The sequence below is a fragment of the Vanellus vanellus genome (genome assembly GCF_965231255.1).
Source record: "Vanellus vanellus genome assembly, chromosome: 2".
Classification (NCBI taxonomy): domain Eukaryota; kingdom Metazoa; phylum Chordata; class Aves; order Charadriiformes; family Charadriidae; genus Vanellus; species Vanellus vanellus.
Genome location: NC_138906.1, coordinates 95,550,763 through 95,622,851, shown reverse-complemented (window position 1 = coordinate 95,622,851; position 72,089 = coordinate 95,550,763). Strand labels below are relative to the sequence as shown.

Below are 72,089 nucleotides of genomic sequence, written 5' to 3'. Positions count from 1 at the left end.
CATGGTACTTCCTTTTTCATAAAACAGCACAGAAGAGCTCTTCACAGTTTCAGAAGGAGAGAGAGGCAGGAATCTTTTGAGAATACACAGTGAACATTTTGTCTTAAGAGCCTGTTTTTGGGTAAAAATCCTGAAATGCTAGCTAATTATCAAAAGGCAGTAAGAGGAGCATACTGGCTAATTGCTGCAGTAGGACTTGTTGAACTTCAAGAACACTAGGGAAAAAAAGAATATCATTCTTGCTGTGCTTGATTGTAATCGTTCAGATTTAGCAGAAAAATACCAATTTAACTAATCAAGTTAAACTTAAAATATGCAAATCCAAGAAAGCAAAACAGTTTTATCTTTGAACATTATGCAAATGAGAGAAAAAAATCAGATGTGTGAAGGGATGATTGGAGAAGATGTGTTATAGATCTGGTGGTAGAACATGCAATATACAGAGCACTCCTAAGAGTTAGGATGTGTAGCGTTAGATGAATAATACAAATTTAGTAACATAAAAAAATCAAATAGCTGTTTTTGTACCATGACAGAGAAGATGCATATTACATAGTTAAAAAGAAGAATCTGGTATGAGATGTGGAACACTATAAACGTCTGCAATCCAGCAAAACTTCCCCATGGTCACCGCTTTGTAATGTGCACTAATACGTAGGCTCATAAACTGGCTGAGCTAATGCCAGCGTATGCAGTCAATATTAGAAAAATCTAGAGGGTCTGCAAAATCCAAATTATAGAATCAAATTTGGAGAGGCTTTGCTGTCAACTGAGCACTTAGGTGTTGCAATTTCACAACTGCACAAAAAGACACAGATAATGGAAACAAATCGGAGCTTGAAATCAGTCTGGATTTGAAGGTGACAGTCTCACTCTAAATGTTAAATGATTAAGACAGAATGAGACCCTGAGGTTGTACTTTGCTTTCAACTGAATTAAGAGTTACTCCTCCGTGTAGCTGATGTCTAAGCTTGGGACTCAGAGACCATAATATCAGTTTGGCAAACTGATCTTGATAAAACCATAGAAAAAAAAAAAAAAGTAAAATATTATACACCTATTATAGAGTAAGATGCAATATATTTTTACTGCTAAAAATAATTCTACCTATTGCTGTCACATGTAGAAGTTGCTGACAAGTTATAAGAAATCAAATTAGCTTTGAATGAGCACTATTTAACTCTATTTTGATTAAAAACGGAGACTTGGCAGAGCAAACTGCCTATTTGTGTAAACATGAGTTCTTTAAATACAATCATATATTTTGTATGTAACTTCCATAAATATCAGAACAACCATATTGGTTTATAAATGTTAGCCAAGGTGAAACAGCTTGGTCTTATCATTAATTAATCTTCTTATTTAATAAATAACGCTGATGATGAAGTTACAGAGATCATAACAAAGAAATCGCAACATGGAAACAGCAAGAGAGTGATGATCCTTCTCTCTCAACAGTATCTTGTCTATGAAAAGCTAATGTAATTTCAGTCTATAGTTTCTGGAATTGCAAGAGTGGTGGGAATATACATAAGACAGAAAAGAAAGATTTGAAGAGAATAACAATTCTCCCCTGAATTCAAAGCTATTTCTCTTGGGAACAGTCTTCTGAATATGACTTGGCTTCTCAAAGAGAATTCTTTGCATATTATTTTTACCTGTTTCATTTTCTGTAATGTGATGTCCAGAAGCAAGAATAGGGAAAGGTAGTGCTGGAAAATAAAACAGAAATATTCTGATAGCATTTGAAATGTTACTAGGATTATTCATAGTCAGTAAAGGTCAGTGATTAACTCATTTGGAGAGTAAGAAATAATGGCAAGCTTCTTAAAAATGTTTTTATTAAAGGGAATGTAAAAGCTCTGGAAAATTTTGCTGAGATATGCTGTCAGGGATTAACTTTATTGTACATCCTGGTAGATGGAAGAAAATTCTTAAGTCTGTCGAGCCAAATGACCTATGTACCTGCTCGATTCTCCTCTCTTACCAATCTCTTCTCTTGTTCCACTTTTCTCTAAAAGCACGTCCTAATGATTATAAAATGTTCAATGTAATGTTGGAATTTATGTCCCACGGTGTTCAAAGATGAGGTGCAACAGAGAGATACACAGTGTCACCCGACACTATGGGGACAGACAGGTTCATTTGGGGATTCTTGGCAGAATATTGCCAGGGTTCAGGAGCAGGGGGTACCAATTTCACACAGAGAACTGTTGCTGGGTTAAGAGTATGAGTTCATTTTACTTGGGGAAGGACAGGAGGGGAAAGCATACCTTTAATACATGTGGTTGTGTAAAGTAGACACCTGCAGAACCTCTCTTCCTTCATGTGCTGAGCAGCAGAGCAAATGCAGAATGTAAGAGTTCGGTTATTGGATTTTGATGGAAATCCCAAAGTCAGCCCTGCTATTTTACTTTGAGAGTCGAAAGTGAATGGCATGGTATTTCAAATGTCATTAAGCTTGTAAGCTAATGAAGATCAACTTCTTTAAATAAGAGAAAGAAGCACAGGGTTATAAAATGTTGAAACAATGAAAAACCCCTCCTTTATTTGCACATGGAAAAGTAGTGGTGTTTAATTGAGCAGCCCAGTAGAAGATGATGTAGTTGGCTCAACAGGCCTCATACTTCAAGACACAGTAATAATGCTATGAATTGGAATCGACTTGTGAAAGTCAAAGGGGTAAGTGACCGATTAGATGAAGTTGTATCAATTCTACAGGTAAAAATAGGAAAATACACTCTTTATACCACTGGTGATTATGAATTTGTTGGCTTCTTTTTTCATGGATAAGAGTTCAGGAGGCAGGCACACACACTGAAATGAGGAGATAATTTTCTGAGGTCTCTAAAAGAGTCAGAAAGGTCAAGACTTCTTTTAAGTTTTGTCCGGATATTATTGGAAGGTCCCACAGAAACTTAAGGATGTTTTCAAGAGTTTTGTGACCTTTCTTGAATCGATGCCAGATAAGTAGCAATAAAATACATCATTAGAGCCATGTCTCTTAAGATTTTATTTTTCTCAAAGCGCGTTTTGTTGCCAGCGGTGGTGAGAACAAGAGCTCTACAGCATTGAAATAATCATTGCATACAATCCTAGCAAAACAGATACCTCTAGAAATTCTGTTCCATCCTCTCATTATTATGGGAAGCAGTCCCTCAACTCTCTCCAAAATCCCTCCCAAAAATGTGGCTTCAGTTCATCTACTTATGTCTGTGAGCCACCTGCATGTACATCTGTGTAGAAAATGCTGGTCATAATGGTCATCATTACCATTTTTTCTGTTTTCCATTTCCAAGGACTTAATTATGAACTGTCTTCTCTTTCTGTTTACATTGCATGCAAATATTTTGCTTGGTAATACTAAAGTGAACAGTGAATACAGCTGCCATATGACTGGGGTTGTTCTACATGGTGGTTGGAATCTATTCAGTTTAGTGACCTTAAATGGTTATTTCAGTGGTGTGTTTTTTTTTTTTTTTTTGTTAGGCTACCTAATTAGAGTTCTGGATTGACATAAGAAAAGTCCTTCAGAGTGAGACCTGAGGGTCTTTTAGTCCTGTATTTTGTCTATGACCTTGGCCACTATCAATTTGTTTACATTTTAAACTACTGTGCCTGAAGCTGAGAGGGTTACAGAGGAGATTGCTAGATTCTGGGCAGTTTTAAGCAGTATTACACTGTAATGAGTTACATTACCTCATATTGTTCTGTACCATGGATAGATTTATCATTGTCTGTAGACATTTAGGCAGCTGGGGGTCTAAGTTTGATAGCTGTTTAGGTTCTCAGGATACAAATAGATTAAGTGGTCCTTGCTTTCTTTATATTAAAGAGAAGGAAGTGTTGAAATAGCTGTGAAAACCCTGTTGGAAACCTATAATCTCTGATGCCTCTGAAGCCTTTCTAGTTTTGAAGCAGTAAGTTTGGAATGTCTTTTATGGTGTCCTAACACTTTTTTAACAATATGTTTAAGCAATATGCACTTGGGAGGAAAAATTCGCATTGTTACCCCAAGTTACCTTTCACAGTAAATTCAAATCTCTGTATTTTTTCTCTCAGTCCTTTGTGTATTGGAGCAAGGGCGGGGGGAACCAAAATCAAACAATATTCTGAAACTGGAAACGTTCTTGTTGAAATTATAGAAAGGGTTGCACACTGCATCTGAAAAAATGTGATCACAGAAAAGCAGACAGGTCAACATGTTGCATGGCGCAGAAAATTGAGAGGCAAAGAAAAAATGTCTACGCGTGTAAGAGAAAGAAAGGGAGGTAGATTAAGAAGCTGGCAGAGTCAGCAGAGAAGGCAGCCAAGAAAAACAGATGCCAGATCTAAATACCAATTCTGTACGGACTGAATCACTTATTCAGCAGCCATACATTGACTGCCTACAATAATTGACATGGGTACAATGCTGTTGTCTGCTTGGGGAAGAGTTTTTGCATAGTCAGATTGAAACTATTCAGAGAGGTCAAAAATGGCTGTGAAATCAACTGTCTATTTTTTGTTCATACAGATACTATAATGATCCAGATGTCTGCCCTTCAACAAATCACTGAGTAGCTCTCTGGGATATAAACATAGCTTTCAAAACACATTTGACAACTTAGATTACACATTGCTGTCTGATACTCTGTAATGTATGTATGTGTCCAAATATATTTTTTAATGTATTTGCAATATCTATTATCATCATCTCTTTGACAACTTATTCGATAATGACAAAAGATATAAAAGTCTGTTTAAATGTGGATTAGAATAATCACTGTTGTGTCGCTTAATGTTACAGAGTTTGCAACTGATTGAAAAAGCTATGACTGATAAGACATGGCATAGGTTCATGCCCAAAGTTGTCAAAGTCATCTCTAACATTTGACTTTGTTGTTAACTTTTGTAAAAGCATAGCATATAGGTTGAAGGGACCTTGAAAGTCACCAAGTTCATTCCTCTGCTCCAATACAGGATGACTTGTACAACAAATTTTCTGATAACTGTTTGTCTAATCTGCTTCTAAAAGCCTCTAATGAAAGAGACTCTCTAGTTACATTCATTAAATCAGTGCTTAAAGAAAAAGAACATTCTGTAGAAAAAAAGTTTTGAGCTATCAAAGTTGTGCAGGTAAATATTGACTTAGAAAAGCCTTCGCCATATAGTGCACGCTCTGTTAACTGAACCATTTTTAGTCTGGCTGTATATGTAGATAGATAAGGAATTAAAAGATAAATTAAGAGCAGTCAATGGGTAGGTGTTATTAAGCCGTGTTATTACACAAAGTAGAGAGCAGAAATAAGTTGTGTTGATTGTAATTTTTCTGGATGATGGTTTTTGAAGTAGGATTTTTTATCTTCTTTTGAATTTGACATACTGAGTAATTTTAAGAAATACTCCAACATTTTGGGATTATTTTATGTAAAATCTTGTGTGCTTTTTAAGATAGAGAAGCAAATTGTTATAGCTGCTTTTTCAGGTGGTAAACTTGATTTTTATTAATAGAGTGTTGGTATTACAACTGATTTGGATTCGTCACCAGTTAGAATTAAGCAAGCTAGCAAGCAACTCTGAGTTTCCACAATATATAGAGTTGAGTGCTGTCAGTGAAGACGATGAACCTTTATACAGGTCCACAGGTAGGCACTGTATGACTCAGGGCTATAGGTATTAATTTAGTATTAAACAAATATCCATTCATTCTGATCTTAGAATTAGGGAGACGCTGATGGAAACAAGCCGTGCCTGCCACTCCAACACTGAATGCTGAAAGCTGGGTTTGTTTTGGAACTGGAGCTGTACAGTTGTTGCCAGAATGAGTCAGTATTTTCAAAGTTACCATAAGGCAGCATCTTAATGCCATAATAAATTTCTAACATTAAAGCAGGAAATAAGTATGATATCTTATAAATGAGTGGTAAATGTTTGCTCTTAAACAATGATCTGTTTAATAAATGGTAAGCCATAAAAGTAAAATGTCAAATAAAATGAAAGCTTCTGCCTATTATTGATTAATAAATTTTCCTTGGTGCTCTCTGTAAGAGTAGTGTACTGACCATTATTCTAATTTAGCTACTCAGATCATGTATATTTGAAAACTTATTCTTGCATTTTCACCTTAATGTGCTAATCTCTTCTCTTTTAAACCTCTCCAAAGGTGTTGCAGAATGTTACTAGAAAGTTATGTTTCAGCTGAGATGTGGATAAAATTCAGTGCAGGATAACGTAATTTTAATGTATAGTTTTTAAAGTGCATTAGGATTGCATAAGAGAAAGGATTATATTACATTCATCGTTATCATCATTATTATTAATAGGAAACAGTATTAATAAAGAAAGAAAAATAAAGAAGTAATATATGGCCAATGATAAACTGCAAGATAGCCGAATTGGGTACTAAAGTCAAATTTACCTCCCTGGAAAGCAACCAAAGACAGTTCATGATCTTATTCAATGGAAAGCTTTGTGTTACTTTATGTCATCAAGGTATAGGAAAAATACTGTGTAGAGGAAAACTTTCCATGTGAGAAATTAAGTTGAGAGCTTGGTAGTTTTGCACAGTTATACAGAGCAAGTTTTAAAATGAAAGAATTAGTATTGCTTCTCCATGCATAAAAATGGAAGATTATGACTGTGTCCTCATGAACAGTTTAACTGGATTTCCATTGCTCAACAAAGTATCAGTTCATCTTGTATGCACATGAAAAAATTTCTAGAATCCATTCCAGACCAAAATTTTGTCAGACTATCCAGCTTGATGTGTATGACTAGCTAGAGATTAAGTGTTGGCAAAGGATATATCCTCTAAACAATCGTGTGCAGCAGAATGGTCGCTGTTGGAAGGCAAAACTGCGGAAATAAATTTTTTATCTTAAATGGAGATAATTTTTTTTATTTTAGAACTTCACCTGTAGAATTTTCCAGGGGTCAGCAAATCTTTAAAATATTTCTCTACTTCTTGCTACCTTTGTGGAGTCTGGCAAGTTTCTCCTCTCAGTTACCTATCTAAACCTGACTCTAAATAATACAGGGGACAGGTTTAAAAAGAGAATTTGAATCCAAGAAAAATTGTTCACAAATGAAATATGATACCTGACTGGAAAAGTATTGCAAATTTTCAGTTTACAGGTAGAAGAAAAAAAGCAGAACAGAACGTGATTTCAGCACAACTATAAAACCAATGCATATAGGACAGAATCTCTGAGAAGCTGAGAGCTGTAGGAATAACAGCAGTCGAAAGCTTTGTCAGAAGAGTCAGGCAGAAGGAAATATGGTCTCTATAGAGGTTTTGGGTAATACATCAGAAATGTGATAGAAAAATAAATAAATCTCCCTTATGAAACTGGTAGGAATAGAAGGAAAGTTGCAGGTTATTAAAAAAGACTTAAGAATTCCTCGAGCAGTTATTTAGACTATATGAAGTTAAAGGAGTCAAATAGCTTTGAAAACTCATTTTCAGTTTCACTTTGAGACATCAGTGCGTGATGGCAATTAGAGAATTTAATAGTTTTAACACCTGTAGTGGATCAAGCCAAAGGCCGTGTTGTGTACTGTATCCAACAGCATCCACAAATGAATGACTTGGAAGAAGGAAGAGCAGGACGAGGTTATGATATGATATATCTGCCTAATGCTAATTTCAACCTCCAGCTGTTTTCACTTTAGAAATTTCCTGACTCTCCGTGGTTCTCTACATTTGTAACCCACAATGAATTTCTCTTCCATAAAATTTTCAGTCTCCCCATCAACCTATATGAACTTCTAGGATGCACATCAGTTTTGGCAAGGTCTTTTGTGCCTGTTCTTTTTTGTCTTGAAACGTGTTTGTACTGGCTTAATTGGACACTTCCTGTTTCCTGTAGAAAAGAGAGTTAACAATTTTGGTCCTTTGTACTTTATGCCTCTTATAATTTTATTTTCTTCTATCATACCTCCTCTTAGTTTTCTCTTTTCCACAAGGTATAGTGACAAATAACTTTGTAGTTCAATATACAGAAATCATACAGAGATATTTTTTAATGAGATAAAAATATATTTAAAAGTTTTAGAGTTTTCTAGTATGTGGGTGTCTTAAAGTATAATTAATTGCATGGTGTGATTACCAATTTAGCATGCACCAAAATAACTGGAGAGAGATGTGACATGTTCATAGAGATTTAGCCAGATCAATATACTTATGTTGACTTTATTGGTAGTATGCAGAGTTTTATGTGATAATTTCTATTCCTTTTACCATGCAGAACTGAGCAAGTGACAGAGTGCTTTCTCTTTACCACTGTCTTCCTTTGTGTGTTATATAGTTTAACTAGTGCCACAGAACTGCGTTAAGTACAGACAGTTGATCGTTGAGCTCATCCACTTTCTCATCAGATAAACCAAAATATTCGGGGTTTCATTTTTCTTCTGTTCCAAACCATCGGTAATAGGTTTGTTGCTATCAGAATTTTCCTTATCTTCTGCTTTTTTTTCCCTTCACTGCAGAACTACCAATCATTCTTTTTTTCCTATTTTATGTGGTCTGAATTCCTTCCTCTTACACGTTTTCACCCTTGTCCGTATGAAGTCTTTTTAGCGATTTCCCCCATGCTATTTAACACCATCATTATCATTGCACAGAATGACTCTGAAGAAAACTTGAACCTCATGTTATAGCAGTATGGGAGGCAATTCACAATGCCTGCCGTTTGACACTACAAAATCTGCTTAAGAACAGATTCTAAGAGGAGAAATTGATGCTGAAAAACATCCTACCAGCTAAAAAATTCTCTCTTATCATAGTCAAAGTCCTTTGCCTAACTAAGGAAAAATTGTGGCCCAAGTATATAGTCATTCAAAGACCTGAGAATTTGTGTTTTCAAGACTATATTCTAAATGTAAAAAGTTCCCTATTTCTTCTAAATGTCCTTTCTCGGCTAGTGACATTTTTTGGGTTAAGCAACCATTTAATTTGGCCACTTTATTATTTGATGGACTTGAAATATCGTTCTTCTTTCTCATTTTTCCTCTTCTCATAGCAACTAATGACGGGATTGGTTTATATTGACAAGATTCCCTCATTCATAAAAAGTTCCAGCCTCTAGCTGTCTTTGGAGCTCCCTGCTCTCCAAACCTTAGTCCTTGAGAGGTTTCTAGACAGCTTTACTATTGCTACTCTCTCATTTTTAAAAGGCAGCATTCTAAGGAAAAATAGTCTTAATTTCTCCCTCTGACCTGATGCTGTCTGTCTTCTCACTGCAGCTCCCCACGCTAAACAGCCTCACTCATTTTCATCTGGGGACAAATATTTCTAGTCAAGAGACACATCAAAGCTTCTTCCCTTTTCTTTTTCTTCCTTCCTACAAGAGACATAAAGAACTGCAATGAAAAATAAATGCATGAATAAATAAATGTTCAGAGGACCCAACAACAAATCACCCTGAAGGAAAGCAACACAGAAGGAAACTGAAAGGAACTATCACCCGTACTGATCAGGGAAACACTAGCTCCTTTGAGGTAGTCAGCCCAGTATATGACAAGGATTTCTGGATAAACATTGTTAGTTTGCTTCTGTGACTGTTGCTCATGAAGGCTGCGTTTCATAGATGACCAGCTTGTTGATCAAGCTCTATTATATACCATTTAACTTTCTACATTTTAACACCAGCAATTCTCTTGAGAAATTTTAAAGAGACATTGTAGTGGGATGAAGAGGACTGTTTTTTTTCCAAAGTTGTTGAAACTGAATGTAAGGAAACAAGAAGACAGAACCCGAGAGACCTTCTATTTGTGTGTCTTAGAGCTGAGTGGTCCAAAACTCCTACACTGACAAAGGAGACGGTTGCCTGTTTTGCTGCTGGGAGGATGGGGATTAAATCAACCTGAGACTGCACTTGAATGCAAATTCCTGGACTGCTTAAACAATTCCTACATTTTGGGTATCACTCTAACCTACAATGAACCAGGCAGGAAGACTTAGCTTAGGAAGTGTCTCACATATGACTTTTGAGTCATACAGCTCTGAGATCCAACTGTGCACTCAAGAGCATTTACCAAAAACCTTAGACACAACCAGAAAGGTTTTGCTGAAATTAAAGAAAAGTCACTAAGACATCATCCCATGCATTCTGCAACTGAGAACATGTGAGAAGACTGTCAATGATTTTTTCTTCTTTTTCACTCCTCTTTTCCAGAACAAGGAGAGCTGTGACGGGTTGGTCCCAGCTGGCACCCAAACTCCCACTCAGCCACTCTCTGACTCTCCCTCCTCAATGGAACAGGGAAAGAAGAGGAAGAACGGGAATGAGAAACCTTTTGGATCAAGGTGGGGACGGGAAGATCACTTGCCAAATACCGTTGTGGGCAAAACAGACTTGATTTATGGTAAATTAATTTATTGACAAACAGAATAAACATGATTTTACTGGTTTAGGTATTGGAAAGAAAAGAACAATAAACCAAAAATTTACACAGTTAGGGAAAACACCATCCTTCCCTTTTTTCCACTCCACTCCACTCCACTCCACTCCACTCCACTCCACTCCACTCCACTCCACTCCACTCCACTCCACTCCAAATTCCTCTCCTTCCTCCTTGTTATTGCCATAGGTTATATGCAGTCCCTTCAGCGAGGCAACACACCATGCAAGGTTGTTGGATTCATGTGTGTGTGTAAGTAATGGTCAGCACATAGTTGTTTCCCTCTGCCACTCCTTACTTCTTACTTTTTTCCTCTTCTCTGGTATGGGCTCCCCATGGGCTGCAGGGCCTTCAGGGAAGCACCTGTTCTTCCATGGAGCACCTCCTCCTCTTCCGACCCTGGTGTTTCCTATGTTGTTTCTTACTCTTTTGTTCCCTCCTTTTTCTCCCCAACATTGTCTGACCTTTCTTAAATATGTTTTCCCAGAGACATCATACACACGGCTGATGGGTTCAGCTTTGGACAGTGGGGGACCGGCTGTGTCCAGCACAGGGTGGTCCCTGACCCTTGTCCACTGCTGTAGCCCCCAAACTACCAAAACCTTGTCATTTACACCCAGCCTGAGAGCTAGGGAAGCAGTCTCCTTATGTAATATGATACTTTTTATGGAAGAGAGATTAGGAAAAAAGTATACCCTAGGAGTGTACTGTCGTACTTGCCCTTACTATTAGCAGCAGCAATTCCACTTCTACTTCAGCTTTCCTCCCTCTCTCAGAATTGACCTGTATTTTCAAAAGTAAATGGAGCTTGTTTGTTCTTAGTTTTAGTGGGTCCTATGCTGATGACGTTTTAAATAATCTGATCTTTTACAATGCAGAAAGAGTGTTTTAGTAAATTCTAATCAGGCCTCTTCAAGCTGGCCACCCAAAAGTAGATGATGATTTAAAGCTTTGCTTTGTTTTCTTCTTCATGTCAGTCCTCTGTAATCTGGGCAAACAAATCCTATTACTGCATGACTTTATATGCAGTTTCAAGAGACAGTAGGTTCTTTGTACCAATGCAACAGAGGAAAGCACCTGAGTTTGGATTGGTCTAGCTTTACTCATTCAATTTTATTATTTTTTTTTTTTTTTTAAGAGAGTATGTCTTTGAGTTTGTGAATACTTAGAATTCCAGCCTGGTACTTCAGTGATAAAAGTCAACAGGATGTGGCTGATACAGGAACCAGCTATTTTTAGGTAAAACTCCTGAAGTAGGATTTAATTCTAAGTCTTCTCTGCATTTTTATTTCTGAAGCTGCTTGCCAGGCTTGAATGGTACATGATTAATAATTGAGCACATCATATTTATACATTCCTTTGCAATAAATGCATGAGAAGAAAACAGAAAATGAAGGGGGCGGGGAAGGAAAAGGATTAACATCTTGGAATACTAAAAGGCAAAAATGTAGTTCCTGCAAGAACGACAGGAGCTGGGAGTGATGATAACTTATCTGCCAATCTACCTGTTTAATCTTTATGTACTAATTTCTACATTTCTCCATTTTCATACATGGCCTGTTCTCTCTTGCTCAAGGGGATCAGTGGCAAGATTGTTGTAACTGCATGAGGATTAAGGCTAGACTGCTTATTTCTGCTAAAATAGGTGCTGCATAGTGAGGATAGAAATCAGTTTAAAAGTCAATACAAAGTATGTTTCTCCCAGCTGTGTAGCTAGCAGTGTGGCCCAATGTCTTTGGCTGAGTTGACACTTCTGTCTTCTTGACGTGTGACAATTATTTGCTTGTACTTCCAACCAGAACAAAATAATACTATCAATCAACTTCATTACAACATCTTACGAATTTAAAAGTCAAAAGTCTCAGTTGCACTGCCTTAAAGTGCTAGTGCTAATGCTTTACTTGTGGTATATTGAAGTAACCACCACATCTACCCGTCTTCCCACTGAGAAATGCTGGCAGTAAATTGTATTTAAAGTTCCTAAACCACCAAGTCTTCCTTCTGGAGCTTGAAAAGTACGTAGAAACAATTCTTGGTTTTCACAATTGTCTTCAAAAGATACCTCTTGGGGGGTGTAGGGGCTATAGTGTAAAAACCTTGAAAATCTTGAAACAGGACTTTATTGTTGGGGAAGTTTAAAAGGGCATATTACAGCTTTATAGTCTTAGCCACAATCGTGGTCCTATCCATGTTACCAGTCAGAAAAATCTCTGAAATCTCTGCACTGTTCATTTCTGCAGCACAGAATGGGGTCCACCTAGTTCAGTATTTAGTGTTCAGTAGTAGCCATATCTATATGCTTCTCAGATATAGGCAAAAGAAATCTCATGGAATAATGTCTTCATGGAATAATATGCCTGGAGGTTATTTTATTCCTCACCACTGGTAGACATTTGTTACCGTGAGTCCTGAAACATCAAGATTTATATTCACCTTCTTAAAAAACTCTTCTACTGGTTTTATAGATTTTATTATTATCTTTACAAGTGTCCAGTTTCACTTGAAATTTTGCTATCTATCTTAAGTACTCATATAGCTTCTTCTTAGGATACAATGGCTTCAGCCATCACAGCTCCGTTTTGAGGTAGGGCTTTACCTCACTGCCACATTCTGGTATCGGTGCTGTGAGTGATAATGAGTCCAAACCTGCATGTAGTATTCCTCAGCAGCATACAGGAGAAACATGTCATGTCATTTTATTATTTTCAGAGTTTATTATGTATTTTGTTTCATATGTCATAATATATTTTCTGCTTCTTTACCCATTAACCATTACAATGTTTTTTTCATTGATCCTATCACACTGAGTACCAGTCTTTCTCTGGAATGACTACTGTTAGAAAAAATGGTACCAAAACCAAACCATTCCAGTGGTAGATTCAGATTTTTTAAAACCTTGTAATGAATCTTTGAAACCTATACCCATGCTAATATAACTGTTACTGGAAGAGACTTCTACAGTAGATGGAACCTGGACAAGAGCAAAGGGGTTGCGAGCATATTCATCCTGCCTCTCCAGTGTTGTGTACTTCCATTGGCGCAGCTTCACCTACCCTAGGTGCTTTGTGTGTTGGTTCATCAGCAGATCTTGTGCCAGCTTGCTGAACAACATTCCTTTGAAATTCCCCCAGATGGTTTGGTTGTTTTTTGGGGTTTTTGCTTTTTGATGACCAGAGATAGCTGTGACTGTTTTAAAACCTTTCTGCCACTCCACCTGTTAGTTACCACCCTACAGCTAGGAAGTGAGAGCCCTCAAAGCTGACCTGGTGAAACAGATTGTACAAGTGCTTCTCATCCACTTTGGCAATGTTGTATGGCTTAGGAGCTTAAATTGCTGAAACAGAATACAGAATACAACACAGAAATCCATGATAAAATGAGGACAAATAGGATATTTTAGAATTTTGTAATGGGAACGTTTCAAGTAGAGCCTCCATCGTGGCATATGTGATGGCAAATCTTTCTGAATTCAAATATGACTTGTATATGACAGATTCATCTTACAGAACAACATGTCTTTCTTTTTCTAAGGAAATGTTTAGCTAAATTTTATTTGTCCAGTGAAAATACTTGAAGGCCCACTTACTTCTATATAACTGTCTGTGGGTTTTTAGATGCTATATATTTCTGAGGAGTACCAAAAGCCTAGTCTGATGAAGGAGGAAAAGTGGCTAGTAAAAAAAAAAAAAAAAACTGTATGTATTTCCAGGGTAGACATTGATATTACTGCTGACAGCTGCTGATCAGCAGGAAAAGTGTGAAGAAAACACAAATCATCCATCTGCTTCATCCATCTGCTGAAAAAAAAAAAAAAAAGCGTTGCCATTAGCAGGTCTGTCTACAATTCTGTGTGTTCTGCGTACAACGTCATGACAAATGTCTTAGATAACCTATATTGTTTAACTTTATAGTTAACCATACTAAATAGCATTTAATTTACCAAATTAGAAGCAGCTTTAAGATGTTGTTTTTTGAAACAAATGAATAATAGAGCATAAATTCCTGGATGTGTCCGTAAAGTTCACGATGAGAAATCGGTGATTAATGTGTCCATTAAAAGAGTTTGGTTTAGTATTAGATATACTTGAGAATTCATGTTTCATATTTTTTTGAGTGAGGATTTTTGCACAATGTTCCACTTTTGCTTCTCTTTATTTCGTTAAATTCTATTTAAATGTTGACATACCTTTCAAAAGTGAAAGTAATAAAGTTGGGCTGTAAACTTCAGGTGAAAGTATTCTCCAAGTCCATCTGTGGAGGTTTTTGCTGAGGAGAGCAGTTTTCTTGAACTTCGATGTAAAAAGTGTCAATCACAAACACACAAAGTGAGGGAGATACCTGAGGAATTTTGTTCAACATTCTTTATTTTTCAGTATTCTAGATTTTATTTGTCCCACAGGTTAGGAACTTTAGAAAGGGAACAACTGTTCTAGTTAGACACATCCCATTCAGCGGTAGGAGCAGCCTATATCTAGCAGCTCCTTCTGTGATGTGTGATGAGATGTCCAGTACATACCAGGCATTCAGCATTTCTAGAATCCAGACAATGCCAGATATTCTGCCCATGTGCACAGTGCCGCTGTGTAAACTCAGTAGGTCCTGTGCTTTGCACAGGATTGTCAGCATTATCGCCTGCGTTATTTCTGCTGCTGCACATGAACGGTAAGTCCTTTCAGAGTTTATACCCTTGATGGTTCCAAGAAGTATACTGGAAAGGTTAAAGACAAAGATCAGATCACCATCACCAGAACCACTCCAGCGGCCTTCTCCTGGCATTTCCTCTCTTCCCCAGCATTTCTCATACCTGATTAGAATGAACTCCACGCCAGGAGGTTTCTGTTTGTTTTTTTTGCCATTAATGCAAGTAGCTCTTGACATGTACACAGCTTTAGAATGCTATTGGGTCACTTTTTAAGCCTTTTCTGTTATCTTGAGTGCTAAGAAATATTTATTTAAAAAAAACAAAAACAAAAACAAAAACAAAAACCACAATTATCTACAATACTAATGAAATGATGTAAACCTTGCCTTACTTTTTAAGAGTGGGTTACAGTAAAATTTTAAAATAAAATCCCACTAAAAGCCTTTTTTTTTTGATTAAAGTGTTTGTCATTTTTTGAAACTTTTGAGAGTTACTACTTTGTGATATTCTTCCAGAATTGTTTACCTGTCATTGGTAGTTACAGGAAAAATTTTTGTATTTGTGAAACTTACGGAAGAGTCCTATCCTTAGCTGTACGTCAACTATTAAGTGAGAACGCTCTTAGAGCTGGGAAGTCAAGCTGAAATACAAAACACTTTCTCTGTCACTCCTTCCTCATAAACTTATGAGCAGAGATATTTTGAGGTGATAGAACACTGTAAACATTTAGATTGTTGTTAAATCAAAAAATTCTTTTTTCCCTCACCTTCTTTCGTAACAAAGCTGACATTATTTTGTCCTCTGTCACCTTGTAAGAAGTGAGTAGTAAGAAATACAGTATTGTCTTTTTTAGATTGAAAAGTTGTCAAGAAAAGAATAGCACAAAAAGGAGAAAGTGACATAAGAATCCAATTACACTTGACTAAAGAAAGCACACTTCTCTTTCTTTGCAAGTAACTCTACCAATTGATTGTGATTCATCATTACAGACAAATGTAACTCTCTTCTTTGCTCTTGTCTTCTTGTATTGTTCAGATGAAGAGCACGAGGAAAACTATGTACAATCTTTCAACTATGTGCAAACTTTATGACTGTGAAATCAAATAAATCAATATTTAGGAAGCTCAGAACAAAAGACTGAAGCCATTTATGGTGACTTGCATTAAGCAATTTGCTTTGTGCTTAGCATTGTTTAGCTAAGCTAATCATGGAAGATTAACCTTTAAAAATTTATATTGCAAAGTATGATGATCCCATTCTTGGTTCTTAATGCTTTTAGCTCTGTAAACAACATTTGACATTTACCAGTAGTAATGTCATGGACAAATGTTCCCCAGCCTGCAAATAACAAAGGTTTGGATTGTTTTCTCTTCCTTCTTTTGAGGAAGGAGTTGAATATTGGCAGCAGTGCAGGTTTTGGGTTTTTTTTAATGGTGAATTAAATAATGACGTCACTGTAGAGATTATTAGAAGTTTAATGTTTAACATTGAAAAATATTAGGCAAGCATTCAGATTTCTGCAGTAGCCACTGTTTCCTCATATTATTTGAGTGAAACAAAAGTATTTTAAAGAATGAATGTGAGAAAACCTGGTTCTAGGGTGTGTTCTGATCCTAAATCACAGCGGCACTGAATTACATGCATAGGTATGAACCTCCAAGCAGTCCTATTGCTTTTGCTGTGATTCCTCATATGTTTATACCTACTTCTGGTCTTTGCCTTCAGGTAGTGCTGTAATATAAATGTTCAATATTAAGAACGAAAAAGAAATAACAATAATTCATCACAGATCCAGTGTTTACTATTCAAATTTTCTAGTACCTTTCTTAACAGGAGTTGTAAGGAATAAACAGTCAATCTTAAATTAGTCTGCCAAGCTTTTTTAAATCTATGGTCTGAGCACCCCTCCTGCTCCATAAATTTCTTTGAAGAATCTACAAAAGGCAATTAAGAAAGGAAAGTTCAAACATGTTATGCAGCAACTTGTATGAACAAAGTTCCAGATATTAAAAGAATACTGGTAACCATTGAAAAGGAGGAGAATTTATGGGACAGGCTCTGTAGCAGTACTAATCCTTGATACTAGTACAAAAGGGCTATAGATCTTTTTTTCATCTAATACAAAAGCTGTCATTGACATTTAATGGAGTTGAAATATGTTTCTTTTAGCTTCACAAGACACAACATCTCAAAGTGTGTGAGCTGTATTTAGATGGCGAATACCTTGAAATATGGAAGTGTTTCATACTCACCCATATTTACTCTTCTATTAAAAACAAAAACAGTTGGAGCAATCTGAAGAAAGTCACATATGCAATGAGGCCTTGTGGACACCAAAGGTGAAGCACAAGTCATGTAAATGACTACCTCAAAACTAGACTATTTTTGTACAAAGGTTAAGGACATTGAGTTGTGAGAGATTATGTCACTGCTAGGTGTAAGTTGCCCTTTTAGATACTTAACTCAGTGGAGCTTTTAAGGATATAATTAAGCCAGTTTTCCTCTGTTAGGATTAAATCCAAACTATAAGTGGGACAGGGCAGAAAATGGCAGTAGTTCCATTCCTATACCAAATATTATTGATAACTAAATTCTTAGGAAAGAGAGGGGCTACTGCAACCTAACTTCTGTTTCAAGAATTTCTTGGAGCTTCAGGGAGATTCCTGATTTGAAGAGTGGCTGTTAAGACACAGCATAGAATTTAGAAATGCAATACTTGCTCCTGTCAAGAGACGTTACTGCTACATCTGCACAGCTTGTCATAAACTGTAAAGCTAGGCCCTAGATCTGCAACCAGAAGGGCTGGACCAGTCTCACCTGAAGAACTTGAGTTTATTGTCTTGGGGAGGGGGGAAGGAGGACAACTACAGTATCCCCTTAGCATCTCATGCAAGATTTAAAGGCTTTTCAAAAGTTCTACAGATTTATTTTGTCCATTTTTTGCTGTCACTGTTGAAGAACAATAGCAGATCACAATACGGCACTTCGAAATGTTTTCTGAGTTGTGTCACACTAATCCAAGAGGTCTAGGATTCTGCTTTTAATGTCAGCTGGTTCTTTAATCTTACTTCCCAGTACATGGTGCTTTATATCTAAGCAGCTAACAGCATAAAGCAAAACACAGTATCATTTTAACATAGTAACCAGAGGCTAATTTAACAACGTGAGGCTAAACAGCTTCTGAAAGTGCTGTATGTCACTGCAGATTGTCTATAAGACTATGTGCATACACAGGATATTCATACAAGATATATGTTTACAGTAAACATATGAAACACGTGTGATGGTAAGCATTTAGTTCTGCTTAAGACCAATGGAAACTGAGGTTTCTGAACTCCACATGGGAGATTCTCACAGCATCCGCTCATAGATATCTACTTCATGGGGAAAATGTAGCCTTTCCTCCAGAGCTCTGAAAGTTTTATTCCACAGGTATTTTCAGAAAATGAGACTTTCAAAAGCTCTGGCTCTTTTTCATTTACCTCCTCTTCGATCCACAATATTGGTTTTGATTCAGAACGCTTTAATGGGGACTGTTTCTATTTCCTTTGTCAAGTAGGCTGATAAACTGTTATTGTTATGGAACAAAACCTTTTCAATACACAGTATTCTTAATGGGACATTAATTTTATGTTGAAATAAAAGAACTTTTCTGCTTTTTCTCCTGACAGTTATTCCTGATTTGTCTGTATTAGACCAAACTTCTACTCTCTTTATTACTGTGAAGACTTTTCTAAAACCAAGGAAAGACTGACTACTCCCATTCAAGCTTATAGTACAGGATGTATGGTTAAGGGAAATAAGATTTACACAAATATGTTAACCTCTTCCAAAGGGTTAGTGTGTTACCCTTTGATTCTATGCTACTATTTGTTCTTTCTCCTTTGAAATTGATGGGGGAAGACTTCAGACTTATGAGCATTTTAAAATAAAATGATAGGCCTGTAGGCTATGGATGGGTGAGGTATTAAAGCTACTTTTTTACTTCCTTCTACATTAGTTGCAAAATAAGGAGAAATCACACAGCTGACCACATTGCAGCTACTTAATGCTGCTGTAAATAGATCATAATAAGCGTGTGGTATACGTGATTGTCTGTGCTGATAGATGAAAGGGTGTGGGTTGTTCAGCATCAGTGGAAGGAGGGTAACAAGAAAAAAAACTTATTGATTGCAGCTGCAAATGGTAGCAATTTTTCCTTCCTGCATTAATGAATGTAATTCATGTAATGTATATTACTTCATTCAACAGCAAAATTCTCACGTTCAGTTAACAGACATAAAGTATTTTAATTAAAAATATCAATGAATAAAGACAATCCACTTCCAGAAAAAGCAAAAAAAGACACTTCTTTGGCCATGTAGAAGGAGCTGTGATGCAAATATAGTTTACCAGTGTAATAAATTCACTTTCCTAAAACTCTTTACCAAAAGAATAACCTTTAAGCCATGTTCTGGTTTATTTGTCTGTTTTCCCCATCTAACCTTCCTTTACATGCAGTATTTGACTGCAAACCTGCATTTTACAGTCTCTAGTGATTGAATCACTTCATCCTTTATAAACATCACAAATTAAAAGAGCTTTCAGCAACTGAACTCCAACACAACATACACGAAACTAAAATAATTTGTTGTCTAGAGACCATAACAAATTTTAATGTGCATTTACAGAGTAAACAGAGGGCCAAAAGGGGTCAAACCAGTGGAAGTGAAGGTATGTATTACAAAACCCACACAGTACTGAATTACAAACTAAAGAGTGATGTTTTGTCAAAAAAGGAAATAAAGATGTCGATTGGTGGCACGACATATAGATAATATTAAAAACTGGCTTGCATGAGGACCAAAGTATGTCTACTCTGAAGTTATATCACACAGACTGTAAGCAATTTACAGAATTTAAGTTAGTTTTGCATATACAGGAGTTGCAAAATTAGAGAAAACACACTGAAATATAGAACGCACACAAAAAAAAAGATGTATATATATAAACCTCCACGCAGTCATCAGGGGTTGGCCTAAGTCAATAATTGCCACCATTGAATAAGAAACAAACAAAAAAGACAGGAAAAAACCTACAGGGGAAAAAGAATAATAATAATAATAATTAAAAAAAAGCAAAACCAAACAACTCAAAAGTAAAATATCCTCATTTGTTTTCCAGAACCAACATCCTCTAGTCTGCTTAGCTGCTTTGTAGAATTCCTGTTGTCCTCCCTGTTCCTCATGCAAAAAAAAAACCAAAAAACCAACAACTTTTTGATAAAGTTTGTGCGGTGTTTTACTGGGGTTGATGTTAAATAACTATGTTTTGTTTCATTATTTTGCCTCTGCTTCCAGGCTGGAACGGTTCTTTCAGAGTAGGAAACCAAATGTCATCCATGGTTAATTCTGTAGTACTGATGACTTGTAGGCCAACCCCTGAGAAGTCAAGGATGAGGCTTCTCCTTGCCGAAAGAAAAGGAAACTAGGTCTTGCTGTTACAAAACGTTTGATTACATCACACCAGTTCTCTTCAAATAAAAGATCAGTGATACGCCAAAGAAAATAAGATATATCAAGAAAACATGTGGTATCCTCTTCTTTTTATAATATTTATTTATTTATTTGTTTTATTTAGTATTTTTGTTTGTACTTCCTGAAGAAGGTGCTCCTTGTGTAGAGATTTAGAGTACATTGGGTGCAGAGTGGTGGTTGGAGGTTAGGGTCAACTTTGCTGTCCGCTCCGTGGATTTTACAGGCGATTTGCTCTTTGCTTTAAGAAGAGAAAGTGATATTGGAAAAAGTCAGCACTTTTAGATTAAAGCAAAGCACCCTTCACAAAGCCACAAACAAGAAGCAGGACAGAAAGTCCATGGCTTGTAGCTATCCTCGCACCTGCGGAAGAAGTTATAAGATATTCGCTCATCTTGCAGATTTCCAATGCTCCTTATAAGGCTGTTTTAAACACATACATTTATATATTTAATTAGCTCGCCAGGTTGGCTCTGGTGCCCATGAATGTCTTGGCATGCACTGCAAACAACAACACATACAGAGTATTTCAGTCCCAGGGAGGTTTTTGTTTTGCTTTGCTTTTGTTTCTTTCTGTCTTTTTAAACAACATTAACCAGTGAAACCACATACCAAGAGGAACAAACCCAACCACCTTGCACCTCAGTGTTCTTTACAAAATCACTTCCAGCATCACATCTTTGACTGCTAACAAAAAGGTCATGTAGTGGCTAAATACTGTTTTCTTGTAAAACAGAGGAGATACTGGCAAATGGCTGTGCTATTTACAAGGGGGAAACAAAATACTAAAAGGGTTGGAGTATTTATTTTTGTGAAATTATATTTTCCCATTTTTTTTCTTTTTAAAAAACTATGAAAACAATGGTACATATTATTTCTAAACACATGACTTCATATTTTAAGTATACCAGAATAAAAACATTCAGAACTAGGCTAATTAAACTGAAAAGTTCATACACCAAGGACATGAGCATGTAGATGTCTTACATATCAAGTGTCAGTGCATGATAACTCCCTATATCATAAAGAATTACATTGAAAATTTGAAACATATTACTTGAGGTGAAAACCATAAATTTAATTCGTTCACACTATAAATAAAAGTTCCAATTATAACAGGTTAATGCATGGTTAATAGATTTTATAGCCGTGTTGTACACTTGGAAAGGATGACTGTTATGGATGGTTACAGGCATCAATTCTATAACAAAGTAGCAATGGTGTTATAAGTAGTCCATAATAATGCTGGGCTTTTAATAACTGGTTATTTTTTAGAAATCTATTAATCATGTATAAGCTATTTTTGTAAAGATTTTAATATTAAACTGAATACTGGATTCAATTGCAGCCACAAAAGGCACATTTATTGTCTCATCAAGAATATACACAATGAAAGCAAAAAAAAATACTCAAGGCTAATGCTTATTTTTTAAAGTTTTCAGATGTTTATCAGTAAAACATTTCTCTGTATCTTCTAACTATGTTTATAGGTGTAGCAAGAAGTATTTCTGTTCCTGTCTTTGGTAAATTTTTCCCTTCAAAAATGAAGATTAAACTAAATCCCAGAGCTCTGAAGACTGCTTCTGTTTGTAAATACACAGTGCGAGACGTTGCATACATAGTAGTTGCCATAAAAGACACATAGTCCTGTCACACACACAAGAGCTTCCAAGTAACAGCGATGTTTCAATCATCCACGTGGGAACTGAATTTCTAAATGAATATTAACTTTTAAGTGGAAACATGTCTCAAAGACATTTCTAAGATTTTTAAAGAAGTCCAAGGGAACTCTGAGCTTAGCTCCTACTGAACGTAGACAGGAGTGGGAAGCCTACTTTTCTCTTGCCCATCTGATAATACCTGTACTACACTGCAGGAGTTTGCTGGGCTTCTCAAAATACTTGTTCTGTACTAGGAACAAGCAAACACACAAGCAAATTTGCTGTAACTTCTTCCTGTGGGTTCTTCTCACACAAGTAGTATTTACAAGCTTGCACCCAAAGGTCAAGTTCAGTTTCTGGTTTGAGTTTTGTCGCAGCATGGCTTTGTTCTCGCTTTTGTATCAGGTGCAAAATTTGTCATTATTTGTCAGATTTTTATAAAGGGTTTTATTTCCCTAACTAGGTTAGCAGAACTTAGTTAAAACCTTTGTCAGTGTAAGATCATTTCATGATCTATTGCATTATTTTCACTCATTTTATTCCATTTAAATGTTTTTTTGATTGAACTAGAGAAGTACACTGCTCAAGACAATTCTAAAGAGGTCTTTGGAGATACATTTCCTCTGCACAAAATATGTACAATGCAAATAAGGATAAATACACAGAAGAGTCTCATGGATATTTTTAAAAGAGATTTTTTAACAATTAACGGCATTATAATTTGAGAATTTGAAAGCTGTACTGTGTGGAAGAGAAACAGCATGATACAAAATAGGTTTGACTTAGACTATTTCACAGTGGGAAAAGCAGCACCATAATATTTGCAGGCAAAGCATTCTTTGATTTTTGTCTTGTGTTGCTTTTTTGCAATATGACATCTGTAGATTCCCATATTAGGGGTCATATATTTCATACACATGATAACCTTTATATTTATAATGTTCAGTCTCTGTATTAATCATGACCTGGGATTCATATCACATGTTCTAAATGCATGCTCTTCTGTAAGCAGCAGCTTTGTTTTTCTTTATCTTGCAAGGGATTTAGGTTAGAATGTGTGCAGTAAGTACAAGCTAAAGCAATATGGAACACATTAGAAAAAATTAGGGGAAATACAACTAAAACAATTTCAGCTTCTAGGTGAAGAAAGAGGCTGGCTGGATTGTTGGAAATCCCTGTCATAAACAGTGTCCTCCGCATAGTTTCAGGAACCAATTAGTATATCCTAACATCATATCAGGTCTGCATATACTGGCTTAATACTTTCCAAAGTGCTGTCTAACCCAAACTGATACCTTTTCAGTAATATATCACCCCTAATAAAATTGACTTGCAATATACAGTGACATATACGACTATTAAGTGTATTCTCATCTTTTCAGTGATTCTCTATGAGATAGAATTGGAGTTTAAATATACTCAGGTTTCCTTTTTTTCTGAAAATAAAACCGCTCTTGTTCTCTCATGAACCCAAATATTTCTTTAGATTTTTGAAGGGTGAAAGCTGCAAATGCAGAATAATAACATAGCAAAACCAAAAGCAGCCTTTCAGACTATTTCCTTTTTCTACTCTGTCATATTTGCTCATGTTCTATTATTTTGGTTTCCCTCTTGATAAAAGATAAGTGACCAGAAATAGTCAGAAATTTCCATTTTGACTGCAAATCTAAAAGTCATAGGGTGTTTAAATCAGAGATTTATTTTCACTATTTTTAGACATGTCAGAGGAGAAGTACAGATCAGAATCCAAATCCAAATGTCTTGAAAATACCGAGTATCCAAATTCAGAGTGTTCATGTTGTAGATGTGTTTTTCGTGTACAGTTCTGACCAGGACTTAGTATTTCTGGAACTGTGATACTATAATCCTGTCAATCTGGATGTGATTTTCCTAAACTGATTACTCATTTCCCCGCCATTTCTAACTTTATTTTCTAATTAACATAATGAGAGCTAAAAGAAATTGTATTGCAGGTCAAGAACACTGGGAAAAGCTGGACTATAAGTATGTTACCCTCAAAGACAGTAACCTGGAAGAAGAATGGTACTTTATACGCATATATTATTTCTATATTATTAGTTAAACTCTACTTGATGTGTGGGTCAGGGATTGTCACATTTTGACCTATCAGCCACTGGGATCCAGTTAAATTCTTCCTGTGAGATGTAAATACCCCGTGTTGCCTTTTGTTTTCTTCCACTGACAGACATCCAAAAGAGCAAATGTCCATGAAATACGTAGTCACCTTCTGTAAACAAATGCTGTATTGCCAAAGGCATGTGATCGTGAGATAAGTTTCTGTGCAACAGCATGAAAGAGTAGCTCAGGCCATTAAACTCTGAAACTGTGATTTATTCAAATGTGTGGTTTACTTAAATGCTAAGAAAACAGAAAAAAGCAATAGTGATAAATAATTGTGACCTTAGTTTTATTATTTTATAATAAAATAATCTCTGTCACAAATGCTGAACCATATTTCAAGGCTCATAGTGTATGGACCAAATAGTTAAACATCAATTTTTTTCTGTTAATGAGATTAATCTTAAAGCATCTAAGTATAAAATAAAGCCAGCAGGAGTAATAAATTCTCAGTAAACCATAACTGATCAAAAAACTAGTTACTTATTGCATGCCTGAGTGACTGCAATCCCTTGCTTTCACTAAGATATTGATCAGACAAAATTTGCATAAAAATACATGGGGATTTGGGACATGAGCAGAGAAAAGTAAATGCTGGTGTCATAATTTTGCCTATTTATTTTTCACAAAACACTGATTTGTAAACTGAGCAGCTGCCTCAGTTCTTAGAGTTGTAGCATCCCCTATTTGCAAGAGTACCTTACATGGTTAACCACCTTGGGTCTTCAAGCAATTTTCATCTGCAAAGAGTTGAAGTTTAGCAAGTTTGGCATTCCTTGTGCTTGCTAAAGTTTGGGAGGTCTCTGCGAATTACTAGCCCCCTGCACTCTGACCCTCAATACCTGTCAGAACTTCTGAAAATTGGGTTCTTACGGTTTTGGATGCAAAGATTAGTATATCACCATATTAAAAGCAGAATGAGTCTCTGTATTCAACAGCACTGCTTTAATATTTTACCAAACATATAAGTTTAGTGAGGATGTCCGTGAGTTTCCTTTAATTAGTAAGCCACTGATCACAAGGGAAGACAAATGCCTGAGTAGAGTCTTGGTTCTGTGCTGACCAGTAGAGGAGAAATACAGGCAGTCACACGGAAGACCATCTTAGATTCTCTGTTTGCATTAAGTAAACTATCCCTGCACAAATATATGAGGGATATATATTCAGCTTGTGCTGAATATGAGTTAATTTTGTTGTGCTACTGGTTTCTGAAATCACATAGGTGTTGAAACATTGGAAGCTTCATTTTTCAGGAATTTGTGCTGATATTTTCTGTCTTTAAGTGCCTGGTTTGTTGTTTTGCAACACTCGGCTTTACTTTGTAGTGTTAGATTCCAAATAGCTTTCTTGCCAGCCCCAGTTGAAACCACATGAAATCACGATTTTGCATTATTTCCATGTAAAGTAAGTAAAAGTTCATGAAATACTTGCCTTAATTTTACTGGGAATATTAATGAACCATAAGAATTATTGGAAGATGTTTGCAGTTTTACATCCATAAAGACAGGTGAAACCAATTATGGCTGATTTTATTTGAAGTTTTATTTGAATATGTCTCACACAGGTTTTAAACAGATTCTTCCTCTCTGGCCTACCAATTACTATCGTTTTTATTCCTCTGAATTGCAGAAATCACCATTACATATGGCCCTCCTATAGTGCCAGAAAGTGTACTCACACTCAGGAAGAAAATTTCCCTTCCACAAACATAAGGTCTCCCTTTCCTTCCTTAGGGGAATTATTTCTCATGTGTATTTAATGTTCAAGCACCTGTGTTTGAATTTGAGAGACTGAATGACAAAAAACGAGCTGTATGTATCATCTACAAGCCTCCTAATGCAGGTACTTTTGGTTAGGCTTCTAGTCCATCTTTCTCCATTGGCTGTACAGTAGTCAGTCTAAAATAGTGTGAATTGCTCAATGCTGTCTAGGGAAAACATACCACAGAGGGCAAGTGAATTCATCTTACACGCCAGAAGAAAAGTTCTGAATTTCTGATTTATTTTTTTTTTTTCATTTTGGAAGAAAAATACTGCTTCCAAATTGATGGAAATTAAGAATAGGAAATTTAGAATAGGAAATTTAGAATAGGAAATTTAGAAAATTTAATTTGTATGAAGTCTACTTTGACTTTGTATCCAGCTTGTAGCTCTGTTCATCTGCTGTGTGTTCCTTTTCTGCCAGTGATGCCCAGAAGAGCAGGTGAGGAAGAGGGATGGGATCCTATACGGATGGTTATTCCCTAGCTTTCATCAGGTAAGGTGCCCAAGCAAACAGAGGTGTTCAGTCATGTCACAGGGCAAAGGAAAGTGACAACTTTCCAACCCTGAGTAGAGGAGAGACTCCTGCCAGAGGTTTAAGCCACAATAACTCCTGGAGCTCTTTCTGGATAGTCTAGTTGGCTTAGTCCACCTCTAGTGTAATTTTTGCTCTCTTCTGTGTCCTTTAGCCTGTAATGCAGGATTACATTCTCATCAGTGCACTTCCTTCTGGTTTAATATGCAGTTTGTTTAAATTGTGTTAACAAGTAGTTCAGGACTAAATATTTTACATATTAACTTCGTTAAGAAATCCTGATACAGTTTTGCATTCTCTTTGTGAGTGTCATTCATTTCTGTAGCAGGGATCCTAAGTTTTATTCAAATGCTTATGCTTCTTGGAAACTTACTTAGGTTGTTTTGGTCTAAAAGTGAGTCTAGCTATCTGGACCGACTATCCCATCAAAAATTCAGCTTCTGAAATTTTAATTTCCCTAGCATTCTCATGTGATATTCCCATAAATAAGCTTAGAGTAGTAAAGTAGCACTAAGTTAGATACCCACGCGATGAAATGAAGTGTAGATTAATCGTCTCTGCAGGTGATATGTGGGGTAGATCGTGTCAGAGTCAAAATGATTTTTGAACCTAAGGCACACGGCTTTCAGCTTTAGATATACGCAGAAGCATATTTCTACTTCTAGCAGCTTAAAACATTTTAGTGCTCAGCTGCTTCAAATTTCATGTGCTCAGCCAAGGATATAGTGAGTTCTTGATGTCTCTGAATTGTTTAGTGGCTGTACAACTGTGATTACTTCCATCACTATGTATTTATTATATTGTGAAAGCTTTTTTGTGTTGATACTCAAACTTCCCTGACCGACCTTCTTTTCTTAGGAGAATGACATTCTGTCTACCTGGGGCTCTCAGTCACAATTGTTCAGGCATCAGTCATTTGAAGCAGATATCCTAATTCTCTTCCGCCCTTTAGCTAGTGCTTGAGCCTACAAAGTTTCAAAGTTTTTTTGTCTGTGTTTTTTTTTTTTTCTTTATATTGAATATCTCTTCACATGTATAAATAATGCATTGACTTCAGTTGTTTCTATTTCAGTGAGAGAGTACTTTTTGGAAAAAGGCTTGCTAAGAGAACTATTTCCAAATAATATATGAAACACAAGTGTTAGCTATTTAAATTATGTGAGAAGCAGTCCAATACTGAGTGCCCATCACAACCATTAAAAGCTGAAGGGGAGGGGGGCAAGCTCAAGCATATGCAGGCCCTAAATTGGTTAATTGGTATTGTTTGAGAACCACTGGCAGCATGCTTTATGACTGCTCTTATCAGCGCTGGGCACCTTTCTCTCATCCTATCCCTGAAAACCATGGGTATAAAATATCTTAGACTTTTTTAATGTGTGACAGAAAAAAATATATAAACCAGTACATTTCTGTTTATCTGTAGGAAATAGCTGATTCGAAAGCAAATGCAGTTTTTTGTGACTGTCCTGTGGTAACCCATCCTCATCCCTTTACCTGCATGTAGTTATGCTCTATCCTGCATGAAGGAGAGAACTTAGGCTGTTAACTTGAATTAATTCTTGAATTGACTCTTTAGTTAGTAACTGGCTTCTGCTCTTGTAACTAAACATGGCTCCAGCACAAATTGCTCAGCAGTTTTGTAATGTAGATAAATGTGTATATATTTGGTATATGCCACATTGTAATTAAACTGTTAACAGAGCCATTTCTGAAAGATAGCATATAGTTGTAACAAGAGGGGTTTTTTAGAAAAATAGAATTGAACTCATCTTTTTCCTCCTGTGCTTTTTACATCCTGTTCATCCTTCCATCTATCAGAAAAAAATCTTAAGTGGGATGATACTTAATATTACTCTATCATCTTCAACAGCACTGTCATACCAAGAAAAATATATACAAAGAGGGTTATTATAACATAGACAGAAGGAAAATTATCATTCTTTGTAAATATTTCAGCATGAGATATTCAATCCCTTTGCTTGCTTTTCACACCTGACACTGCTTAGGCTTATATTTGACATACAGTCAACCTGATCTCCTTCTATTTATATCATTTATATAAGAGCTTTTTTCATGGAACTCAGCTAAGCTCCCATTTATCTGTACCCATCTGAGTGGATGAGTCTGTTTTCTTCTGCCTGATTCCTAGATGGTAAGTGTTTTGAGGCAGGGACCATTCTTTTGATCCGTTGTTTGCCTGGTGGATAATGTAGTTGTTATAGAGATTAGAACAATGCCTCTGACTAACAGAACATACCTCAGTCTAAGGGCTATGACTCACGAGCTCTTAATGGTTCTAACTGGAGCTCTTTAAGATGATAGTGCCTCCATCTCTCTACCTCCCCCTCTTATGGAAATTAAACCCCCAAAGGTAGGAGTGATACAAGCAAACCCTATGCCATCTCTTCACCTATGTCAATTTAACAACCCAATGTTTTCGTTTATCCGCTGTCATAGAAGCTTAATTTAATGCTCAACACTATGAACTGGGAGAGCTGAGGAGCAGGCACTTGTTTCCTTCTGCTGTCCAGGTCTGGGGCAATAACTTCGGACTGGGGCAAGACAGAGACTTTGGGTGGCAACATTTTAAATTATAAGAGCTAAATCAGAGTTCACAAGTCAAAGCCTTCACCCTTGTTATTACTGTGATACAAACAAAAAAATACAACATTATCACCCCTACAACCACAGTGCACTAGTTTGAAAATGGTGGATTGTGAGAATGAAGCGTGAAGTATTTGTGCCAAATACTGTATTAATTCTCCCTTTTTCATACTCTACATTGTTGAATTTTTCTACTTTTATTTCAGATTTTTTTAGCTTTCTCATTACAGTTCTGAGATGCGGGATCAATCATAACCATGAAATGTCATTTATCATTGTTCAAAGACTCTTCAAGTATAAGATGGTCACTGATCAGGACATATTGCACGCATGTGAATAATTCAACAGAATACAAAACAGGTATTCAGCATGTTATTTTGGCAGAGTTTCAGACAGGCACAATGCTATGTCTCCATATTCTCAAACAGTATTATTCTACTAAAGGGCTTTGCACAGTCTGAATGTCTACCTCTCTGTGAAACCTACTGCTAGTTCTTGGCTTCATGATTAATTTATTATTGCTTGTTGACAAAACATCTTGCCCTTTTAACTCTTTTTTCGGTTGCACAGAAGAACTGGAGTTGGGTACACCATCTTCTATGGTCATGTAGAAGTCACTTCTTCAATCATAGCCCTATGGCTGTGATTTGGTGGCAGCAGGAGCAGCAGAGGCAATAACAGCAGTAGAAATAGGAGTGGCAGCAGAAGTAGCATCCAGATTTGCTATCTGTGTTTTTATTGCTGTTGATGAACACACAGATCGTATGTATGAAGCACTGGGAACACTGTTTGTGGCAGTTAACTTTCACATTTTTATTCTTCTCAGGACATTAGACAGTTTTGCTCCAAGACAATAGCATTTGTCATTAGGTGGGGAAACATGAGGTGGATCAGACTGGAACACCCAGACACAGACAGGATAGCAAGTTGCACTGCCAAAAAACATGATGGCAACTTCCTTACGATACAGCAAAATGAAGGGTTTGGGGTAGAATCTTCTTTTCAGAAGGCCAACGGAAAGATCATCATCTGCTCTTCAAATGACATCCGGCTTTCTCATCAGCAAAGCAGGATTAATTGATTATTACTGTAGCTGTAAAGAAGGTTATGTGTCTGGAATATCTTTGAAGCTCATGAATTATTTAATCAAATGGAAAATCCCTGTCCAGAGAATAAGAAGATACTATGAGTGTTGAGCTTTCTAGCTAGTTCAGTCTAAGGTTTCAAATATAAACACGAGAAAAAAAGTTGGCCAAAGCTAAAGAAAAACCACACAAAAAACCTGAAACAAGAAAACCCACTACCAAGAATACCCCCTCCCCCTCAATCTGAATGAGCTGAAAATAGCAGTTTTCAGGTATTTTCCTTCCCTTCATCCTGCTCTCAGGCAGCTTCACTGTCCTAAACATCTTTAGATGGTACAAGCTGGGTAAACCTTCGGTTCTACTTATAATTCACTCATGCTTTATCGAAGAGTATTCATCTTCATCCTGATGCTTGAGCCAAATTTTTTGCAATTGTAAATGAATGCTGTTCCTTTGGCTTCAGCACAGTTGTATCCATTCCAACTACCAGATATTTCTACCCATTCATTTTAATTTTAAGTGATGCAAAGGATTTTCATAATGAAGTAGGGCACCATAGATGGGAAACTTCCTGTTTCTTGTCTGAAACAAGCGAAAATGTCCTCTGCTTTTCTGTATATGTGTCAAGTAACAAATGGCTTGTGTTCTGAAGCAAGAAAATCCCATCAGTTATTTCAAGAGCAGGTCCTGTCACATATGCTGCAATCTCTGATGGCCCACTGCAAGCTGCCTGATTGTATAGCAATGAAAAGCAATTTGATTGAGCTGACAAAGAACTAATAAACACCCACCCCTCACCCACCCCCCTTTTCTTTTCTTCCTTTCTTTTCTTATCTTTCTTTACTAACTGTTTGGCCCATCTGCAATATTTCAAGTGGTTAATTAACAAAGTTATATCAGGCATGCAGAACAGAATCCCTGTGATTCTGCTACTCAGGGAGCTCCTGTGAGGTCCCCTACCAGATATTTATATATCAGTTTTGTTCTAAAGGTGAAGTGAGTCTGAAAGATTCACTTTTAAATAGCTAAAAGAAAGGAAGAGACATGATAAAGTGCGTATGTAGCAATGACGGACAGTGAAATATACTGGTAAGGTTACTAAAAGACTAGGAAAGATCTCAATATACATGTGTGTGGATAACAACAATGTAGATGGAGAAAGCGCAGAATGAATTTCTTAAACTTTGTCCATTTAGCTCCTGCTGTGTCTGTCCTCAGTGTTTCTGGATTGACTTCATAGGAGGCAAATATGTAATGCAGCATTCAAAGACAGTTTTCCATGTTTTCATGCATATAACCTGTGCAGTATCTGAAAAAGCAACTGCTTAAGAGTACTCCAGGCTACATTTGAATAATAAAAATGGAAATCTGCAATGGAGTCCCCTTTCCTGTAGTAGGCTGTTTCAAATGGGCCATTACTTGCTTTCTCAAATTCTCTCTTACCCCTGCTTGTGATTAGCTAAGGTTATCTAACATTTCTTTCCACACATGATCACTTTTACAGGAATATGAGTTACAGTGGAGATACCGTATGTCTCAGGACAGAATCCATGATTATCTCAACAAATACGAGAAGACAGTGATTTTCTTCTATGATTCAGTATTCGTGTTTAACCTTGGGCATGACTAAGGTTGAAAACAATATCTCTGGTTTCAGAGAGGATATGTTTAAAAATAAGCATAGCCAGTACTCAGTCTGGCATGGGCATGTGGGATTGAGCAACTGCTAAAACTCATAGAACAACAAAAATGAACACATATTGGTTGGTGAGCGCTTTCTCTTCTTAGTTCCTGAACCTGTGTTTTTGTAAGAGGAATAGAAATGAATAGAAAGGTGACAGTGGTGTAGTAGCAGCGACTGACAATGGCAGTGAGGGATGGCTACAAAAAGTAGATACCATTTTCCTTGTGACAGCAGTTAGAATTGCAGATCCACCGAAAACTGTTTATTACTGGGTTCAGTAGGACTAAGCACTAGGAACAGAAGTTTAAATACTTGTATGCATTTGGTTCTATGTATTGGTAAGTATGTAGATATAAGAAGTAAAGATGTGGGTTTTTTGAAAGAAACATATGGCAGTAGTGATTTCATTCTGCATTGGAAATCCTGGCCTATAAAAAAGGAGTTTAACTGCTGTTAAGTTATTTGGAGCAGATTAGCACTTCTCAGAAGATGCATACAGTTTCAAGATCAACAACTGACCAGCTAATAGGGCTACATCAATTAACATGGCTAGAATTTGTTTCATTATTTCAGAGAAGCTAAAAAAGTGGAGGGGCTTCATTTCAGGAAGAGAGAATCAAAGTGTAAGTTTCAAGTAAAAGCAGAGATTGTAGTGTATAACAGGTGTAAAACGGGATAGTCCTCGCATCATCTTTTTGCAAGAATTTCTGAGAATAAGGTTCAGAACAAGAAGAACAAAACTCTCATTTGGCTTTTGCTTTAATGCAGTCCTAAGGAAACAGGGACTTGACATTTTGCTGTGCAGCAATCACAGTAATGGCTGGTGCCTCCCAGCCTTACGAGTACTCACAGTTTCTAAAACAGCAGCCTCAAAAGCCAAAGACTTTCTCTTACTGAAGAAATCAGTAATGTTGGCTGTCACCTTGGTGAAGGCTACAGCAGACTTTGTCCCTTCACTTTGAGAGGAGATGTAACATAAAAGAAAAAAAAAAACAAAAAAAAAACCAACAACACAGGAGTTGGTTTATATCCCATAACGTTTGAAATTGGACATAAAATTTATGCTTACAAAAGGTTGATAATAAAAGAGTCCTGGATTCTGTAGATAAAGATTCTGTAGATAAAAATGGAGGCTGGAAGGCATGTCATTGATTTATCAGTATCAACAGACTGAAGAGGTATATTTTCTCTTCTTTTGCATTCACACCTGATGATCAGCTTCTCAGTGTGATTTATGATGCCAAGAATCCGGGTCATTGTGTCTGAGGTAAGGACCACCTTCTCCTTTGTGCTCCTTTTCAAGTCACTCACTGCAACGCTGCCATCGTCACAGAACAGTTTCGGCATGTAGTTAGGTCAATAGGTGAATTTGTTACTTCAGGAAAGAATAAAATGTTGCTAGAAATGTGCAGCCTGTATGTAAGCAGTCAGACAATGGACCTAATGTCACTTCTTCATTTGTAGCTCTTCCCTCTTGAGTTCTCTGAGCCCGATCTTAAGTCTGAAAAGCAACTAATGTCTTTGAGTACTTTAACACAGCATTGGCAGAACAGGAAGAATTTGGGGGATATATGAATTCTCAGCACATCAAATTCTGCAGCCCTTTATGTTGCTATAAATGTTGAGTGACTTAAATGCAGGTAGCAGAGATTGTCTAGATTTATATCCACGAAAGAGTGAGATTTGGTGCAGCCTGTAGATTATTTAGCTTCCTTTTACCTGAGTTCATTGCAGCTCTTGGACCTCAGTTAATTGCAACATTGCTTAGAGTTGCAAGGCTCTCTGATAACTCCGTACATTAAGCTTTGGGCTAAGATACGTTGCTATGAATTATGCAGAAAAAAAATGTCTGTCACTCCACCTACATAGGACATTTTCTGGATATATGCAGATTAGCCTGTCAAATTACTCAGATTCCTGTTAAGCTGTGATGGTTTACTTCATTTTCTGCAGCCCATGAATATGAAATGAAAGGGTCAAGCTGTTTTAGCTTTGACTTTTGCTTTCTTGACATTTTTGACTTTGAGGTAGACATTTAGTGCTTCTCAGTGTATTATCTGAAGACTGTCTGTGGGAGATGATGTTCTCTTTAGCTCTTTCTTCCTATATTGAATCTCCATTACACTAAAAATAACAAATATCTTTTTTACATTCACATGGCACTTTTCAGAGCAGTGCAAAATGCTGAATGGATCTCATATCACATAAATTTGTCAGCCCTGGCTATACAGTCCTCTCACAGTTATCACAAATATTCTTCTTTTTGAGTAAAAGGGGAGAATGGCAGAAACATATGTTCAGTTGGGAAATGCTGATATTTTAAAATGGCATTGACTATAAACTGCTTTTCTAGAGCTACTCATTAAATATCTATTATTAAGAAATAAATGGCATTCGGCAGTGTGCTTCAGGATAGAAGGAGTTAAGTAGAGTGCTATCTACCTTTCAAAAATAAATATTGGGGACAAAATATTTATATAATCAATCTTTCTTATATTAGTAGCTGAGTTCTTCAGAAATAGGTGAATACAGATTTCCCAATAATTTTGCAGTGTCATGGGTTTTTGTGCTGTAAACGTATTTTGCAATAGTCTGTGAGCACGGCAGTAAAATTTATTGCATGCCAATAACAATACACTGGCTCTCCAATATTGGAGAAAATTTGATACAATTACCTATGGTTAATAGTACTTCTCTCTTCGAACAGTATTGCTGAAGTCAATGTATTACTTAACACGAACAAACACATCACAGTCACCCACTGTGTCTTTCAAATACAAACATGTGGTTAATAATGATAAATGTGTACTCAACCATGTTTCCGTGTTCTAGGCTGGATGGAGACATTGCTTACATGTAATGCAATCACACAGCAGTCTTGTGCACGCATATATAGTTAGCATGATGTTGAAGAAGAGAAGAGTTTCTCATTTGACAGTATAAGGAGATCGTGGTGATCCGATATCATGAAAAGATTATGATACGAATGAAAATCATTACTGTCTATGATACCTCCTTTCTGCTTTTCTGACACCTCACAACCGATGTCTCTCCTTCCTCAGGTGAAGTTGGTCCTCAAAGTTACCTAGAGCTAAAACCCACCCACTGCCTTGTGCTCCTGTGGTATTTCTATTGGTGTGGAGTGAGTGCAAAATGGAGTGAAAATCCAAATCATACCGTAGCTAGAAAATCAGGCCCAGCTTTTCTCAAGAAAAGGAAAGTAAATCTTGGTTCTCAAGAGTTAAACTGATGTTCATCAAAAATATCACCAGTAATTACTGTACAGCAAGTGACCGTTAAATTGAAATTAAGCCTAATGTGGATTCCTGGTACACTCTTTTTTTCGTCAGTAGATGAGTTTCACCTCTGATGAATACAGCGTTAATCTGTGCTCCATCATAAAAAAAAAGAATTAATAAATTAAATTCTATTTTAATCTGTTTAATTTTTAAATTATTTATGATTGGGATTGTCTGCAGTTGATCTGCAGTAATCTTTGCTCAAGGAAAAAAATACAGATGAAGCTTTTCTATGGTTTGTTTTGGTATTGGTTTGGTTTGGTTTGGTTTTTGTTTGTTTGTTTGTTTTTTTAATAGGGACATGTAATAACCTACTAGCTCTCAAATAATAAATGTCCTGTAATCAAGCAAGACATTGCTTGGATTCAAGACACTAAAAATATTATATATTCAATTGTATATAGCAAGTGATTTAGTGGATTAGCTGTTGTGTGCACACTTTGGCCTCAGTGCAGTGTAGCCTGTAGCCATAGGCTTCATAACCTTTTGACTGTTTTAATTAACTTCACATGGAAATGAACAGAAACCAGAGTTTTCTTTTTTCCTGGCAAGTCTGCTACTTTGAAATGTATGAGTCCAATGGAAAATAAGAAGTATATACATTTCTCTGAAAGGAAAGCCACGGTAGAATGATGATTTTAAAACAATTGAAATAGTTCTTTTCCTCTAACAGCTCAAACATTTTTGGAAGAGCTTAAAAATGAAGGTGGCTCCATTTCAGGGAAAGAGAACTAAATGTAATTTAAAAATATTTTTTTAAAAAATGTATACAGAGGTAAAATGGTGGTAATATGTGCATCATCTTTTCTAGTAGCAATAGTAATTTTCATATCAATAATCACATTGTTCCAATCTGTAAATTAAATTTATGTTCCTCATCAAAATGTTTTTCTACTAGTATGCTTGTAAGATGAAAGTGGTTTCACAATAGTTTTGCTATTAAGTTTGTTGCATTCCCAGTTTTGCTTTTGATGACATGGCATTTGCTAGCAGAAAACTGATGCGTCAGAACAAACTAGGTTAGCTTCCATTACGTATTTTAAACTAGGCTGTGATCCCCTGCCTTACATTGGGCCCTCAGGGTAAACAGAAGCAACCCAGAAACCTTAAACTTGCACAGTTTGTTTTCCGGAGGATTTTTGTTCATTTACAACATGTCTCGATTTTTTATCCTGCCCATCTCCTTATTGCCATCATACAGTGGTCAACAGTTGCAGCTCCTATATATTAATGTACCTTTGAATAACTGTGAAATTTACTGTATCAATATAGAAAATGCAGACTTACATTGCTCATTTATACAATTCTGTACAAAATTTCCCCCAAAAAATGTGTAGTGTGTTAATTTCTATGTGACAGACAATTAAGGCATTGCTATTTAAATGCTCAATTCAAAGCCAGTGGTCAAGCTGCTGAAGATGACAAACCTACGTCCTCTGACAATCCCACGGTCCTTCTAAAGCCTAAACAACCGAAAAACAATTTTGGGCATCTAAGGGCTGCTTAGATTTACAAGCCTAGTTACTTATGAAAACAGGATTGATACTAAAAGTAGATTAATCTCACCAAGTATTAGAGATATAAAAGTTAGGTGACTGGTGTAAATTAACTTCCGGATGGGTGTTTTAATTAATTTATCATGCACAGCCATCTTAAAATGAGATGAGTCATTCACTGAAATGCTCCTCTCTCTCTCCACTCATTACAAGGAAAGCTAAGCTTCAATTAGACAGCTAACCTTAAGTGGATAAAACCAGTAGACATAAAATGCACGTATAGGAATTTTTGTTGCATTTTGTTTCTTCTGCCCAGAAACTTATTCTTCGGCTTTGAGGAGGTAAGGAAATAGCAGGAGGGATAGAGCCAGAAAAAAAAAAAAGGAGAAATAAAGGAGCACCACACTCTTCCTAGTCACAATTCCCGGTTACCTTGTTGAGTTAGCCACCTTTTACATGCTGGTAAGCAATCAAATGAAAGCTCAAAATGCTTTACCATACCTGATTGTGGACTTTGTTTGGGGATTTTGGCTGCTGCTTCAGGGCTGGAGGTGGCACGCACACGTTGATTGGCAGAGTTATGGATGCTACTTGGAACAGCTGCTGAGATGTTTTTGCGAGGTTTCATGTCTTGCAACCACATGGGAGATGCCTCAAAGGCTTGCATTCGCCGAGAGTGGCTGTTAGCGTTGACTTTGAGAAATGCCTGGGCCTTGTATTCCTGAAGGTCTCCATAGTTGGCATCGGTCACCCTGCACTCATACAAGCCTTCATCCTTTTTCCTCACTTTTGAGATCTGCAGCTTGTGGGAGATGTCATTCCCTTGTACTTTCACTGTCTGCAAATTTGCCAGGAAAACAAACAAACAAACATGTTGTCAAATATTATTCTTTCTCTGGGAAGACACTACTGATGTAGAGTCTGTCCAGAGAAGATCAAGTGCCAAATTAACCAGTGGTGTGATTGTGCTTACTGCAGGGAAGTTCCATCAAGGACGAATATGATTATTTATATCAATGAGGATGTCTGACATCTTCTTTCCAACTGTTTAGATGGTTTGCTCTGAAGCGCTAATCGGCCTCATTCCAATTAACTGCTTAAGATCATGAACATTCTTAATGAGCTTTCTTACATAAGCCTACTATCCGTGGACTTCATTGGTTAAACCATTCCAGTTAGCTGGCTTTATTGAATAAGTCAGTTTTTGAACTAGTGCATTAACATTTTTGTTGGACATGTTTGCCAATATTTAAACTTCTTTAATAACAATTTATTAGATTAGCTTGTAGTCTTCACTACATTGAAACTGCATATTTGACATTCAATTTGTCTCCTTCAGGCACATCCAAATCTGTGGTAGTTTTTGTCTATTAACCATAACAAGTCATCTTGTGTCAGGTGGTTCCTTTTGTCTCATTTATATAAGCATGTTCTTATTAGAAGTCATATATCATTTCTGCAGCAAGTATTCAAGTAGTACATATTCAAGATCATTTTAAAAGTTGTCAGCTAAAATAAGACTCCTGATTTATTTTTAATTGCTTTTAATATCTGAGGGTAACATAACATAATTTTGTCTCACATAATTAAAACACACATGAGTAAATTATGCTTCCAGAAATGTGTGATAGGTATTAAGATGTATTAGGAAAGGCAACAGATTCTTTTCTGTATGTTCATCTCTTTAGAGAATTTATATTTAATTAATTGGCTATTACTCTCTATCTGGATTAATATCTGTTGCCCAACTGGAAGCCAGTTAAAAGGGATTCAGTGGGACAGAAAACTTCAGCTTGAAGAACTACTGAGCCTGGTTTACTTCCACCATTACATAAAGATGGATGCAAACATTGCTTTGTGTCATATCAATGACGGGCAATGAGGTAATGAATATATGGTAGATCACAGAAATGTAGAACTGTTAGATTGAAACTAGGCATGTGTTATCGCTGATTATACAACTCATTGTTTCTGATAGCTTGGCATTCTGTAGTCACCAGTGTTGGCAAAGCACCTATTCTGCCTGCTTGATAAATTGAAGAGCAATAGTTGTGAATACATTATTGCTTTAAGGTACTGGATGGACTTTACAGCCTGTTGTGTTGTATCCAGCTTTGAATTTATACTTGGCAGACCAAGTTGAAAGTATGGATTGCATACTTTCAGGCGTAATGTATGCAATATTAATTACACAGAAAGTGCTGGATAGTTATTTAAACAATATTCAATAATAATATATCTTTTCTGAACAGCTTATATTCAAAAAGGATTGAAGAGGTTTTACATGAGCCACATGAGTGGAAAGAGGATCTGTAGGCCATATTCTGCCTTCATTTGCTCCCATGCCATATCTGCAAAGTTAACAGTGTTGCATGGCACTAACAGAAAACAGAATTTGTTTGGGGTTTTGCATTTGAAATTTAGAAATGGTTTCAGTCAGCATGTATGCATGTTTTCAATCTATGCCTGATTATCATTTAAACCCAACAGAAGTGCTGTATCTCAGCACAGTTTAAAAACACGGTTATCATATTTTACCATTTCTTTAAAGAATTTACTAAATGGACTCAAAAGTTTGCTCTCCTCTTCATGAAGATACTTTCCAGTAATACTAATGGAGACTCTGTGTGTGCCTTCAAGAAAGAAAAAAAAAGAAGGCTACATTTATAACAAGTATATTTGGACTGTCAACCTAATGTTGATTTTTTTTTTTTATTGCAAATATAAAATGTTTTATGCAAGCTTATAAAAATGCTGTATAAATACCCCATTGTGAATTATTATCACACATAATGAGAGAAAGAGATTTTTAACTTGAAAGATGGGACAAGCTTTACAGCCTATATTGTGTCATAGATCTTATGGATTACTATGGGCCGGTATTGATAGGGAATAAATTGGCTGCTAGCACTATGTCTAGTGGAATACTATCTGAAGACCACATGTGGGCCTCATTTGTAAGATAGTCCAGAAACTTAACTGAAGATATGGTCCATGACACAACTGGTTGTGGTGTATGGTGACGAGTATCATAGAAAATGTTAAATATGGGTAGTATGTGTATGGTTTTGAAGATAATGTATCTGATTTCTCATTTATAAATGCCCTTCAGCTATACCTAGCTGCATTTCGACCTGATGTAATTACTTGGTTAGTTATTTGTAGGCATCAAAGAGCAGCAGCGTAAAGGATTTAACAGAAATGATTCACCTCTGTTGCTGTTTTAAGCTTTGGTGGTAGTTAGAGCCTTGGCTTCATCTAAAAGGCACTTCCAAAGGGATTGTGTCTGAGAAATGGAAAATCCCTTTGGGCTCATAAAAAATACTCATGCAGCAATATCTGCTGAGTATCTGTGTCTTTCCACTGCAGTGAGCACCACACCGTGACCCCACCACCGCACATTTCTTGGGAAGCTGAGGGAGGAGGGTCTGAACTCTTCTGAGGTCAGGGGCTGTATCTTGTGCCTGACTCGGGGTATGGGTCTACTGAGGAAGGCATCCTTTTCCTGGACAAGGGCTGGAGCAATCTTGCTCATAATTTTGTTAAGACAACATTGTGGTTTAATTTCCAAATGGCAGAGCTGTAACTCTGGCATCAGAAGCCCTCTTTCTTAAGAAAGAGTCTCATTGGCCAAGAGTCGAGATTACTCCCAACAGGGAGGTCTTGTCCAAAGACTTTCTGAGCTTTTTTTCTGCCAGCGGGTATGAACCTGGGAAAGCACCCTTTTAAATAGTTGCACACCTCACTGAAGGAAAAATGTAGCTTCACAGCCAAATTTCAAGCCAGGGTAAATGAAAACAAGAGGTACAAGGATGGGTACAGGCTGCCTGCTTCACGGGGTGGAAACAGAGCCTGCTGAAGGGTCTACTGCCTGGGCCTTGCTTGCTGACGCCTTCTTGCCCAGGGGTTCCCAGGGGTCGGGGTTGCGAGGGTCTCCCCAGCCTCCTCTTGCCAGCGCCGGCGAGGAAAGAGCTGCGGGCTGCTGGCTGCTTCGGCTTGCGGTGCGGCTGGGGAGGGGATGAGGGCACACGCACACACACCTCGCTGCACCGCGCCGTGCCTGCTGCCGGGATGCCGCCGGCAGCGCCCGGGGCGGGGGCATCGCGTCCCCGGCTCCCGGCGCGGCGACGGCCGCGGCGGCGTCGGGGGTTGCCCGCGCCCCGCGGCCCCACTTACACTGATCTTCGTGCCGTCGCTGTCCAGGTCCCGCTCGGGCAAGAGCTCCACCTGCAGGGAAAGGAACACGCCGCCGTGGGTCACCGGCCCCCTCCCCGCCGTCCCCCTCTCTCCGCTCCGCTCCGCTCCGCTCCGCGCCCCGTCCCCGCTCCCCGCCGCGGAGCCGCCGCGCGAGTCCGTGGAGCGGCGCGCCGCGTCTGCCACCTACGGGCCGCGCCGGGGAGAGCCGGCACAGGCCGCCGGGCACCCTCCCGAAGCACGGCAGAGGGGCACTGCCTTACGGACCCACCGCCCCACCGACTCGCGTGGGCGTCTTTTCGGGGGGTGGAGGGGGCGCTGCGCGCCGAGACCGGTGCGGAGGTGGCAGCGGAGGAGGTTCCCTGGATGGCAGTGTAAGTGGACGTGGCCCCCCTCTGTCCCGCTCGGAAGGTTCAAATTGTGCTGTTGTATGATGGGGTTTTTGTGTCTTTGGGGCATTGGTTCCCCCCTGCTCCCCCCACCCCCCGCCCCCAAAGTGTGTGCCCTCCTGTGGCAGCTGCACGCAGAGTTAGGGTTGCCAACTCGATTGCACCAGCTGAGAATTGGAGGACACGTGTAGGATCTTGCCATTTGGGAAATAAAAAATTCACACAAGAAGCAGTCTCTGAACAGCTGCTTTCCAAAGGGAAAATGAGAGAGGGGGATAAAAAAAAAAATAAAAAAAAAAAATTAGATTTTGGAAACCTGTGTGGTTTTGTGAACATCCCTAGCTGCAACCTGAGAGTGACGGGCACCAAAGGCACCATCCCTTGAGGTGGGCATTTTTATCTGCAGGTTCCTATGCTGTTATTTCATGGTCAAAATTAAGTCCCTGGGGAGATCCAGAGCCTGCCTCTGCTCCCTCCTTCTTCCTCCTCCCTCCCCCCGCTTCCCTCCCATCCTCCCCACCCCTTCTGTGGTATTCCCGGGTGGTTTGGGGACCCCATGGCAGAGGATCAGTACCTGAGTGCCTGTCACCTCAGCTCCAGCCTCTTGGTCCTCAGCTGCCCGCAGAAACCACCACTGGATTTCAAGGTACACCGAAGCGGAGCCACTTTGGAAAGCACAAGACATCTCCACATTCTGCCCTTCAGTGGCCGTGACATTTCGGGGAAACTCAGTGAATTTTGCTGCAAAACAAATGTATAACATGTTGGGATCTCCTGTTACCTACTCATTGTTTATTCTCTGCTTTTTGTGTTGCCTTTTTTGCTTCTGTCTCTCTTTTTACCTTTTTAATTAATTTCTCTGTTTTCTTTTCTCATTCCCCCTCTTTTCTGATTTTGCAGTTTCCCTACATGTTATCTCCCCCCAGTTTCTCTCACACCCATGTATGCCTTTCCTCCCTTAAGCACAAATCCACCTTCTTTACACTCCAAGCTCTGCTCATGGGAAATGCTATAGACCCCCCTGCTTGCTCCCACGGGCTAGTAAAGTTTTATGTAATTAGGTCCAAATACCCTTGGGTAGAATGCAGTATTTCACCAGACTCACTGAGGGATTTTGTGCAAGACCAATTTGGAAGAGGAAGAAAACCCAGATTGATTTATTGTATTTTGTAGGGCTGAGCTGGAGACATGTGAATTGTTAAACCTTCCACAGCTGGCTGGAGCAGCTGTTGGAACAGGGCACTCTTCTGAGGTGTGGGTTATGACCACTCATCAAAATGCCCATTTCAAAGGATCTACCTGAGTTAGTTACTCTCTCTGAGAACCTCTGCTTGTGTAATCAGACCAAGAAGACATACATCTTCTGAGTCTCAGTCCTTGCAGACACTTTCTAGAACTAACCTTCACCTTTGTGTCCCAGTCCTTTAGCAAACAGGATTTGCCCATTTCAGTGTACCACTCCTAGGTTTAAAAACTAATCCTGATGGACACAGTCCAGGGCACCAGTATTTCCTCAAGTCTCAGTCTTGACTTCCTTCTCATCCTTTCCTATAACTCACTTTAAAATCGTGCAACATAATGGAATACGATAGGCAGGTGAGGGGGACTATGGACAAACAATGTAATATATAAACCCTGTGTTTCAAGAAGAGGAAAATTTGGAAAGACCCTGCAAGGTTGCTTTCTGTTCTGCGTTGTTACAGATTGACTAGAGCATATTGTGATGCAAAGGAAATATCGCTCATTGTCTCCTCCCCTCTTTCTCTTTCTTTATCCAGGCTTCCTAGCTAACCTGGAATTGGTGGGATAATTTGGCAATAGGCTCAACCAATTTTACTTCTTTTTCCCCTTACATTTGTGCTTGGCAACAGATACTCAGCAAAGCTACTGGTTTTATATTTCACGGTGTCCCTTTTCTGTCCCTCTGCCCCTGCCAGTCAGCGATCGCTAGTCACCTAGTTATACTGATAAAAAAACATTTTGTGTATTCGGGGCTTGTAAGTTTGGGGTTTGGGGTTTTCTTGGTTTTTTTTTGTTTGTTTGTTTGTTTGTACGTTCCCTCCCTTCCTGGTCAGTGCGTGTGAGCGGTGTGGGGAGGCGGAGGGGAACAGTGCCAGCATCCTCCCCCACCGCGCCGCCAGGCGCAGCCTCGCAAAGCCGGCGGGGAGCTGCCGGCGGGGAACGCCGGGCAGCGGGCGGGGAGCAAGCAGGGGACGGCGGGGAGCAGGGGACGGCGGGCAGGGAGAGGGGGACGGCGGGCGAGGAGCGGGGGACGGCGGCAGCGGGCAGCGGGCGGCGCGGCGGCAGCGGGCGGCGGCGGCGGGTGGGGGCAGCGGGCAGCGGGCGCAGGGGGCGGCCCCGCGAGATCTGTCCATGGTGCTGACAGCGTCGCCGCAGCCCGGAGGTCCCGAACAACTGGTTCCTGCAGCGCCGGGGCTGCTTGAAATGCAAAGAGCGCCTTTGGGCGAGGAGGGAGGAAGGCGACGGGGGGTGGGGGGGGGGGGTGGGAGAGCATAGGAGGGGGTGGAGGTCTTCAAAGAAGTAGATTTTATCTTTTGGTCCCTTTTTTTTTTTTTTTTTTTTTTTTTTTGGCGCGGGCGTGTTGTGGAGGGGGGAGGGTCGCAGAAATACTCATAGAATCGAAATTAAGGTCTGACTCTCAGGATTGCAGGACAATAGGAGAGGAAAGGGGACGCAGCACCAAAGGAGACTGCAATATTTTAAGGGAGGAAGTAGATTTAGCCATCGGCACCAGGTCTGAATGCAATAATTATGCATGCACGGGTAGGTGTTTATTGTATGCATACATGCATATATACAAACATGCACAACCCAGACACATGTATGTCGATTCACCAACACCCCTTTGCTCTTCTGCAAGGTGCCTGTTATTTCCCTCTTTGCAATCAAGTAAAGAAAGCTTGTTTCATTCTCACTTTGGGGAAACTTCTCACTCTGTTCCTTTTTAAAGGCAATTTTAAAGCCAAATTTAAACCTGATGCTTGGTATTCTCATCTCCTATACATTGTGGTTGTTCACCTTCTTTTTATTCTCTTCTTCCTTGCATCCCCCCCCTCCCCCCATCCTGTTCTTAGTCTGTTTTAACATAGAAAAACACACACACGTATTTGACAATAAGTGATCTTACCTTGGGTAGAAAGTCCTTGTTGAATATACATAACTGAAAAGAAAATGAATCCAACATAAGCTAGAAAGATCCCCATCATTCCAAGAGGAAGAAGAAGTCACATCAGGGTAACAAAAGCCAAAGGTACCCTCAAAAAAGGAAGAACTGATATATGAGTGTATATATCTCTAAATATATGAACAGAAAGAGATTTTAAAATGTTACAAAAAGGCTCTGTATTGTAGCTCTAGCTGCGACACTGGCAGCATTCTGCTACTCAGTGGAGTCTTTTTCTTTGGGAAGAGCGAGTATTGCAATACAGTGTGGTTCAGATGAGCTGTCTCAGGCGCTGTGTTGCTTGAAGTCCAGATTCAGACTTAAAAAAAAAAAAAAAAAAAAAAAATCACAACACGTTGAAAAGTGGGTATCAGCTGCCTTCTGTGCCTTTTTTCAGCTACCTGGCAGCTTCGCCCAACGTCAGCTCCTGCTGCTCAGGATGGCGTGATGACTGCCCTCCCTACACACTGATCCAGCTTGGGAAGAGGGGAGTGGGGGAAAGAAAGGAGGGGGGGCAAGTCTACTGTGCTTGTATTGCTTCAACTTTTCTCTCTAATGGCTGCGATGATGCCTTTAACCCTTCCCTCTCTCTCCCTGTTCTCTACACCTCTCTACCTGTTCTGACTTCTACAGGCTCTGATACCAGGGTAAAACTGCGCTTTTTTTTTTTTTTTTTTTTTTTTTTTTTTTATAGTGTACAGCTTGTGATTGTATACAGAGCAGGGACACTTTATTGTACTGATGTAATCTTCGGTCTTACATCCCAAACCACTCAGTGGCTAAGAGGGCAATGCAGTGGTTTGATTTTTGGTGAGTTAAGCTGTTTCTGTTTCTTCCTTTTTCTCTCCCTCTTACAGGGTCCGAGGGGAAAATAGTTTCTCAGTAATCCTATTGCACTCGCTATTGCCTGCTCCAAATAACTATGCTTCTAGCATCTTACATTAAAATGCTCATTTTGTCTTCAAAGACAGATAAAGAGGATGATACTTAGAGCATGCTTAGGATACATGTAATTACATAGATTTCTATGGAAAAAAAAATAGCTAGATTAAAATTGATTTTGGTATCCTACAGATTACTCACAGTAATATATATATATATTTATGTAAACCAGAGAAGATGTTTACAGCACATTGAAGAATGCTTCCTCCTGCAGAGAATGTTTCCTTCTCTTCCCTGTTTTTGCCTATATGCATTAACGATGTTTAGACAAGAGACTAACCTTGACTGTATTAGGTGTTCAAAACACCCTTAAAAACATCTGCACCGAGGGAAGTTCTCTGACTGAAATCACCGTGCTGCTTGTAGTAAGAAGCCATCCAGAAAGTGCTTGTTGCACTGAGCAAACACCAAATACCTTCGCAAGGCTGAGACAAAGGCTAAATAGAATCTGAAAAGAGCACCTGATAATCACTCCGACTGCCAAATAGCTGAATTTAACTGCTAATCGCAGACTAAAAGAAGCTATAAGCCATACCAAATTAAAGAGGATTTTATCCGCATGGGCAGTATGTTTTTCTGTTGGATGAAGAGCTGGACAGGTTCTGTCATTCCTGGCAATGGGAGTGCAGCAGTTCCAGAATGGTACAAGGTGCAACTTTCACCTTACTTACTGCACCATCCAAATTATTACATGCATACAAGACATCTGACAGCTGCAGAGATGTCTTTCACAGAACTAATGCCATCTGACTGGAGAACAATCCTTTTGTCTACATTCTAGCATTTATTTGTTTTACAATTGCATGAGTTCCCATCATTATTTATGAAAATAAGGGAGGCATTTCCCCATGGTAATGGTCTATTCCACTGATGTCATATCTTAAGTATAGCAATAATTCTGAGTAAAAAATGAGTACAATAAATCAAGTATAATTTAAATGATTAAAATGATCCCAATTATGGATCATTTTAAAATGAAAACAATTATGTTGCCTGAAAGATTTTCTATTACCACAGAGTTTTAATTACTTTAAAGGAGGTCATGATGGATATATTCAAAATCGAAGAAAACCTGCAAAACAAAAGAAAAGCACAAGTCTTTAAAGGCGGTGGACCTAAATTGTCTGAAGTGGCCAAGGACTGTGAGTGATTCACTGGTGGTCTTTACAGGTTCAGATGGTGCATGTTTCAATAATTTCTATAAAAGAAATCAGATCCTTTTCAGATGGGCAGCCAAAATCCTAAGTCACTCCTGAAAATGAAGGCTGATTATAGGATTCACTTCAAACCCATGTACGTCATCAGTAATCAGTTGAAATTACAAATTAGAGCCATATTATCAGCAGCCAAGTTAAATGTAAATTAGACAGGAGGAAAAAGAATCTAAGCAGCATCACCTGGTTTAGAAGGAAAGCAGAAAACAAAAATAGATCACTTTTTTCTCTTTTTTTTGCCTATTCCAATTCAAGACACTTGATAGGTAAATTCAATTTTATCAATTTGTAATTTAGAAACAAGAATAATTCTCCCAAATACCTTGTAGTCAATGGAATTAATGAAATCTTAAATTGTTGTCACAGGAAGGTATAAAATCATATATATGTTATTAAAATATCAAACCAGAGGATGTATTTATTAGGAAATTGATTTAATTGAAAGAATCCTAAAACTTGGTTATGTGCTTATTATTTTTACTTAATTCATGTGCTGCATCAAGCCATATGAGTCTGTCAAATATTGCAAGCAGAAAACAGAAATAATCCACCTCATGCTATCAATGCTAAATTTCACCCTGATCAAAATGGCTTGACCACAATCAACCATGCTGTATGAATCTGGGCAGTGAATGTGTCTAGTTAAGTTGTGTGAAAACTCTGCCTTTTTTGCTGCAGAAAGTTTTCATGTAGATTAATTTATGTGAGAAGTATCAGTTGCGTTTTATGGCATGAATGATATGGTTTATGTGAGGTTTTTACTGCCTACTTTTCCCCCTTTCAATGATTCTAATAGAGGAATCATCAATGGACACTCTCCCAGTTCAAAACCAGAATGTCCGTGCACAGGGGAACAACTTTTTAAACATGGCAAAGAAATGTAGTAATGGAAGACCCATTTATGCTGCCTTGGACCTGAATTGTGTAGTTCATCCTTTGTCTTATTACTTCTTCAGTACATGTTCCAGATCGAGTGCTCCTTCAAAACCAGAAACGGCCAAGCATATTCACCACTCTGCCCAGCTTACAGACCCCAGGTCTATACATCTGTTTTAACTATTAAGGAAAAAATGGCTATGGAGGTTATGATTCGAAGCCCAATAACATTTAGAAATGAAAGTTATTGTGTTGCCGGTCAGCAATAAGGTCAGGGTGCTTTGGTCCCACTAAGACATGCACTGGTATGGGCTGCCTTGCCCTGCAAGAAACTGGTCAGCTGATGACTTATCTCTCTGGTTGAAATCATGACTGAAAGTTGTTATCCGACAAGCTCAGTTTAAAATGAAAACAAAAAAAAGTTAATTTAGATATTTGTTTTATATTATTTTGTTTGATCTTTTCAGCTTATTTCCATTGAAACTGTTATTTCAAAGATTTGTTTACTATTTCAATGGAAATTTTTCATTTTCTGATGAAATTTCTGATTTATGAAAGTTTCAAAAGGAGCTTGATTTTCTTCTTTGAGGACTGCTCTTCAGCTTTGTTAGTGCAAGTGCACATACATGCTTCTTCCGGCATATCGCTGTTGTCTGTTTGCAACAGTATCACTGTATCTTTGCTATAAGTAATTAAAATATATAGGAAGTCTATGAACAAGCTTGACTTGTAATAGGGAAAACAACCAACAATTCACTTTTCAGTGTTTCTATACTTGCAGAGCTAGTAGCAGCATAATTCAAAATTAATTATTTTGGTAATAATTCTGCAAAAACTTGTGGAGGGTTAACTTTCAAACCTGAGAGTATCAGTAGGACTTCTTACACAATTACATATTTATTCAGTTTAAGGAGATAGCACATGCACAGAATTACTAATATTCAAATCAGGGAAAGCCTTAACTATGCTCAGAGAATTTGTAATCTTGGGAAAACAGACAAAAATAAAAAACCTAAATCTCTATATTTTAAGTACCTCTGGGACAAGAATTTCTCATATTTGTGTATGATGTCACCGTGGGCTCCCAGAAATGGTAATGCAAATGATAGCTATTTCAGAAGGAAACACCCTAACCTTAATCATGACAGAGAATAAAGGTGTGACCTTTCAAAACTAGTAGCATTTGGGACACTTACCAGTCTGAAGAACACTTACCAAATGATGCTTTTTGCTACTTCAGTGGGATTGCTTGTTCTGATTACTGTTGTGCATAAACAGGGGCCATACATTTCATGCTCATAGCTTGTAAATATGTAATTTTGTGAAACAGCATTTGGGCTGTGATATTTCTATATTAGCTATGACTTTCCAGGTTTGAGGTCATGGTGGTGGTTAGGCTTGGGTTTTTTTTTTTCCCACTTTTATTCCAACATATATCAACTATCTATGACACCAACAGTGAAAGAGGAGGGGATTATAGTAAAGGTTAGAAATAAGCGCTGGTTTACCTTTAAGATCTCTTATTTGAAATACCCTCACATTCCTACTCTTCAGATCACAGACATAATATTTTATAGAGTTATAATTTGTGTTTGGACACTGTACCTTTGCTACTCTTCTGTAAATTCCTACATATTTAGCCATATTCAAAAGTTTGAAAAATATGGGTTGCATATACTCAATAATAGATCATATCCCTTAGAAGCCTGCATTTGTTCATTGTGCCTAAACTTCTCCAAGCTTTGAATGCAAATTGCATATACAGCATCTTCACAGAGTGAACAGACGTGCGAAGGGACTAGCTGTGCAAGAAACCCTGCGATTAGAATCCGGAGAAACAGGAGAAAGGCAGGAGAAGAGAAAGCTGTGACAAGGAGCCGAATCATCAATGAATGGGTTGAAAGCTAGAAAATGTCATCATGTAGTTTGCCTGTTGTCTTAATTCGTTCCTTGCATTGCCTGCACTTACGAGCAAGCTCTACTTCTGGTGAACCCCTCTTATTTTTAACTTGGGCTCATAGTTTACTCAGTAGCCATAATTGTCCTAGTCTAAGAACGGCTTCTGCTCAGGCCGGAGAAGTAAAGGATGCCTTTGTGCGTGGTACTTCTGCCTTATTTCTTTCAAGTACTGGAAGAGAAAGGTTGCCTTCCCCTCAGGGCGGCTAAGTTCTTGCTTGGAGAAGTAGAGTCTGACTCTTGACTGCCAGGGTTCCTGAGTGATGTTGCACAGTCCCTTGCATCAGATGTTTCACAGATGTGTGTGTTTCTCATTTCTGAATGCCCATCTCAAGATCCTGAGGGCGGAGATAAAGAAGCACTGATCAGTCACAGCTGCAATTAAAGTGAATGGGTGCTGTGCAAATTATTACAAAACGTGACAAAACCCCCCCACCTGGGTCCCAGGCAGCTCAGTATTGACTGTTGCCTGTCTGTAAAGTGGGATATATTATCCTGTCACTTTGGATTGTTTTTGTTAAGATAAATTAGCCTTCATGAAGCTCACAGAGCTTTGCGTGATAAGGACCATAGAGAAATCCATAAGGAAATTAATAATTCTGTCTTCAGCTCAGGGTTTGAGTAGTGTACATGGGTGAGGCCTAGGAACACACACTGAACAATAAAAATAACCAAAATATCAAAGAACTGCTAGCTACTTGAACTCCATTCTTCACATACCCTGAATGATGTGGTGGATGGTTCTAGAAAAAAAAAAACAAAACCACGTCATGATGCATTTAAAGACTACATGATGTTGCATATGAAGGGCAGCAAGGTTAATTCTGGCTTTGCTGTCTCTTGAGTACTTGATTTTGCAACTTTAACAATGCTCTTTCACTACAACTTTTTACATATAGTGAACATTTAATAGCGCTCTCTCTCTACCATTGTCTCTCTCTACCATTAGGTAGCTGGGAGAAAAACTCACACAACCTTAAAATGGGACTTTGGGCATCAATCCAAATGCTTTTTTCTCTTTGTTTTTATTAGAGAAAATACAAAAAAAAAAAAAGAGAAAAAGAAAAAAAAAAAACAAAAGCTTTTTTAAGTACAGTCTGTACCCTGGGTTTATGGAAACCACATGAAGCTCAACATTCTATACAGAAAGCCTTGATGCTGTATTATTCTTCGTATGAACCTCCTCCTTTTTCTTGTCCTGTTTGTTTGGGGTTTTTTTTGTTTGTTTGGTTGGTTTGTTTTGTTTTTCCCCAGTTGGTTCATACCCAGAATAGTGTAGAAGTATCTTTACAGTATAATAAATTCATATTTCTGGCTTAAGTGAGTTTTGAAAAACCTGAGTTCCTAAATTGCTTAGGATCATATAGTCAGAGCTTTTCAGAAAAAAAAAAACCAAAACAAACACCAGGATGCAAAAATTCTACTGTAGGATTTTATACTGTCTGAACTATGGATATTGACTGCAGCTTTTCTAAATTCACGCTTCACTGAAATTTCAGTTTGATTTCCCCCTTTTTTTTATATCTTTGTATCTCTGAGAGTGTCGGTCCCAAATACAGTAATAGTTGAGGGGGTTTCTTGGAAGAAAAGCACACTGGAGAGCAGGACAGTGGCCAGGCGGTTTTGTCCATGTTATTCAGTGTGCGGTTTGTGATGGGTGTTCTCACCAGCTTCAAAAAAATGGGGAGACCTGCAGACAGCTATCATGCTGGTCAGATAAAAGACTTCATTCCTTTCTTTGAACCATGCTAAGGCCAATCACACTCAGTCCGTTAAAGAATTAATACTTTTTTTGTGGAGGTACCCCCCAAATTTACTTGATTCTTTAAGATCTGTCAGTTTGATGAAGGAAAAAAGAGTATAATTAATTTTCATAATGGAATAAGAAAGGAATAATTCGTGAAGAATTTATCTTTTTCACTTCTTTGGTTTCTCTTTTTTTCCCTGACTTCACTGGCAGGGGCATATTGGGTACAACTGCACACAACTGCACACTGAAATAGCAGCAAAGAAAGCAGAAGCAGTGTTATGTGGTGGTTTGGGTTTTTTTTTAGTTTGCAGATTTACAATGAATCATGAAGGTACAGAGTAGCCTTAGGGAAAAACTGTTTTCTTGCAAGACAAGTTCCTTATTTAGCATTTGAAAACACTTTTTCTGTTGTTGCATGGTAGGTGTTATCTGTTCATTTGTTTTTGAAACAAAATCTACTTATTCAAATAAGTCTTTATGAACAACACTGCTTTGTGGTAATTTTTGTTAACTTGTAATTTTTAATGGTCAGTTAAGCCTTATGGACGTGCACAAGTTGTACAAATTTAACCGCCTTACAGGCTTATGAATTTCTACCTAAAATAGCAGTTGCATTTCAGAAAATTTCCAGTCCATATCAAAATCCAGTTATGACATTGGTGTCTATATTACGTTTTTTATGGATTTTTGGTTTGTGTTTTTAATCTATGCTGTGCCTAGCCCTCTTGTGGACAGTTCTTTAGGGAAAGGAAACAGTGAGGAACAGCTGAGGATAGGGACAGTTGTTTGCAACTTTTCCCGGCAAGCTGGGAAACTGGAAATTGGGAGAGTCAGTGCAACTTGTAGACAAGCCAAACTGTGAAAAGTACCATTTGATCGTTGTCTGTCTGTGGTCAGCTAGGACAAGATCACTGGGCGTTATTTGTGGTTATTCATCCAGAAAAGCATGAGGCACTTACAAAACTTTTCATCTGCAGAATTCAATTCCTTTCAGCTATTCCCCAAATGCCTTTATGCTTTTTTAAAACAATTAAAAACAACCCAAACCACAAAGAAAACTGTCCTTCACAAAACAATGCAGTGAAGTACACCTAGCTCAAAAAAGGAGAGCTTGCTGATTTCATAAAACTGTAATCTTTCATGATGTTGCTGATGAGAGCAAATAGAAGAATTTCAAAATAGAGCAGGTTGGTTGTGTCAACAGTGGATATTGCATATCCCTTTGAGGTAAGCCAGTGACAATGCAAAATGCCTACTATAATGTCCTTTCAACACACTGAAAATCTTCATAGAAGAGATGTTGAAAAACAGTGGGGTAGCTTTAGCTATCTGCATACAAAATTATTCATTTTTTTCAGTAAATAAATCCACTTTCATCATTTTAACTGCAGATATTTATTTTGTTCTAATTTTTATGTAGTTCAGTGAAACAGCTACCATAGCAGTTTCAGCCTGTAAAAGGAACAATTTTATTCGGAGACGAGACATTTGTCTTTGGGCGTTATTTTACCACATTTGCCTATGAGACAGTAACTTTAAAGTAGGCTTGATACCTGTGAGGTTATTTTCACAATGAAGGACCAAGAAGCCAAAGAGGACTGGAAGCTTCAGAGATGATTGTAATCTGGGAACGTTTTAGTTACAAAGGTAACTGGTAAGCAGAATCCCATCAGAGCCTAGTTTTCATCTGAGCTTTATTAAAAAGAAACTATCTAATCTTTGACATACACACCTTAGAAACAATCTGATTTTTTTCTCAGCATCGTTTTACATGTTATTGACTCCCTTACCCAATGAATCAGTAAGAACAGGTTCAACTGTTTGTGCACACATCCCCACTACTGTAAAGAAAATCACACCCTTGGAATGAAGTGTGAGTAAAGATGACAAAATTTGCCCCATAGTACTCACCATGGTACAATAAATCCATCTAATTAGGTAACACCCATGGAACAACAGTCCACAACCCAGAGGGAAGTGTCTTTTCCAGTAATTATTTATCAAATATTCATTTTCTACAACATTCAAAATTGGATTTTAAATGGCAAAAATCCTGTAATTCTGATTGTTTGAACCTACTTTAAAGGAACGTATTCTTTAACAAGTAAATAAACTTTTGATTGGCTAAGCACAAGTATTCATCATCTTCTGTACAGGAAAAGCTTCAAGGACTATTCATGATTCTGCATTTTGACAACACAATTATTAATTAGGAGCTTAAAGACAAAAGTGGATCCATGTTGAAGTGTGAATATGCCTATGATTAAATGTTAGGATTTGTTGATTGGAAATGATTGATAGGTTGCTTTGTTTTTCAGGATGATTTATCAGTAAGATTTAATTTGAGCATTTTTATTTTTTTGGTCTTTTTTTTTTTTGAGAGAAATTTTGGTTTAGGACTATAGTTTGGAATACTGTTATACGAAATAAGCCACAAAATAAAACAAAGTGAACATTTATTGGGCTAAACTATAAAAATAGCTTCCTGTCTCAGGCACACTCCTAGTATATCCTTATTTTCAGTTTGACGCAAAGCTGGTTTAAATCAGTGAAAGTCTTTTATCTAAATCCAGTGGCCTAGGATTCAGTTTCTCTGGCTGATAAAGAATTGTGTTGACCATGTAAAAAACCCATCTGTCTCACTCACTTGGGCATTGACAATGTGCTTCTCAGAATCAAGTTCTTTTAAGTTATTCTCAGAAAAAAACATTCTTATATAAAAATAACATTTCTGGGTTGGTTAGTCAATCTGCCAATGTTTGACACTTGTGAGGTCAGGAGGTCCCATATTTTTGAACTATGACAAAAAACTTTCAGGATGTTCAAGGCTTGATCAGAACTCCCATCCAATTGAACTGCAGCAAAATCTTCAGTATCATTTTAGTCACTGCCTTTTTTTTCTTCACTTATTCTTAAACATTCCTGTTCTTTTAGGGTAACGCAGTGTTAGGTATCTGAGAAATACCATTTGTAGATAAGAAGTTTTTCCAATGCTTCCTTCCTCACCTCGATTACTAGCTTGTGATCTTGACAGGGTAAGAAATAAATGACCTGAATAAACCTTCTGACTCTCTATAGCATTTTTTGTTTTGTGTTTTTTTTTTTTTTTCTGTTCTTTTCATTCTTCTCTTTCTTTTTTTTTTTTTTTTTTTTTTTAAATTTAATTCTGAATAATAGGGGAAATTTTGGGATACAGGAAATACAAAAAGTCACATACCAACCCTAACATTGTAAAGCAAGCATGACTGTAAGTGCCCTTCTTTGAAATACTTGTAAAGGATATAATTCAGAAGCTGGGAGGGGGGACCTGTGAGAGGAAACTGAATTCAGACACAGCATGCTGTGTAACCAAACAAAAGAGTGTTGCCTTTCATTGTTTAATATTCCTAGCAGTAAGGTGGTACCACTTAGAACGTTGAAAAGTAACACACGGTGGGGCATATAATTAAGTGAAGCCTGAAGAATAATTATGCAAGTACAGCTCAGCATAATGAGGCACCAGCGTTGGGTTTTTTTAATATCATATTTTGACATTAAGTACAAAATTGAAATGTGACGCTAATGCGTCTGTTGGAAATGGAAGGAACTTGCAGATACAGCCATTTCAAAGAAAAAGACTATTTTTACCTTCTGTGGAATAGTAACATTCCATATTTGATTTAAGTAAAATAAAGCTTTATTTATTAAGGGCTTGCTATAATTTCAGAAGAAGAATGTGAGAATTTCCATTGATCTAAATGGAAACTGGCTCCATCCCTCTGTTGAAATATTTATATTTTTCTCTGTAATCACACAAATAAAATGTAACAATTGCTCTGAAAACTGCAATGCATACTGTTAAAGCCAAGTTTCTGGGCTGTTCAGAAGAAGATATTGTAAACTGAGGATTTCAGCATGAGCCTGTTCATGAGGGACAGCTCTAGGGTTGCCACAACAGCAGCTTTTTGCTGCCACTGCAGAAGATTACAAGAGAGTTTAATTAATACAGCATTTGGAAGAGTGAAAAGATGTCTGTCCAAGATAATTCTCTAATTCTGGGACCCAGCTTGACTGGCAGTGTGTTTTTCTCTCTCTACGTGAGGTGTATTTTAAGAGGAGAACCAGAAGGTATTTGAACTTCATCCCTGTTGCTGCCATTGCACTCTAGGTACAGGGGTTATGAAAGTAACATCCCTAAGATCTCTTTGCTGATGCTAGTTGGATCTTTAATACTGCTCCGAAACAGGGGAGCAATCCAGCTGCTTACGCTAGAGGTGTGTGCTGCTATTATTAGGTGCCCTAGACTATTCCAGGTGTTGTCATGGGGCTGGCAAATGCACAACAGAACTTAGACTGATTCTATACCTGCTTGAGAGTGCAGATAGAGATGAGTCAGGACACCCCACGGTGTCATTTAGGCAGTAGGTGCCTGTGCTTAGGCAACCAATGCACTCATAAGGTTTCCCTAGTTTCCTCCATTCTTCCACAAAACAAGAATCCAAGAGGAAAATAACATTTAAAAATTCATTTAAAATTTTGCTTGGAAGAGAAACACAGGGATAAGATGACCAGAGTACAAAATCACTTAGATCTCTACAAGTAAAAATGTATGTCACTTATTGTAGAAAAGAAGTTGGCTGACCCCGCTGTTCATGTCTGACAACCCGACCCATAAACATTAAGAAGAAGCTACCTGCCAAGAATGCTCAGTTTGCATTGCCTGCCACATCTTTACAGCTGGAACAGAAGACGCCTGAAAGCTTTTTCTTTTTTCCTTTTTTTTTTTTTTTTTTTTTCCCCTTTTTCCCTCCTTAATAGCAAGGGAAAAGTCTGCCTTCTCTTGAATCTGAAGTAGGACAGTGAGTCATTCTGGTTCTTTATACTGTAAAGTTGGAGGCATTGCAGAGGACACTGTTCTGTACTATAAAACCAAAGGGAGCGTTTCAGGTGTAATTCTCTCCAGCGCTGGTGTAAGTACTGCGATGGTAGTTACTGCATAATGCACAGCGCCGCTACACAAGTTGACCCCTGGGGAGCGTTCAGTAAATTGTAACAGTCTGTGAAGGCAGAGAGTAAAGAAAGATGGACTTTCGTTCTCAACACACTGGTCTGATTCCTGCAGGTACCTTGAAGAGTGACAAGGAAGTTAAAAGTTGCCCAAAAGCAGCAGTACTTAGTGCCAAGAAGATGGCTTCATCCTTGCCCTTGAAAGCTGCAAAGCGATGCTTGCAGACCGGTGCCTTCCCCCAGCGGCCACAGGAGGGGTGCAGGGGCAGAGAGCAGGGTGACTTTCACACGGTGCCTACTGGGGGCTTTTCTGAAATCGTACAGATTTCTCTGCGTGTCACTGTCCCAAAGCATGCACTGGCTCCACCCATTAGTTGTGTGGCTTTCTCTGTTCCAGAAAAGAGTAGAGCTATACTCAATTGATTAAAGAGTACTGCCAATAAATAAAATAAAGGGCCAGCCTCCCCACCCACCCCCCACCCCGGTGTGATACTTTCGTACATTGATCTGAAATGTCCGTGAAGTATTGGGAAACACCAAACCACATATGAAATTCTTCCCCTCAGTGAGCCATCTAGGGGTTAAAATGAAGTTTTATGAACTTTTGACTAAAAGCTATAGTTCAGCCTGCCGGTTAAATCCCATCAGGCATACATTCAGAGGAGCTCAGCTCCGATCCTTGTTCTGTTATTGACTTTCTCTGCTTCATTGGGAACGCTTTATATAATTAGAAGTCCTTTATCCAAGTTTAAGTTAAGGATAACTCTTTCTAAAGAGCTCTGGAATTCAGAGATGAAAGCTAATGTATTGGTCCTAAGTTAAACTTGTTAGTGGCCACTTGCTGAAGCTGCCCACTTGCTGTAGCACAGTGTCATTACTTCACGCCCCCAGTTCCCCTGAGGGTGATGTAGTAATGCCAGAGCTTCACTGAGCTTTTGCGGCATGGTACTGCCCATCCTGGAAGTGCCATATATCAGAGGAGCAATGTGAAAAGACTGGAGGTCAAATCCTCAGCCCTGTTATCTTCAGTGAGTTGCTCCAGTTTGTACCTTGTAGAGTCTCAGTATTAAAAATGCACAAAGATAGGCAATTATCGGCAGGATTTAAAAAAAAATTTTGCCCGGGCTTTTTCTCTTCCATACATTGTAAGGGTAAGGAACAGGAAAATGGATTCCCAGAAAAAAGCAAAGCTAACCTTTTCAGCTATTAAATATGCCTTGGTTTGGATTCTCTTTGAATCTGGGGTGCAGGTGTGACTTTTTCTCCAGCTGCTTTTCCACAGTTTGTTATAAAAATCTGTCAAGGCTTTTCACAAAGCGAATTCTTTGAAAATGTGGGTTTTTTACTTATTTTTATTTATTTATTCTTAAAGCAACAACCATGTAAGATCTCTAAAGGTAAACAGCAGGAGCAAGTCCAGGCAGCAAATGTAGCACACCAAGTCTTTTCTTATTATTTCTTTCCCTCTTTCCCTCCTTCCCCCTCTGCGCCCCTCTCCACCGCAAATAAAGGACTGAAGAAAAGAAGAAAAGGCTTACACAGCAACATTTGCGTCCCTGCCTTTAGTTAGTGACACTTTGCTAGCTTGAGGTGGTATGCATTATTGAAGGATGTCCAGCGCTCTCAAGTAAATATGTGCCACTCAAATAAATAACTACCTATTATACTCCTCTGTACTCCTGGGCAGTGTTTATAAAAATCCACATGCAGCCCAGTTTCCATTTTTCATCCATTGTTCGGGAAACAAATTTTTTTAGCAAATGTCTCAGATATACAGGTGTCGATCAGAATGAAGTAACAAATTATATTAATTGTTGAACCAACACAGTAGCATTGTGACGGACCATATTCAAATGTGGCTGCCTGCTTTCAGCCACCGCTTTCAGCCATCTAAGTCCATGCTCAGGCTAAGTATCTGTACAGCAGCTGGAACGGTGAGATTTTGGGTATCTAATCTCAGGTGTCCAGCTTAAGATATTTGGTTCGTGTTGCGTAAAAGTATAGTTATTATCTAGGAGTTAATTAACCAGTATAAATTAATTTAGGAAGATCTTCCTTTTATTGCAACCTGACACAAGGAATCTGCAACGATATTTAGTAAATTACAACTTGAGCAATTCCCCATTAACTGCATAATTTCTCTCATACATTCTGCTTCCCAAAGTTGTCCCGCTAAACATTTTACTGCTTATAAGTTAGAATAATTACAATGTGCTGAACAGTGTCTGAGATTTAAAAAGAAAGCTTTTGGGGGTGATGTATAGTTGCTCCTCCTTTTTATGACTACATGATAAAGGTCAGTTATTTATAATTTCCTTGAATTGTGGTCCATTTAACTGATATCTACCTGCATGGTTTTGGTTTATGGTTACTAGTCTGATCTACTGGAAAGATTTAATTTTTCCAAGGTTATGTAGTAGAACCTTTCTAACCATATGAGCTGGATGTTCCTAAGCCATTTGGAGTTTGATATTTTAGGAACCTCCATGGACTTCAGCAAGGAATTTAAGGTGAAACACTCAACATTTCACCATATGGTGAAAAGGCATCTGGTGTATCTCCAGACAAGATTTTTTTTTTTTAATAAAATTTGAAGAATTAACATTTTCCAGTTTTCAGAGATAAATTAATTCTTTCTTTAGTATTAAAAAACTGTATCATTTTTGTGTGTGCATGTGTATATTTATACATGGAAAGAAAGTAGGCAGGGTGATTTCTACTGGGCACTCACGTCTATTGAACAGTATCAACAAAGCTTTATACCATCTGCTTCCAAGTATATAATGCCCCTTGACTATATGTGAACACCTTGTGTTCATCTTTTGAACTGTAAAAGTCATTATTCAAGTGTTATTCCTGTATATGGTGTATGTCAGAGAAACTGCTACCTGTAATGGGAGATGGGCATGGGTTGGGGTGCCAGAAGAGTCTAACCATTCAAAATGCTTGCCTGACATAGCCACTGATTTGGGTTACACACAGCAATCAATACCTTGATTTGTAAATTTGGGTTAAAGCATCCTTTGAATTTGGGTTAAAACATGCTTTAACGCACAGGATTCAGGTTAATTTCTCTTCTGAACCCAAAGGTTTCAAACGCACAGCCTCAACCTACATGGAGAATGTCCTAAACAGGACTGTAAGCTATTTTGGATAAATACATTTGTTGCAGTCCTCAGTTGTGAAACTTTTTGCTGTAAGATACCATGCAGGTAAAAAAAATAAAAGGTTCAGAAATGCATTGGACAACTTTATTTCATGAATGCCCATTGATGACTGTTAAATGCCCCAGCCTGGGTGCAACTTCTGGCTTAAAAAAGCAAAAAAAGATTATTAAAAAGGTGTGGGTGGGGGAAACCTTAAGCTTCTTGTTGCTGCTAGGCAGAAAGTGATGTCAGTCCATACTTTACCTGTTTCTTGCACTCTTTCTTTAAGCAACCTCTACTAACCATTGTCAGACATGATACTGCGTGACCTTTGGTCTGTTCCAGCATAGCTCCCATTATGTTCTTAATGACACGTCTCTGCACTCTTTTATACCACAGAACCCACCTTCAATCTCAAAGAGGGTGGACTGGGCTGTGGGAACGAAATGCCTTGGAGCATGAGGGAGGCTGCTTCCTCAGGCCCCCCTGCCTCCCTCTTACAGAAGCTGGAACTTGTACCATGTATGAGGCAAGGATACAAAGGTTGCCTCACGGTGAGGTCATTGAAGAGCTGTTTTCTATTTCTGTCCCTGACACTGCTGCAGAATTTGCGCCTGATGCTAGGCAAGCAGCTTAAAACACATTTTTCAGAGCGCTGACTAATGACCTTTCCCATTTCTCTGAGACCTGCCTTTGATACTTGGCGGTTGGAGTTCCCTAAATGGGAAGGCAGCCGGGGCTGATGGACTGGTGTGGAGGCTGCAGCCTTTGGGAGCTGTGATTCGAGCTGGGTAGAGCAGGCAGAGTGCTCCAGTCTGAGTCATCCCAGGCAGCGGGTTCCCCACGCCAGTGGTTCTTAATATTGGTGCTTTAGCTACCCAGTGTAAAATCAGAATAATATTACAGTCCTACTTTATAGGCAGCTGTAAAAGTAAAGGAATTGCTGTTTGTGAAATATAGTCATGGGCACCACAGAGAAGTCTAAACAAATGGCTTCAAAGGAGAGGTTGAATAATGCAGTGCAAACAAGACCTAAGGCCACACTTTCCAAAAAAAGAAGATAAAAAAGTTTTTGAACACCTCATTATTTTCCTGAATGTAATTCATCCTCGTACTGAGCAAGGCAGGGGTCACATGTAAGTGTCTGACCAAGTAATAAAAACTCCAGACTGAATTAACACCGCAGAGGAGAATTTTTCTGCATGTCTGTCATTTGTTTTTATTTTCTGGCATTGAGGGTGCTTTATAAGATGGCATATGTGTGCAATACGCATACAAGCTTATATGAAAATGAGGTTAGCTGTACTCATAAAACTCTCAGTAACTTCAGAAAAATTCAGTGACCTTAGTTGTTTATTTTTTCCTTGCTGATTCTATCCAAAGACAAGGCAATTTGTAATTTGAGGGCCAAGCTGTTAACAGCTGATTTTAGGAACAACAAACAATATGGTGGCTGCCAGAGGCAGTAGGACCCTGGAGTCTCCTGGTGTCACCAGCCACCAGTCAAAGATTTTTGAGGGGGGGTACTCCATTAGTTTCAGTGCCACCATCAAAGTCAGGGGAATGTTCTCCTGATATTTTCTATAGATTGCCTGATGTTTTCTGGATAAGTACTTCTGTAGCCTCAGAATGTGTTTCTAAAGAGAAATTAGGACACCCACAGCAAAACAATTATCCCTTTTCATCCAAAGAACAGTACCATACAAAAATGGAAGCTTCAGGCAGATGAATTAGAAACATAGAAAGAGACCTCAGAGAGGCAAGTGTGATGTAGTTTGTACACAAGATTTAAATTTCTCAGGTATGTCACCTTGCTGGGCACATTTTTTTTCAAAATTGAATCGTGTGAACATTATTAATTTTTTTTTTTAATGTTTCTAACGTATTCGAACATAGAAGATTCTCTATTACCCTAAAACAGATGGCCAGTTAGGAAAGTAAGAAACAGTATTTACATTTTGAAAGCTGGCTTTTAAAACTTTTACTGGAATTTTGGTCTAGTGTGAGCTAACAGGTTTCCACAGGTAAAACACTGAAATTCCCTTGTGTGGCACGTTGTACATTGCCTATCTGTAAAATGGGAGTAGCAAAGTAAGAACCGTACTAAAAGAAGGACAAGGAAAGGAAGGAACAAAAGTAATTGAATACCTGTCAGCCACATATTTCTTTTGCTATTCTTTGTGAAAACATCTGGTTTCATCTAAATTTTGTGGATGATTGTAGCCTTTGCTTCTGTGTCTTTTTTTTTTTTTTTTAATCTTCATGCTTTCTAAGTCCTGATCCTTGTAAAACCTCCCTAATATTTTAAAAAAGAAATGAACAATACTTTTTATCTTACAGCCTTTGGGAGAAACAGATTGATTCTTTTGTGGGGTAAAGGGTAAGGGATATTGGATTTACATGTGTGAAGAATTGATGGAAGAAAGCTCAACTGAAAGAAATGAATTTTGTATTTAGTGCTGAAAGCAATAAAGGGTCATTTCTCAGCTAAGCACCTGTGAAAATTCTGTGTCCCATATTCACAAACCTCCTCCTGGAGCATAGCAAATTTATTGATTCCAATGAAAAGGCATTATTGCTGGGACCTTGTGGTCACAGTGTGAGAGCTGATGTCTGGCGGTTTGATCTGATCCCACAGAGGCCTCCAAAGACCAGCAGATTGACTTTAAACTGGAAACAGTTAAATTCCAGATGCTGGAATTGTATCTTCACAGAAGCAGTATAAGGCAAATTAACTCATGTTGATTAAGGTTACATATACATTTGTTCATCTGTCTATGGCATTTTTGTGTGCTTTATTTTTCTTTTAAGCTTGAACTTTAACAGGTAAGTTCTTAAGAAAGAAACTCATACTTTAGATGCTGAGCAAGTGTATCTCTTTTCTGACCAAACAGAGAGAAAGAAAAGCCATTGACTTCTGTAGCTTTCGTTTCCAATCTCATTTCATTATATATCTAGTGGTACTGGTTAGAAATGAAGAAGCTGGAAGAACAAAATCTCGGGTCTCAGTTATGGATTCCATCAGTTTGGGAAAAATTTGCTGCGTTTTTTCAAATTAAGGAGAGTTCAAATCAGACTGTACACACATGTCTTTTTGTTACAATGAACTACTGGTTCACCGTGCTTCCTGATAGTGAGGTGCATCAAGGCTTTTTTTAAGGCACAGAGCTATAAAGTCCAGTCTGTCAGTTCAAAAGGGACAAGACCCAGTATGAAATATATAGAGGCATCAGATCTGAAGAACCTACAGGAACATGTATGAAGACTTGCATCACACAGACAGTAAGAACAGTCTCAGAAATATTTGCATGTGGCATACACAGCATTCATATCCATTACTTTCTTTAGCCAGCTATGGTATGAACCACACAGGAAAAATCAGGGAAGAGTAGTAGACAGTCTTGACTCCAAAAAAGTGTCTGTATTATGGCAATGTGGTTTTGCTTGATACAAATTCAAGCAATCACGGAATCCTGGAATTTTCAGAGTTGGAAGGGACCTCTAGAGACCATCTAGTCCAACTCCCCTGCTAAAGCAGAATTGACCAGAGCACATTACTCAGGACTGCATCCAGGCGGGTCTTGAAAATCTCCAGAGAAGGGGACTCCACAACCTCCCTGGGCAGCCTGTGCCAGTGCTCTGTCACCCTCACTGTAAAGTTTTTTCTTGTGCTTGAATGGAACTTCCTATGTTCTAACTTGTGCCCATTGCCTCTTGTCCTGTCACTGGGAACCACTGAAAAGAGCCTGGCTCCATCCTCCTTCAACCCACCCTTTAGATACTTATAAGCAATAATAAGGTGTCCCCTCAGCCTTCTCTTCTCCAGGCTAAAGAGTCCCAGCTCTCTCAGCCTTTCCTCATAAGGGAGATGCTCCAATCCCCCAGTCATCTTAGTTGTTCTATGATGGACTCTCTTCAGTAGTTCCTTGTCTTTCTTGAATTGGGGAACCCAGAACTGGACACAGTATTCCAGTTGTGGCCTCACCAGTACAGGGTAGAGGGGGAGAACGACCAACCTCTACCTACTGGCCACACTCTTCCCTATGCAGCCCAGGATTCCATTAGCGTTTTTGGCGACAAGGGCACATTGCTGGGCCATGGATAATTTACTGTCTACCAGGACCCCCAGATCCTTCTCAGAATTGGTAGGTCGGTAACTAGGTAGATAGTTATTTAAACAACTTGTGCTACCTTCTAAAAAAAAGCTTCAGAAACTAATGTTATTATGTACACTGGAAAAGTATCAGTCCTTTTGATAAAGAAGGTACACTTGAGAAACTTCACACATATACATTCATAACAGTGTGGATACTTCAGAAACAGACTGTTAAACTGATGTGGATTAGCATATTAGTGCCAATTCACATAATTCATTTTAGGCTGTTTTATATATCTAACTTGACAACTCACATGCACAAACCACACACATTCCCTGCTTTTCAGAGACACCTACTTTTACTCATTCACTGACAGGGGACTTTAGCTCCACTCTTTTGATATGATACCTACATTCAAGACCAAAATAACTACTGGGATAAATATTCTCTGTTGTCTTGTAATGTTTGCCTGGTTGCTTTTCTTTTTTTTTTTTTTTTTTTTTTTCTTCTGTGTGGGAGTCAAAAGATGATTTTTTAACTGCCTACTGTACAAATTCAACTAGGAATCTGCTCTTCCTCTCTGTTGAATCGTCATCAGTAATAAATATTCTTCAGCTGGAATTCATCTGACAGGTTTGCTGGTGATATATGAGCCAGAGTGAAATCCTGTGCAATCTTTCAGAGCTGTCTTGGTTTTGCAGTGCTAACAGTACAAAATGTTTGTTTTAGTCAGTAAAGTAAGCAGATATACATCAAGTGCATACAGGGATTAGATCAGTTGGGTAAGAATATGATATTTTTCATAATCATTTTTCAAGCTGTAGCTGCACTTTAAAGCTTTGAATGTGGTGACACAGCTAGTTTGACAACATTACTGCTTTAAGCCTTTTAACACCACTGCAGGATACATTAACACACCCAGCTTTGACGTAAAGGAGAGGATCACATTCAAACCCTGAAGTAATACACTAAGTGCTCCAACAAACGTTGTCAGCAGCTAACCACCCACCCTCTGCCTGGGGTAAGCATTTCTAGCCACCGAACTTCAACCCACCTTCTCCTTAATTAAGAAAGAGCTGCTTTACAAAAAAGGGACAGTCCTACATACTAATAGTGCTCTCAAAATTATATTATAGTGCAAACTTGACATTGTAACTATGAGATATACAGAAAAAGAAAACAAACACTCTGGAATTTTAGAAGCATGCCATGGTTCAGCATATTTTAACACAACACTAGTAGGTAACATGAAATGCTTTAATTTAATTTTCTAAGCCTTAGATTTCCCAGATTTATTTTTCAGGGTGAAGAGTAGTCGTTTTTTCCTGCCTGGCATAAAGAGATGTTCAGGTGTGTACCTATGTATGGTAGTTTTGTTAGTATCAATTTGCTCATTAAAAACATAAGCCTTGTATGCATTTGTAACTTAATCATGTTTTGAATGTAATAACTCACTGAAAAACATAATTCCAATATGTTTTCAAGAATTCACCAAGAGCACAAGCTCTTTAGGTGTCTGTCCACTAAACATCCAGTTCATACTTGTTTATGGATGATGGTGTACGAGTCACGTAGAGCAACATAAACTTTGCAGCAATACATTTTCATAATAAAAAATTATTTGCTAGTAAAGTAGTGTGAATTTTATTTTAGAGAGGACCGAATCTTTACGCATGCTTAAAATCACCAAGGAGCCAAGAATATATCCATTGGAATCAGTCCTGTTACTAGAACTAATGCAGTGCTGGTGAAATAAGAGCTGAGCATATGGTGATTATGCAGAGCTGTAGAGAAGAACCAGAAAGTGTATAGTACTCTTGTGCTGTCACTGCTTAAACCCTGCTCAATTTTGAATATAACAAGAATGCTTACCCATTTAGGTCAATATATCTGCGGAAATGTGCAAATACTAACCAAAGTCTTTGTAGCGTCTTACAGTGGAACCCTGGGTCTTTACAGGCAACAACAAATTAGTTCTTTTCTTTCCTGAAATCTGAGGCACCTGGCTGTATTGCAGGTTACCACCTCCTTTCCTTTTATTTTATTTTATTTCTTTTGTTCAGAATTATTCTTAATTTTATTGTAGTTGACCATCCCAACATTTTGGGTTCACAAGAGCTTACCTGAGGAATTATAGAGAGAAAAACTAGAAAGATTCCGAAAGACTGCTAAGTTCAGCTGTTATCCCCAAGGAAGATTGTGCTGTGCTGTATATAACTGTTGTTATCCAGCCTATTCTGGACTCCTGCCTCACCCAAGAATGGCATTTTACAACATTCCCACATCATTTATTCCAAGATTACCCATCCTTCATTATGAAAACTATATGTGTGTGCGTATATATTTTATATATGTATATATATACAATCTAATCTAATGTCCTTTCTTTAAATGAGCCCTGTTATGTTTTCTTCTACCCCTAGTAGTATGAAGAAAGCATTTACTCCATCCTCTTCATCAGTGGAAAGCAACAGTGTTCCATGTCTCCCCCATCACGGTTTTCCATCCTGACTGATACAAGCCCAGCTCTCTCATCAGTAACTGTTTGCTTAGGCTACTGATACGTCTTCATGCTCTTCTCTTATCCACGTAGAGCCCTTCTTTTTGTTATTGGAAAGCTTTCCAATATATAAATTTCTAATTTTATAAATGGGCTTTCTTTCTAACATGGCCTGAATACTAGCCAAGAATATTCTTTGAAACGATCTCCTCAAACACAATTTTTATTTTTATTTTAAAAGATATTGCAACCTTGTAGTGCAGCAAATATGATGTTGCCATTCCTAGTGACAAACAGGCTTTGCATTAAGGTCATGGCATATGCTTCCATGTTTGTCTGGATCTGTGTTTTAGCTTGTGTAACTAAAAACAGTTATCTAATGACTGTTACCTCCTATGTTTAAGTTTTTGTACAATTCTATGGTGTATATATGTTATGAACACACACAAGCATACAGATTTATATATACATGTATATCTAACAGGTTATAATAATAAGTAGTTATTCTGTGTAAATGAGCTATCCATAATCCTGGAATAAAATGCTGCATGAGAAGTATGGGCATCATTTGATAAGAGGCACAGGAGGGTATGGGAGACTCAGGGCTGTAAACAGCTCAGTTAGGATGATTACTGGTCATCAAAGAAGCCTTGGGAGCCGGCTAAAGTGACTTCAGGGATAACTGCGGAAGCATCCAATACCATCTATAGCAGATTTGGATGTAAAGCGGAGCTGCAGACCACTGAAGAAAGAGCATAATGCAGAGCTTATTATTAAACATATAAAAATTACCACAACTGGACCCAATAATGAAGGTAGAATCATCAGTGTCATGCTTCTCCCAGCATGGGCTATAAGACATTTGGCAGCTTGCCCCAGCTGAAGCCATTGACTGACCGAGGAGCCAAAGGGGCAGTGGAAGAGTGAGCACAATGGCAAAGAAAGGCAGTAGGCACTAGAAGGTTCGTGCATATGTGTCGTTTTAACTAAATTTAACTTGAACTATAAGTATTAGGATCACTGTAAGGGGACTAGTAACAATTGTCTGGTTAGTCTGTTAGGATTTAATTAAACTAACAATATAATTATTGGGCTTGTTCCTTTTGCCCATAAAAAGATTTTGAGTTTAATATGCTAGTAAAAATTAAAGCAACCTCTGTAACTTAGTGCAATAAATTGAGAATAAAATACATATGAAGCTAAATATTTCCAACTTTTAAGCAGTTTTAAAATTTAATCAAAATGGTAGAATAAATACACTTCTTGCTTCTCGCTCTGCTGCTAAGGAGCCTGGAAGAGGGAGAAGATAATGCAAGACTGGGTGACCAGCAATTAAGTTTTCCTTTCTTCATGTGTTTTATATTGAACACTAGAGTAGATCTTTCCCTAGTACGTACTCACAGAGCATTACAGTTAATAGTTATTCTGGTTACAACAGCTGATGATCTAACCTGTATTGCTTTATGAGACATATTCTTGTAAGAATTAATTTACTGTGGGAAAGTTTGAAAGAAAAGGGTGTCATGAACATGGAGGATGCAGCCTTGACAGATTTACTTATATATGTGCATGATCTCCAAAGTCTGTGCTGGTGTGTATGGCAGGTATAGGCTCACCACGTTGATTTTTCTGGTGTTACACTGAGTGGGATTGTTCCCACTGATCCAAACACTGAAGCAGTGTGATTACTTGAATCCCTGCAACATGGTATTTGGTAGTTCAAAGCTCTACTCTTTAGCTGTCCATTTTGTTGGGCTGAATGTGCACTGCAATGTAAGCTTTTGAAACCATACAAAAACGAAAGTGATACTAACTGTCATGTACTAAACACAATGAAACTCCTCTCTTTAACTTCAGAACTCCTCAGCACAGATGTTCTGTCAAAGCTACAAATTGAAGATCTGTTTATAACCACTTGAAACAGAGGATACAATTCAAATATTTGCTTTAAGATGGATTACATCTTTGACTCCATTGATCACTGACTGATTTTTACTGACTCTAAAGGCAGCTTAAGGTGAGTAGTTCAAATATAGATCTCTGGGTGAACATTCCTACATTACTCGGATAGCCCGTTACACTCAAAATACTGTATTTTCAAAACAGAAACACACCTTATATGCAAAGCTAAGAATTTATTGTTAGTGTAAATGAAATTTTAAAAGCTTAATCAAATAATTGTTAGTACAGATCTAATTAATACATGGAAAACAAGAGAAAGCCCAGCGACTCAATTGAGACTGAAAAGAATTACCCCACACACACACCGTACTGGAGCATGCGCAGATCAACTAAAGGACATTGTAGTTTCAAATGAAAGGAAGAGCCTGTACTAACCAATAGAAGTCATTAAGATAACTTACTAAGCAATAATGATAATTAAGGGTGTGTATTTCTGTGTCTTGAACTGTATAAATATTCCAAAGAGTTTGTAGGCCGGTGTGCTAATTTGTGGATTGCCTCCTAGCACCCATCTCTGGCTTGGAGATGGACATGGCATAAACCTGCCCGCTTGCGTTGGTATTGGCCTTGGCCTCTCAAAACACATAAAGAAAAGGGTACTACTAAGAAAAAAAGGCTCAACAACAATAAATAAGAACAATACTGTTAACATTGTTATATGCACACTTTCTAGTCCTTACCCTTTTCTCTGCTGTTATGCTCAATGATCCATAGATCCCTGAGTCCTAAGGTGAGTGGCTTCAGTCTGGCTGGAGGTGGAAGAGGGAATTTACAGGGAGTTGACAGTGTCCCAGATTCTTCACCAGGAAGACAGTGATGTTGCTGATGGTGTTCCTTCCTCTTTTTTGTCTGAAAGAGTGTGAAATTGATCACAATGGCACCTTTTTCCTCACTCTAGGGTCTATTGGGGGCTAATTTTATATGTTTTCTAACATACTTTACACCCTGGTCTTTCTTCCTTTGTTTTCAAGTCCACATCACACTCAAGTTTGCTATATATAGTATGTTTTAGATATGTTGAATCCTTATTTGTTGTTCTATTTGTTACCCTTAAATTGATTTTACCCAGCTCCTGTGGTTGCATTTTTTTATCTACCCTTTGGTGAGTTGTTTCTAGCTCTGGAGTCTCCAACATCATCCTGTCTTTTACCATCCTATACCTGCACTGTATCCCTTGTCCTCCTTTTCAAGGGCTCTGCTGTCACACCAGGTCTGTGTTTCTCTATGTTGCATCATCACACTGCAGTTTTGAGTATTCCAGTTTACACAGAATAACTCTTTGTTACTACTATGTATATAAAAATCATGGTTACACCGTAAAAAGATAAGAAATAAAATAAATTAAGCATAGCCACCTCATCATGGGAGAAATTGCTGTTGCATTACCGGGCCACAGGGCTGCAAGTCCCTCCCAGCAATGCCCATGGTAGCAATGGCAAGAGGATCAGGAGAGTTAGCAGCAGGACAGCGTTTGGCTACTTGGATCAGTAACATCTAGAACAATCAGGATATTGAACTTCTATTTGGGATTTTCAGAAATGGATTTGCCTACTGCATGAATATTGAGTAGGTTGCATTGCGATATTATGCTACAAGAAGCTGACAGTTTCTGTTCTTCTCTCTAGCTGCTGAGCTGCTCGTTGCACAGATTGCACAGTATCAGCTCCATTCATCCATGCCACCCTGCAAATGAGACCACATGACTATCGCCAATAGCTCGCACATGAAGGAACTTGTTACCTGTGGAGGTGCTATGAAAAGATGTGGGAAATGTTTGGGCCAAATTGATAAGGTTACATCGAAACCAGCTGGGATTTAGAATTAGTGATTTAGCTAGTTTAAACACAGATCTACCCCATGTATGAATGAAAAAATCTGATTCTGAACTCTAACGAGAAATGTAATACCTTACTGTGACAGGCTTGTGTAGACACAAAGAGAACTTCAGAAAGGAGTCATGTAGAAAGGGGAAGATGCACTTGTTTTCTTCTCCTATTGACTGCTGGCCAATAGTGTCAGCAGGATTTTGTGAAATTAGAAGTCCCAAATGACTGCAGAAGGGAAAGAGTTAGAGTGGACATCTATGGATGAAGAGATGGTGTAGTGAGAGGACGGCAAGAGCTGTTAAACTGCTGCAGTGCGCACCATCAGCAAAGGAAGAACAGAAGTCTTTTTTAGCGTGTTCCCGGCTTGCTCAGCAGGGATATTGCACAGCAAGAGGTGGTGCATTACTGCCAGCAGCTGAAGGAGACTGACACACAGCAGCCACTGTAGGATGCTGACGGCCATTAGAGGGTCCATAGCTTCATTTGAAAAGGATAAAATCCAGAGAATGTGTACCAAAATTTCTTTGGTCTGAAACACCTATTTTGTGGTTTCTTTTTCTCTTAATAACTTGATTCATTCCCAATTGGAAAAAAAATATTGTCTCCTTGCAGGACACAATTGAAAGAAGGCTCTAGAAAACCATTAAAAATCTTAAAATTGTGAAGATTATTCTTTATGCTATATCAAATCAAATGTCAAATAGTATATTTTGACTTTACAGAAAGCAAGCAACATGGAGCTTGGAATTGTTGTGCTGTCAGGGGTGCCCTTATGTTATTCAACCCTCTTGTGCGTGTTAAATCTTGTTTCTAGGGCTTTTCTAAAGTTCTTGAATGAGAGTATTTGTGGAGGAACAATTACTAGAAACTGGTACAATCTGGAAGTGTTTATTCCTACATTAGGGGAAAAAAAGGAGCAGAGAATAGGGGTGACACTTCTGCCAGCCACCTATGTAAGCAATTATAATGCAAACTGCATCTGAAGCAATTTAAATCCTGCAATTGAAGTTTTTATCTACTGTCTAGTTAGAACCACCACGGTAACATTAAATGGGTTTCACTACCACACTTGATATGATTTTTACCCTAAAAAAAACCCACTTTGAGTCATAAAGTAGTGATGCCCTTTTGATGGATATTTTTTGTAAGATTTTTTTTCAAATTAATGACCTCTGTTAATATTCATAAAATAGATGAGTAAATGAATGACTAAAATCTGCTTGTTAATAAAATAGAAGTCAGCATAATTCCTAGCTATTCATTCTACAGACTTGATACAGAAAATAAAGGTAATTTTACTAACCATCTTCCCCACCTTCATTAGATGTTCATATGTTATTATAAAGAATGTGTCCAAAGATCTATGTGCAGTACTGTCCAATTATTTTGAAATACTTTCTTTTCTAAAAATAGAAATACATTAAATCCTTCTGAAAATGTTTACATATGAAAATTGCCAAATTTACAAGGAAATGCATGTCCTGTGCATTTCTTACATTAAAATTTGAGTGCGGCAGTGATAAATAAATACATTCAGGGTTAATGAACTTTGTTAAACATTACTAAAATGGCAATGCATTGGCTCAGTTACAGTTAAATCTGTGAACAGCCATTATGTTAATGAAATCATTAGAGCTCTGTTCATTGAAATGTTACTTGAAAAGCTGTTTCCCAAAGCTCTTCACATTGTGAGAATGAGACAGAACCTGAAAATATTCATCCTCAGACATAAAGCAGATAATGCAAGAGGCAGATATCAGAAATCTGTTTACTTCTGAAGGTCTAGATTCAGAGTGGCATCAAGGGGCCAGCAAAAACATATGGGGTGGTTTCATTGCAAAGTTCAAATGAAGCATAAACACATTTCCATATTGAGGATTTTTATTTTTTTTTTTTTATTTTACACAGTCCAGTGTTTGGTTCCCTACCAATACAACCTGGTGCTGGTACCTTCCATTCTGTCCCTTAATTTCTTGCAATTACTTCAGGAGTTTAATTATTATTCTTTAAAAAAGCAACAACTATGTTGCCATTACAGCATAGTGCATATAACCGTAATGCTCCAAACTGCCACCTCTGTGTACAAAAATAATGATTGTTTGTCTTTAGATGTACACAAAATTTGTCTACAGAAATGTGTGGACTACACTACACCTTCGAATATTTGACTGCCGTGTGCAATTCCGTCATTGGCAGCAAGACTGAAAACTCTCCAATGTTGCAGGCAGAAACACAAGCAGAATTCCTTCCCATTAAAGTAAAGCAA

General features: G+C 38.1%; 1 protein-coding gene across 2 annotated transcripts; it reads right to left on the bottom strand.

Moving 5' to 3' along the window:
* Positions 1-20,690: 20,690 nt before the first annotated feature.
* On the bottom strand, positions 20,691-44,611 carry VSTM2A (V-set and transmembrane domain containing 2A; the record flags this gene model as incomplete). 2 transcript variants are annotated; one of them, XM_082499391.1, is made up of 5 exons in its annotated part: positions 20,691-20,779; positions 37,303-37,639; positions 40,978-41,028; positions 41,959-42,125; positions 44,533-44,611. In XM_082499391.1, 5 exons carry the CDS (start codon positions 44,609-44,611, stop codon positions 20,691-20,693), a joined length of 723 nt encoding a protein of 240 aa, XP_082355517.1. The 2 variants fall into 2 exon arrangements, with proteins under 2 accessions (XP_082355517.1, XP_082355518.1); XM_082499392.1 differs by lacking the exon at positions 20,691-20,779 and adding an exon at positions 20,825-20,901.
* Between the last annotated feature and the right edge of the window lie 27,478 nt (positions 44,612-72,089).